Source organism: Canis lupus, chromosome 11 (genome assembly GCF_011100685.1).
Source record: "Canis lupus familiaris isolate Mischka breed German Shepherd chromosome 11, alternate assembly UU_Cfam_GSD_1.0, whole genome shotgun sequence".
Lineage (NCBI taxonomy): Eukaryota > Metazoa > Chordata > Mammalia > Carnivora > Canidae > Canis > Canis lupus.
In genome coordinates this window covers 58541932-58613769 of record NC_049232.1, presented here as the reverse complement: position 1 = coordinate 58613769, position 71838 = coordinate 58541932, and the positions used below count along the sequence as shown (strand labels likewise).

The 71838-nt window shown below is 42.6% G+C and overlaps 2 protein-coding genes and 1 non-coding gene across 9 annotated transcripts in view; 1 reads left to right on the top strand and 2 right to left on the bottom strand.

Moving 5' to 3' along the window:
- RNF20 (ring finger protein 20) overlaps nt 1-18789 on the bottom strand; it is a 27697-nt gene extending 8908 nt beyond the window's left edge. The window contains exons 1-12 of one of the 4 annotated variants that reach the window (XM_038552978.1): nt 18637-18789; nt 17354-17508; nt 12422-12589; nt 12157-12304; nt 11819-12001; nt 7538-7656; nt 5595-5741; nt 5340-5417; nt 5027-5146; nt 3330-3509; nt 370-505; nt 1-41 (exon numbers count right to left, since the gene is read on the bottom strand). The exon at nt 1-41 is cut by the window's left edge and continues 81 nt beyond it. In XM_038552978.1, coding sequence (XP_038408906.1) covers nt 1-41; nt 370-505; nt 3330-3509; nt 5027-5146; nt 5340-5417; nt 5595-5741; nt 7538-7656; nt 11819-12001; nt 12157-12304; nt 12422-12589; nt 17354-17482 — 1449 coding nt within the window. In that variant the 5' untranslated portion in view covers nt 17483-17508; nt 18637-18789. Of the gene's footprint in view, nt 42-369; nt 506-3329; nt 3510-5026; nt 5147-5339; nt 5418-5594; nt 5742-7537; nt 7657-11818; nt 12002-12156; nt 12305-12421; nt 12590-14544; nt 14618-15740; nt 15864-17353; nt 17509-18190; nt 18340-18446; nt 18575-18636 lie in introns of those variants that run through there. The other 3 variants (XM_038552980.1, XM_038552979.1, XM_038552977.1) reach the window with 3 other exon arrangements.
- A 20431-nt stretch (nt 18790-39220) lies between these two features.
- Nucleotides 39221-64030, top strand: PGAP4 (post-GPI attachment to proteins GalNAc transferase 4). 4 transcript variants are annotated; one of them, XM_038552973.1, is made up of 2 exons: nt 39221-39464; nt 56697-64030. In XM_038552973.1, exon 2 carries the CDS (start codon nt 56775-56777, stop codon nt 57984-57986), a length of 1212 nt encoding a protein of 403 aa, XP_038408901.1. In that variant the 5' UTR covers nt 39221-39464; nt 56697-56774; the 3' UTR covers nt 57987-64030. The 4 variants fall into 4 exon arrangements, with proteins under 4 accessions (XP_038408901.1, XP_038408904.1, XP_038408902.1 ...); XM_038552976.1 differs by lacking the exon at nt 39221-39464 and adding an exon at nt 39680-39699; XM_038552974.1 differs by lacking the exon at nt 39221-39464 and adding an exon at nt 40372-40432.
- Nucleotides 42205-42308, bottom strand: LOC119874071. Its single transcript, XR_005367296.1, has one exon. It is a non-coding gene; the product is annotated as a U6 spliceosomal RNA (small nuclear RNA).
- Nucleotides 64031-71838: the final 7808 nt, after the last annotated feature.

The window sequence follows — 71838 nt, the reverse complement described above, 5'->3', positions numbered from 1 at the left end:
GAGGCTACTGATGAGGTGACGCATCTCCCGGTTTATGGGGCCTTAAATACAGCAATAGCAATGTTATGAAGAACTGAGATTAAGGGCAAAGGCACAAGGAGAGAAAGTGCAGAACACATCAGGAACCTCTGAGAAATACAGAAAATTACCAAAAGACAGATTCCTTCTCAGAAGAAGAAAACAAAATTGGCTAATCTGAGTTGCAAAACAAATACCCAGGCTATGAACCAAAATGAATTACAGGATTTGATTTAAGGGTCTTTAAGACATCTGAGCTCCACTTAATACTAACAAATTCGGGTGACCACATTATGCTTTTTAAGGGAAGCATGTGCAGCAAACTGCAGGGTGAAGCAAGGATAATCATACCTGCTTGCTCATTGGCAGCAAGGGTCTGCTCAAATTCTATCCTCAGCATCTCATACTCCTTGCGGACCTGGGCCAGAGTATCTTCCAGCTGGATCACTTCAGTCCTCAGCTTCTTATGAAGACTAACTTCATCTCGCTACACACAAAAAAGGGAAGCAATCAAAACTTCTTATCCAAATGTGGAAACACCATCATATTGTTACTAGGTTTCCTAATTTTGACCAGTAAGGATCTAAGAAGAAAAAAAAAGAAATACTCAGAGGGATTACTCTACAATGTTCCAATTTAGTTGACATTTAATGAGCACCAGTCAGCTACAAAAACTGACTTGAGAACTGGCAGGATATTAAATAAGGGAAATAGCCACTACCTGTGAGAATGTTGTAATTTACTAGAAGTACTAAGTGGTAAAACAGGATATAAACGTATGTATGGTAAGATACATTAAATTCAATTCATTTGCCAGACATACAGTAAAAGACCAACTATGACAAACATTACCTTAAGGACTACGGAAAGTACAGAAGTGAACACATGAATAAAAGTTTCTGCCTTAGGATACAAAATCAATGCCCAGAAATCAGTGGCATTTCTATACACTAACAATGAGACTGAAGAAAGAGAAATTAAGGAGTCAATCCCATTTACAATTGCACCCAAAAGCATAAGATACCTAGGAATAAACCTAACCAAAGATGTAAAGGATCTATACCCTCAAAACTATAGAACACTTCTGAAAGAAATTGAGGAAGACACAAAGAGATGGAAAAATATTCCATGCTCATGCATTGGCAGAATTAATATTGTGAAAATGTCAATGTTACCCAGGGCAATATACACGTTTAATGCAATCCCTATCAAAATACCATGGACTTTCTTCAGAGAGTTAGAACAAATTATTTTAAGATTTGTGTGGAATCAGAAAAGACCCCGAATAGCCAGGGGAATTTTAAAAAAGAAAACCTTATCTGGGGGCATCACAATGCCAGATTTCAGGTTGTACTACAAAGCTGTGGTCACCAAGACAGTGTGGTACTGGCACAAAAACAGACACATAGATCAATGGAACAGAATAGAGAACCCAGAAGTGGACCCTGAACTTTATGGTCAACTAATATTCGATAAAGGAGGAAAGACTATCCATTGGAAGAAAGACAGTCTCTTCAATAAATGGTGCTGGGAAAATTGGACATCCACATGCAGAAGAATGAAACTAGACCACTCTCTTTCACCATACACAAAGATAAACTCAAAATGGATGAAAGATCTAAATGTGAGACAAGATTCCATCAAAATCCTAGAGAAGAACACAGGCAACACCCTTTTTGAACTCGGCCACAGTAACTTCTTGCAAGATACATCCACGAAGGCAAAAGAAACAAAAGCAAAAATGAACTATTGGGACTTCATCAAGGTAAGAAGCTTTTTTGCACAGCAAAGGATACAGTCAACAAAACTCAAAGACAACCTACAGAATGGGAGAAGATATTTGCAAATGACGTATCAGATAAAGGGCTAGTTTCCAAGATCTATAAAGAACTTATTAAACTCAACACCAAAGAAACAAACAATCCCATCATGAAATGGGCAAAAGACATGAAGAGAAATCTCACAGAGGAAGACATAGACATGGCCAACATGCATATGAGAAAATGCTCCGCATCACTTGCCATCAGGGAAATACAAATCAAAACCACAATGAGATACCACCTCACACCAGTGAGAATGGGGCAAATTAACAAGGCAGGAAACAACAAATGTTGGAGAGGATGCGGAGAAAAGGGAACCCTCCTGCACTGTTGGTGGGAATGTGAACTGGTGCAGCCACTCTGGAAAACTGTGTGGAGGTTCCTCAAAGAGTTAAAAATAGACCTGCCCTACGACCCAGCAATTGCACTGTTGGGGATTTACCCCAAAGATACAAATGCAATGAAACGCCGGGACACCTGCACCCCAATGTTTATAGCAGCAATGGCCACGATAGCCAAACTGTGGAAGGAGCCTCGGTGTCCAACGAAAGATGAATGGATAAAGAAGATGTGGTTTATGTATACAATGGAATATTACTCGGCTATTAGAAATGACAAATACCCACCATTTGCTTCAACGTGGATGGAACTGGAGGGTATTATGCTGAGTGAAGTAAGTCAGTCGGAGAAGGACAAACATTATATGTTCTCATTCATTTGGGGAATATAAATAATAGTGAAAGGGAATATAAGGGAAGGGAGAAGAAATGTGTGGGAAATATCAGAAAGGGAGACAGAACGTAAAGACTCCTAACTCTGGGAAACGAACTAGGGGTGTAGAAGGGGAAGAGGGCAGGGGGTGGGAGTGAATGGGTGACGGGCACTGGGGGTTATTCTGTATGTTAATAAATTGAACATCAGTAAAAAATAAATTAAAAAAAAAAGTTTCTGCTTTAAAAAAAAAAAAAAAACAGTATTTACATTTGCCCTGACACACTATAATGGCTTATAAATGGGGAGGCAGCTTCTACCCACTATTCTTGCCCAGGCACAGAAGGCTCCAAGCCATGCTCAGCTATTTTTAAATATGTTCCTCTCACTGCTGGGAATGCCCTTCTATTTTTTCTACCAGTGAACCTATTTTTATATAAAATCTGTATTCAAGTTTTCTACTAGGGAACTTAAGCTTCACACTTTACTCAGGCAAGCTGTATCAGGAAGGTTCTGCAGTCAAATCAGATGCTCCGTCTCCTTTATCATTGCCTGTTTTAAGCATGCCTCGTTGTCCCACTCTGCATTCTAATGGACACTACTCTCCCCGTGAGGCTGTTTGATCTCGGATGGCAGGATGCCCACCAACCGGCAGAGCAAAGGCCTCTGACCACTCTAAACATGTTTGCCGAATGAGAGATAATTGCTCATGAGAGGGTAAAATTATAGAATTTATGAGGCAGAAAAGCTTATATACAGAAGACAAAGCAAGGCTGTTACCTCAATAAGCTCAACTTGGCGCTGGTGGGTCCCCCTGGTGCCATGAAGCAGAGTCCGAGCCTCATCCAAGTGCGCTTTCAACTGCAGGCTCTCATTGTACAGGACGGAGAACTGTGACTGCATACAGCGGTATTCCGGAGTCTCCTTAACTGCCTCCTCCACCGCGCTCCGCAATTCCACCTGAGGAGGGCCCAAAAACATTAGAAGCTAGCTAGCGTCTGTGCCCTAGATGCTAGAGAGGAAATAAAACCTTAAATACTATGAGGTCTGTGTAATTTCAGACAAGGTTTATGAAGATTATGGATTATATCTGCCCACTCCTCCACTTAGGTAAAATCTATATCAAATTAAATCTGACCATCCAAGAGGTGACACCAGGTACCTGTATTCTCCACCCAAGAACTGTGTTAATTGATATGTTTTACAACATGTACCAACTTACACCCAATAACATCAGAAGAGCCCTGTGAAATCTATCAGATGTGAGGACACAGAGAAATCTTATGAAATTTGTCAAGATGTTTAATTCTTAAAACATAGTTGAGGACCCCCGTCACTAACTTGGTTCTATTTATGAGAAGTCACAGAGAAATATACTTTTGACATTGTATCAAAAAACGTTATGCTTCTCTTAAGCAATGGTTTGCTTTAATTATGCAAACACTTTAACTGATTTAACTCAGGTTGGGTTTTTTGTTTTGTTTGTACGGTTCAAACATCTTTATTCCCGTATTTACCTAGAAACAAATCAAATTATAAAAGACACGTGGCTATTACTGAAAGAGGGATAGGAAGACTTTCAGGATCTACTTTCTTCCCACCCTCCAAGAACCTGGGGAGAGAAAACTCTAACAGGCAGGTTGGAGAACCAATAGGTACTATCACTGATCATGTTTTCTTCTCGGTTTTGACATCTAGGTACTGCAGAGCCAAATTCTGTGACCCATATTTGCCACTACTGCATGTGATAGCTGACCCTGTTATGGGGTATAAGTGCTCTATGCATATATCTTGTATACAAGACATATTTTTTTAAATACATTCTGGATCATCACCCCAGTTTACCCTACTCCTCAATTTTCTCAACAATTTCCAAGTTAGGACACCTTGGCTCAGTCTATACATCTTTGTAGACTATTTTAATTACTTTCCAGAACAAGGCAGGGTAAAAATAAGTAAATAAATTGGTATGCCAAAAAAACTCACTTTTTTTAAAAAGATTTTATTTATTCATGAGAGACACAGAGACAGAGAGAGAGAGAGAGAGGCAGAGACACAGGCAGAGGAAGAAGCAGGCTCCATGCAGGGAGCCTGACGTAGGACTCGATCCTGGGTCTCCAGGATCACACCCTGGGCTGAAGGCAGCGCTAAACCGCTGAGCCACCTGGGCTGCCCTCACTTTTTTTTTTTTTTTTTTAAAGATTTTATTTATTTATTTATTTATTTGTGAGAAACACCGAGAGAGGCAGAGACATAAGCAGAGGGAGAAGCAGGCTCCCCATGGGGAGCCTGATGTGGGGCTCAATCCCAGAACCTCGACCTGAGCCAAAGGCAGATGCTCAACCACTGAGCCACCCAGGAGGCCCCAAAACTCACATTTTTCTTTTCCCTCATAAGTTATGAGGCCTGATCGGTATGTATGTGAGTTGATCAGTGAGAAGATTCATTTTACGGCTCTTCAGAAAGGTGTCTCCTACCTTCAGCTTTTCATTTTGCGTAGTGACCTCCTCCAAGTCTTGCCGAAGTTTCTCCAGCTCACAGTGACGGTTCTGAGCCAACTCTTTGTTCTCCTCCAGCTCTGCATTCATTTCCTCAAACTGGAGAGAAGCAGGAAAATTGCAAAACGAGCATAAAGAAAAAGAATTTCTAAATCACTCCCATTCCTAAGCTTCCACCTTCACTAACCCCTTCTTCCATCAAAACCCCTCTGCCATTTGTGAACTCCTAAGTACACAGCACAACAGCTGACACTAGTTCAAAAATGTGTCCCGAGGGAGTCACCGATTTTACCTTCCGGGCATTGATAGTGATTGTGCCACCATAGAGACTGCTCCCGGCTCCATAGACCTTATAACCTTTCGAATTCACCTACAGCAAGGAAAAAGATTCTTTAGTGAAAAGAGGCCCTAAGATTTTAGTCTGATCACCAAAGTACTTTTAAAGAGTCCATTTTGTCCCCAGGTACTACTACCCAAGTCCACCCTTTCTGAGCAGATTCCTTAAAAATGATCTTAGTCCCTAAGCTCTGAATGAAACAGCACTTGCCCGTTCAAGAACTTCTGCTAAGTGTCGGTTGAGTCGTTGTTCCCTCTTTCGAATTTTGTCAATATCCCACTGCAGGTCATCGATCATGGACTCTAGGACAGACACTCGCGACTCGGCTGTCTCCACTTTACTCTGTAACTTGGAGAACTATATCCCAAAGACAAGGCATCCAGAAAGAGAAAGCCAAAAAAAATACGGAGTAAGAAAAGCAATACCTTCCATCACTATCTTACATCTCAAATTTCACAAAATTAATCCTCGCTTATGGATCATTGTAAACAAAATTTAAATAGAAGCTCCTTCACCTTCTTGCCAGTGCATGAGTATAAAAATGAAATCAGATATTTTTAACCTTTCTGGGTCAGTTACAATCATGAAAACTTTAATTACAAAACTATTACATGTTCACATTAATCTATACTTACCCTTTGTTGGTTTTAAAAAATGGTCTCAAAAATCTGTGATAGTCCTCCCATCAAGAGGTGGTGGCACAGTCCCCTCCTCTTAAATCTGGGTGAACTTTAGTGACCCAATAGAAATGATGCTATGTAACTTTGAGGCCATGTCTGAAAGGCCATGCAGACTCTGCCTGAAGTTCTTGAGACATTCATTCTCTGGAAGATGGAAGAAACCAGCTGCCATGTATGAAGCCCTACCACCCTGAAACTGCCACGCTGGAGGCAACAACATGCAGGCATTCCAGTGGACAACCAAAGGTGAGTTTCCACCCAATGGACAGGCCACATCAACAGCCAGCCACAAAAGCCACAATGGACATCAGCTCAGTTGAGCAAAGCAACGTCACTCTCCAGCTTCGTAATGTTACATGAGGATTGGGAAAGGGCCAGTAGAGATGAACCTTCCTATTTTGGTGGCACCTAGTTTATGTCTCCAACGTGACAGCAGTCCTTCTGTTTTTCTACTACACTCCAATCTATTTATAAGCACTGCTTTACTCTAACCCTTTATAAGGCTTATAAGAATCCACATGTGTTAATGAACTTCCCAGACGATTCTCATAAGAACACCCAGCATGGACCTTGGCATTGGAGTTTACAAAACAACGGCGTGATGAAGAACATGGCTTTGAAGTAAAAGAGACCTACATCCAAATCAGTTTGATCACCTTCTGGCTGTGGGTTCAGACCACTCATCAACCTCCCTGATTTTGTTCTCTTAGCAGTAAGATGGGAATCGTTTGACCATTAGAGATAATACTCAAGTGCTTAAGTGCTAGGCACTAAATAGATGGTAACTACTAACTTACTAATAATAAGCACAAGGGCATGGGTGGCCAAACTAAAGTATGTCAAATTTCAGCACAATATCCTTTGAACTAAACTGAAACAATAATCAGGAATGTCAAAAAAATCTTAAAGGGCTATTATCACTTTATCTCAATCACTGTGTATAAATAAATAAATACCCAAATCCTGACATAGTTTGGTCATGGCACTATTTCCACCCAAGTCTGGATTGAAAACCCACATTCCTCAAGTTCCCAGGCTGTGATCAACAGTACTTCCTACTGCCCATTATAAGAAATTTCTACCAACCCATTCCTCATAACATTGTACACGATATTTTATATTTGGGGGAATTCATTATTGGGGGGATTGCTGTGTTGTTTCACAAAACCCCATATGATGGTATTTCTTCCTAAAAACTAGTATCATCAAGTGTCTGTTTAACAGAGGCACACGTCTAGAAGAAACATGTGATTATTTTTTTCTCCTTAACCCTTCCTCAGATTTTGATTGCTCAGAACTGGTCACTTGAGCCTGCCCTACATACTTTTTTTTTTCCTTTCTTTTTTTTCTGCATGCTTTTCAATATAAAAATAGGCATTCTACAGACAAATGACCTTCAAAGTACTCAAAATTCTGAGTCAATGTCTGCCACAGGCCACTGAGAAGTACTATCTCTCCTTTCGGGTTAAGTACCTCCTGAGACATGGTGCGATGCTTCTCCTGAAGGAGGTCTGTCAATTCCTGTAGCCTCATATTCTCCTGTGCAAGGAAGGAATTCAGCTCCTGCACCGCCTCTTCCACTATCAGATTATCTGAGGGAGAAGAACTGCACTTTAGTTTAGCATCTATAGTGTCAAATTTTAAAACTATGCATCCCACCAAAATGTTAACATGTTATCTCACTTTATTTTCCTGAAAACCTTCAAGAAGTAGGCTGGTTGTTATTATCCTCAAATGACTGATTAAGTACCCAGAACTTGGGCAGCCTGGGTGGCTCAGCAGTTCGGCGCCTGCCTTTGGCCCAGGGCATGATCCTGGAGACCTGGGATCGAGTCCCACGTCAGGCTCCCTGCATGGAGCCTGCTTCTCCCTCTGCCTGTGTCTGCCTCTCTGTCTGTGTATCTCTCATGAATAAATAAATAAAATCTTAAAAAAAAAAAAAAAAAAAAAAAGTACCCAGACCTTAAATGACTTGCTTAAGGAAATAAGCCATTCTGGTGCTTCAGTAGAAAATGACACAGAGCCAAGGTCACTTACCTCCCATTCCTTTCTATAAAGTCAAAATGCCATGAGAAGAGAAATGGAGATTCTTTAACTTTATTTGGAAAAGACAGAATCACCAAAAAAACTACATTTTACAACTGTAGACAAGATAGAGGATCTCTCATCAGTGTTAGACTTCATAACAATAAAATTCTATTTCATAAGGCTATCACAAATTCCTATTATTCATTAACACCAACATGAAATGTCTCTCTGTTGACACAAAGAAGGGGAGGGCAGAGAGCAGAAATTTCCTTGTACAAATGAGCACCTCTAAAATCATGGAAGAGTAAACATAAGAGCTTAGAATTATTTAACATGTTCTAGAACAGGATGCAAGGTGCACGCCTGAAGCTCAAAAGCCAAAATGTACACTACAATTTACAAAGATAGTAGATAAATTTACAGACCTTATTACAATAAGTTAATATGTTTCAAATTAGAGTGACAAATATAATAGCTCAAATCCAAATGTTAGCAAGTGAAACGAGATACTCTCAGGATATATAGTAATGCCCTGTAAAGACAGTTACCAGGAGGAAAAATTATGGTCTCTCCTACTATCTCCCTGGCATCACTCAAACACCATACAGAACAGGATGGTCATGTGGCGGGTTTCGTGGTTTTCAACCAGGACTGCCTATAGAATCATTTGTGGAACTTTTAAGATTAGACACTTCCCTAGGATCCATTCCACACCTACTAAATAAGAATACCCATGAGCACGGTCAAAAAAACATATGCTCTGAAAGTTCTCAAAGCTTCTGGTTCATAATCCAAGCTAAGAATGAGGAGCTGAATTTCAGTCCTTTTAATATCTTGAGATACTCAGAACAAAGCCTAGACTACAGTAAGAGCTCAATAAATAGTGAATTAATAAGCTGATAAATACAATTCTTTTGAACCAAAGATAAAATAAATATGGCAGCACGGGTGGCTCAGCGGTTTAGCACCGCCTTCGGCCCAGGGCATGATCCTGGAGACCTGGGATCGAGTCCCATGTTGGGCTCCCTGCATGGAGCCTGCTTCTCCCTCTGCCTGTGTCTCTGCCTCTCTCTCTCTTTCTCTCTCTGTGTCTCTCATGAATAAATAAAATATTTAAAAATAGTAGTAATAACAAATGAATAAAATAAACATGGGGAAAAAAATGAACTGCCAAAAAAGTATAGTTGATGCTACAATTCATACTTTATAGATCTTTATCTCTTCGCAAGTTCAACTTATCAACAGCAATTGCCTTTTATGCTATAAATAATAGCTCAGCGATTTATAACTTTTTCTTTTTTAAGATTTTATGTACTTACTCATGAGACAGAGAAGCAGAGACAGAGGCAGAGGGAGAAGCAGGCTCCCTGCAAGAAGCCGAATGTGGGACTCAATCCGGATCCCAGGATCATGCCCTGAGCTGAAGGCAGATGCTCAACCACTGAGCCACCCAGGCGTCCCACTTATTTTATTTTTTAACTTAAACTCTAACCTTAAAATGCATGCCATCAAAAATAATTTTAAAATACTGTTTAGTATGCTACTCATTTTAGTTCCTTTTAATATATAGCCATTTTTTTTACTTGACTTTCATTTATAAAATCAAGTTTAACACTGGCATAACCTCTGCAGATGGCATATTATCTGCATATAATATACATATGGTACGTACCATAATCCATATGGTTTATCCACGGGCATATTACTAGGATTTAACCATACCATCCAACTGGTCAAGTATAGCCAAGGGAAAACGAAGTAACGCCCAGCTCAGTTTATAGTAGGTGATTTATAGCCACTCATTCACTATTAACTAAGCACACACTAGATACCGGATACAGTGCTAGACATTGGAGAAACAAAGAAGAGTGAGCCACGGCACTACATCAGGGGACAGAGTTTAACTGGGAACTCACAAGTGGATGTAATATACGAATACAAACGTCTAGGAGGACACGAAGCTTTGTACTATAACCTGCTTACAATGATTATCTTTGAGAAGTGAAAGGGGAGGACTTTTATAGTCTACTCTTAAATGTTTTTGATCTGTATATTCTAAAACTATTATCCAAATAATTAAATACACAAATACATGTATAGAAAAGCAAAAGAAACCATTTCCCATCAAATACGCACAAGTATTTTACATCTCTCATTTTTTAATTCTGTTGATAATTTAGCCCAAGTATCCTTAAAGAAAATTAGAGTAATAAAATTCTTATTTGCTCATCCAATGATTCATTACATTCTCTGTATTACTTTCAGAAATAAAATGTTAATCATCTTTTTTTTTTTTTTTTTAGTAGGCTCCATCCCCAATGTGGGGCTTGATCTCACAACCCTGAGATCAAAAGTCACATGTTCAACTGACTGAGCCAGCCAGGCACCCTGGAAGGTTAAACATCTTAATAGCAATCAGAGAAATTACGATATTACAACTAGACCGTGATTATTAAAAATGTGAAATCTGGGCATTTAAAATGCAACCTCACTGCACAAATACTTTACTATATTATACAACTGTAAGGTTCCCCATTAACACTGACTAGTAACATAATTACTTCAAATAGACACTTATCCATCCATATAATATTTTATCTTTTTATTTTTTTGTGTGAAGGGGGAGGGGCAGAGGGAGAGGAAGTGAAAGAATCTTAAAGCAGGCTCCATGCCCAGGGCGGACCCCAACACAGAGTTCCACCTCATGACCCTGAGATCATGACCTGAGCAGAAATCAAGAGTCGGACGATTAACCACCTAAGCTACCCAGCCTCCCCTCTTTTATCTTTGTAAACAGAAATCATTCAACAGCTCTAAAACCTGAGCCATCTCTTTCTGAAAATATTAGAGATAAGAGAAAAACAAACAAACAAACAAACAAACAAGAACATATTAAAACTCTTTGGGCATGCCTGGGTATCTGACTCTTGATTTTGACTCAAGTCATGATCTCAGGGTGGTGACATCAAACCCCCAGTCAGGCTCCACAATGGGCATGGAGCCTACTTAAGATTGTCTCACTCCCTCTTCCTCTGCCCTTCCACCCACCTCTCAGACTATCTCTTGAATAATTTTCTTTAGGGGTGCCTGGGTGGCTCAGTCGGTTAAGGATCTGTCTTCAGATCAGGTGATGATCCCAGGGTCCTGGAACTGAGCCCCGTGTCAGGCTCCCTGCTCAGGGGGGAAGCCTGTGTCTCCCTCTGCCCCACCCCCTGGTTGTGCTCACTCACTCACTCACTCTCCCTCAAATAAATAAATCTTTAAAATAAATAAACAAATCTTTAAAAAACTGACTCTTTGAAATTAAAGTTCAGTATCTAACAAACAAAATTTTTAAAATAATTACCAATATTTAAAATAAAATATTATCACTAATAAATAAATCAATGGCCAATACTACACAAATGTCCAGAAACAGTTATTCCTTAAATAATAAAATTAATTTTGCTAATTATAAAAGTGTTTAATAAATAGAATGGGGCTTTCCTCAGAATGAGGCTTTCCTCAGCTTCTTACAGGACTATCGTGTGCCTCAAAATATGAAACACTTGGAAAATACTAACATGCCATAGCAATGACATTACAGGTATTACTAGTAATACTGGAAATTAGATTGCAAGGAATTTAATCAAAAATAAATACGTTAAGTCTGCAAACTATAAATCGGCATACAAAGGTGAGCTCTTATTTTTCCCCGTTCTCCCAGTCTCCTGGTTCTTGCCTCACCTCCACTATTTAGTTTGCATGATAACAGCTCCACTTTCTCTTGTAATTTATCATAGACAGTCACGATCTGGGACACAGCTCGGCGGGAGGACTCCACTCGCTCCTGCAGCTGAGATTCCATTTCTTCACTGGAACTGCTGGCCAAAGTAGCAAGGAAAGAGAAAGCTGGCTCTTGCCCTTCCCCTGAGGACACAGAGGGGAAAAAAAAAAAGCTGTCAACATGATAAAAGTGGAAATACCAAAGTCTTCTTTCTTGCCTCAAATAGAAATCCTGAAAGCAAAGCTCTACTTCCAACACCCACACAGCATGTGGTGGTAGATCCACTACAAATACTCACCTCTCTCTCGGTCATCTTTCCGTTCCTGATTGCTATCAGAGTCCGGCTCTGGTTCGGGCACGACAAGGGCTTTCCTTTCTGTGAGGAGATCTCCCAAACCCTGCTCCAGATCGTACCGTTTAAGGATGATACGGATGTTTTCATCAAACTGAGAAGGGTGGGTACAACATTTATGAAAAACCAAAAGAACACAACTTGAGAAATGAAGAGTGCTGAGAACAAAAATGCTCAAATAAAAACCTGAGCAAATGAATGAGGCAGCTACCTGACTCCAGTACCGGTTGACGATCAGCAGTGAGGCATCATCAGTGGCCTGTCTTCGCTCCAGTTTTTCAATGTGCTCACGGAGTTCATCTTCGATGGCCTGCCGTTGATCCAGCATTTCTGCCAGCTTGCGATTTTTGGTCTGCAGTGTTCGAATGTCTAGCTCCTCCTGCCCCGGGAAACCGATTTTATTAGTCTCCCCAAAGAAATCAGGCAAATCAGCTGTTAAATTCAACAAGGTCACATTAATTCGTTATTGCTATGACTAAAGCTGTTCATTTTTTTTTTTAAATCTTATAACAAATCATTGGATAAGAAGTAGGAACAGAAGAAGAAAAGGAAAGAATCTGCGATGATGGGAAGTGAGAATGTCACTCATATACTAGGACTTGGACTTCGCCCATCTCACTGTTCTTTCTCATGGACATCCACAAAGTCCTGTGAGGCTCCACTGTTCAGTCAGAGCACCTTCCACCCTGATCAATGCTGCCACCCATCTCCTCAGCACTGCCCTTCACTCGATCAAGAACCTCGGCACCTGGGCCCTTCTATGCCCCAGTGCCTGCCAACATATGCAGTGAGCGCAATATGCATGTGGACATGAACACATGTGGACAGACCATCGAATCCTCTAGCAGCTACGCTGCATTCTGAATTCCTTAACTCTAGTGAGTATCTCCCCCATTGTGCTTCAGCCACACATTTCAAAGGCCATATCTTGGACTTCTGTCATTATCTGTAACTCTGTCACAACTGAGACCTTAAATTCCTTGAATAAAATCTTATCTTTCCAGATACCTTGTGCCCTTATCCCCATATACCAATCCTCATCTAGATCTTCCAGGATTTTAATTCTCTCCTTTTTCCTTGTCAATCCCTTCTATCTCCACTATCTTCCATACTTGACCTCAACTTGTGCTCAGGATCTCATTCCCTTCTGTTTCTGCAAAAATATCACTCCATCAGTAATTCCACACCTCTCTCAGTATCTTTAACTTTTCACCCTAACCTCTTCCCTAGGACAAGTTGGGAGGTAGAGGTCAGGGAGGGAGAACCCTGGCACAGAAACAAAGGATTGGAAAGGATTACACTTTTACTTTACCTCGAAGTTCATGAATATTTTAAAGTAAGCACTGTTTATTAGAGCACCAATATCCTGTTTTGCTTTTATTCTCCTTCTTCCATTTTATTCTCCTTCTTCCAGTGTTAAAACACTTGATATGCCAAATTAGTCAATAGTTCCAAACGTATAGTTATTAATACCATTAATAAAAGATATCCTTAACCTCTTCTCTGAGCCCTCCTTTCCCCTTCTTGCTCTAACTGAAACCAGGATGAGAATACGGTTTCCCTGCACATTTCTCCAGCACTGCCCTGGGCCAGAAACAGGCAGGCATCCTCCTGCCACCCTGCCTTCCTGCACTGGTCTATAAATGTGCCGATTACTTCCCCATGTTTCCTTAAGATTTAGTACCTAGCTTATCACTCTCCAATGCTACTACTATCACGGTTCTTACTGATTACAATTCCCATATAGATGATCTTTCCTGTATCTCAAATCCTCAAGTCGTTGACTTCCTTTCCTCCAATGATATTGTCCTCTACCTCCCTCAGCCACCAAACTCTGTTATTCTTATTCTTAGCCTGAGCTGTACGTGTATGCTCTCTATAAGCTGAATTTCAAACACCCCATTTTCCACAATTACCACCTACTTGTCCAGCTCATTCTCTCGGGTTCCCTGATTCCTCCAATTCTTCACTTTCTCCAGCACCTACAATCATTGGTCCTCTATCTTTCCCATCCTTCACTCCTCTCACTTCCTCACTCCCTTTCTTTCTTGAACTTGAATTCCATGATCAGTCATAATCATCTCCTTTTAGAACCTCTTCCTTCCTTGCTCCTTCTCCACACCTACCTGGTAAAAACCCCACCCGTGGTATCATCCACCTCTCCACTACTCCAGGCCTACATCCATGCAGCTGAATGTGACCACAAAACAAAGTACCGTGCTGCCTGGGCTCACTTTATCTCATGATCACAGAGTCAGGTAGGTCCTCAGTGCTGCCCAGCAACAATACTCGATCTCTCTAGTCCATTCCCTCTTCAAGATGACTACTTCATACCTTCTCCTGTCTCTTCAAACCTCCAACACTTCCTCCCCCATCCTCACTCTCAGATGAGTCGCCTCTGATTTCACTGAAAAAGAAATAGAAGCAATCAGGAGAGAATGTCCACATCTATCTCTCATAACTGCAACTACTGACCTACCTACAACTGAACTCATATCACTGTGTTCCTCTTTGTTGCTATGGATCAACTGCCCCTGCTCCCAGTTAAAACCAATTCCCCACTTGTATGTTACATGCCATGCTCTCTCCCCTATTCATGAAATTCACACCAGCAACCATCTCCTCTTTCTACTACCTCATCAACTTTATCATCTCTACCAAATAATTTCAATCAACCTGCTGTAATAGCTCCTATCGTAAAAACAAAACAAAACCACTTTCCCTAAACCCCACATTTCCCTGTGGCTAATGCCCCATTTCTTTGTCTTGCAAAGACAAAGTCATCAATACTCCTGCAAAGCACGGTCTCTACCCTCTTTTCTCTAATTCCTCTCCTCTCCTATTCTCTTCAGCTCACTCCAATCAGACTTCTAGCACTACCACTCCATAAACACAGTTATCAAGGCTCCCGAGAACCTTCCACTGCTAAACCAAATGTCTCAATGCTCCCCCTACTCAAACCATCAGCAGCACCTGAACAACTCCTTCCTGAAACTCTCTTCATTTGACTTCTGGGCCCCCAGTCACTCTTGTTCTCCATCTACTTCATTTTCTGTCTCTTTGCATCTCTTTGAAATGAAAACATCACAGCGCTTCAGGGTTCTGTTCTCAATCAAACCTCTTCTGTATCTACACTCGCTTAGAGCCTCTAGTCTCATGGATTTAAATACCTCCTCCCAAATGTACAGCGTTACCCCGACCTCTCCTCAGACTGCAGATTATAGTATTCAACCACCTACCCACTCAGATGTTTAATAAGTATCCCAAACTTGCATGTCAAAAATCAAATTCCTGATTCATCCTCCACAGCTTCCCAAAAAGTATGTTCCTCTCCTACTTCTCCCTAGCTCAGTAAGTGGACAGTCTATACTTACAAATTTGGGGATTTCATAAACTTCATCCACTCCACCAGCAAATCTTGTCAACACTACCTCCAGGGTGACCCATGCAACCATGATCCCTCATCAAGATTACTGCAATGTGTTGGCAAATTGAACTCCAATAAAAAAATAATAAATAAAAAAGATTACTGCAACAGTCTCCTGTAGTGGACACTTTTGTTCCCCATGCCATGTCCTGTCAGTCTCCCAGACTTCAGCACAGCCGTGGTGGACAGCTCCATTCATACAGGCAGTGTTCCCACCTCAAGCCACCTGGAATCTTTTCAACTTTTGTTCCACAATCTCAGCTGGCTCACTACAGCAACCTTGAAGTGCAGAAGAAGAGATATTGCCTATAAAGGCAACCTTCAACCAACTGGGGCAGGAATCAGTGGAGATATGTCCCAACTCCCCACCCATAATGGGAAGGAGAAGAGGGCGAAGGAACAAGGGAACAATTTTGCTAACGTTTCAACCTCTAAATCTTGCTCCTCTATAATCTATTCTCCAAGCAGAAGTCAGAGCATGTTACTCTCCTGCTTAAGACCTTCTAATGACTTGTGGATAATGTCCAAACTGGGATGAATCCTGTCTGCTTCCCTTAGAGCCTATGGCTATTTATCCCTATGAACATCACATCTCCCACTCATAAATATTAGAACAGTCTGGTCTCTTGGCAGTGCCATCTTAACAAACTGAAGTCCAGGGGTTGTCTTCAGTGTAAAGCATAGTATTTAGAAATAACAGATGTTCAACAAATATTTATATTTACTGAATTAGCAAATGTCCTTGGGATGCATAACGTGATTCAGTGTTAAGACAAAATCACCTCCTGGCAGCAGTACAGAGTAGTTGAACCCCAGACAGACTCAGAAATGACACTTCATCAACTATTTACTCTGAATGTTCCCATTTTCTCTTTCATCTTGAGCCTAATTCAAATAAGGAAGAGATGTGGTTTCATAAGCTATACAAATGTAGCATTTTAACACCATATCCCCATGGCTGAGTTTCAGAATACAGACTCCTAATCTAGATCCACACTTATTATAGTGAACTTCTGATGTCTAATGGACATATAACATTACTCTAAGCTTCTGGTGTAGAACAGTCTAATGAATCTGTCAACTCCATAATAGCAAGGACAGTATCTATCTTATTCACCATGATAGTCATAATACCTAGCCCAATAATTATTATTAATAGCTCACATATATGGAGGAGTACTTACATATTAAAGGTAACATTTCGACCCTTAACAGGGGCTCTTTCATTTTATCATCTCAACAACCCAATGAAGTAGGTACCATATTAAATTTTATAAACATGGAGAAGAGGCACAGGGAGGATAAGCCATGCAGCTAGAAAGTGTTAGTGCTGAGAGTGAATTCCAGGAAGTCTGGCCTCAGACTGTGACCCATCACAACTCTCTCAGTGATTTTGGAACACCGCCTCTTAGTACCTAGCACCTAACTTTTCAGTGAATGAAAAATGACTGTACAGTTTCCCACTGTTGAATGCCTATAATCAATGTGTATCAGGCACCACACTCTCCAGAGATCAGAAGCATACCTTTGGAAATAAAGATCAAATGTCAATATACTCTTTTCAGAACTGACCACATCATTTCACCTACTTCTGCCTGTTTTATTTCCCTCTTTTCAAATAAATTTTTCTTAGACCAGAAGGCTTCCATAAATTCTTACTTTCAGCTTGTAATTGAGAAAAGAAAAGCACGCTCTCATAGAACTGTTTCCACATACCGTGGAGGAGACACCTCCAAGCTTAATTGTCTCCACTGTGGTCCCTGAATCTTCAACGGCTGTCTTCTTCTCCGGAGGCATGGATGTGCCAGGCTCTCCAGCTGCTCTTTTATTTCCAATTCCTGACATCTTGGCACCAGATGATAGCTGTCTTCCTGGAGAGGGGAAAAAAAAAAAAAACAGAAACTTTGGTAAGATATGAAAGAAGAGCAACAATAAAGAGATCACTTCCAAAGTAAAAACTAGCAAGTTTTCTGCCAGCCTCTTAACCTAAATCCATGAACTTCATACCAAGGAACACAATCCCCATATTCCTCCTGGAAAGAAAAAAGTGAAATGTGGAGTTAAGAGTCAGGGCTGAATCTAGGCAACTACTAATTTCTAAACAGGATGCTGATAAGGAGTAAGACAAATGGGACAATGGGCAAAGAATGAAGAGACTAAGAAAAAAGAGAAATCTCACTTCCTGAAATGCCAGAATCAGAATAATAGTTTGAATGGGACAGGAACCAAATCTATTGTGTTGGGGACAACACAGAGCTGAAAGCGACCTGAGAAGTGTCTACTGAATCATTAATACTGAACAAGCCGTGTATCATCACTGAGGCTGAGGCTCAGTCTCCTATCCCAGGGATAAGAGTATTATTACCGTGCCCCTTTCAAAGGATGAGTAAGTACAGGGAGAACTTAAGCATAACGCCGCACACGAAGAACACACTCAGAAATACCAGCTCCCTTTTCTTGTATCTGCAGTTTCTTCCCTATCGCCAAACGCTCTCCTCATCATTTCGGTGCAACCCTGGGGAGCCCTGACCTGAGTGTGAATCACAATTCTACCTCTCAGGGAGCCGTGTTGCCTGGAGGGACTTCCACAAGAGCTTCAGTTTCCTCACAGCAACAGGGGAGGCGAGCAAATACTCTGTCTGCCCAAACTGCCTCCCGGGGTCTCGGAGCTCGAGGAGGAGAAATGGATGCTAAAGCACCTCGCTGCTTTAGAAAGCGGCCCTGCCATCACCGAGACGACACACTACCCCGCGTCCGAGCCACGCTCCAGGAAAAGGGGGCTTATGGGCGGCAGTAACCCGAGTCGGACCTCGCCTGGAGAGAGGACACAGAAGGGCAAGGCTCCGGCCGCAACCCCAAGCCGAGTCGCGAGGGGGCAGGGACCCCCAGCCTCCCGCGCGGCCAATGGCAGGCCCAGGAGAGGGAAGCCCCGCAGCCGGGGAGGGTGGAGACTCCCGACGCCCCGCACAGTCCCGCAGCGCCCTCGGCCGAGATCTAACCTGGTCTCTAACGACTCGCGCCGCTGGAGAGCGGAACTCGGGCAGTTATTCGCCGGGGTCCGCTCGGCGCCCCCACTCCTCACCCCTGACCCGCAGGCGAGGACCCATCGGAGCTTCCGGGAGGCGGGGCCAAGGGAAGGAAGAAGGGAACCAAAAGAGGAAGGGGCTTCACCGAGGCCGGGCGGAAGTGACGTCCCGCGAGGGCGCCGCGCGCCCGGAAACAGAGGCCGTCGCTGCAGCAACGCCAGGCAGCCGACCTCAACGTGCACCCGCTGCGCGCTGTCGCTGGCGAGAGCGCCCCTGGCTTCCTCGGCTCGTCGGCCACTGTTGCTGCGACCCAGTTTTTCTACTGGAATAAAGTGCCTGGTTCCGTTGCCTCTTCCGGGTACGCGGGAGACTCGCTCTGACTGCCGATTGGCTGGTAGTCCCGTCAATCTCCGGGCGGAAGGACCTCGCCTGCGGCACGGCCCGCCGGGGTTATTCCGAGCCGGTTCGTGCAGAATGGAAGGGTTCTGGAGAAAGTCCTAAAGATTTGATGGGTTTCGGGGGCTTGTAGGTTTCATATGCACAGCCCTGCCAACATATTAGAGAAGTATTTGGGGAGTTTGGGTCCCTGGCGGGTAGTCTCTGGCATTTTTTTTTTTTAAAGCGTTCCTCAATCGCTCTTCCAGCCCCGAGATTCTAAGGTGCAAACTGGGTTGACAGGTAACTGCCCTTTTTTTTTTTTTTTTTTTTTTTTTTTGCTTCCTTAGAATAAGAAATTGACCAGGGAAAAGATAAGAAACATAGATCAATAAGTAGTTTCTGATCTAAACATTAGTCTATTTTAAGCTAATGAGGCATTGATTTGTTTTTTGGTTTTTTTTAGTGCATAACAAACTGCTATTTCCCATTCAATTAAACTAAATGCCTAAACGTTTGAATGATAGGAAGGTAATCAATCTAACTTATTAATTAAAAAAAACCGGTATGCCTCTCAGAACTATGAGAAACTGCCCAATGACATCAGGTAGGGGCCCCGAGATGCAAGAATGATAGCTGTTTCTTTCAAAAAGAAAACTTAAAAAAAAAAAAAAGAAAGAAAGAAAGAAAACCAATGGAATTTAGGCAGCTTTGAAAAAAATGGATCAAGCCCAGGCCACGCTGGATTTCTGGTAGTAAGGAAGATTTTGGTCCCTGTAACCGCTGGGTCTTCACCTGTGCATGAAGAAAGAGGGTAAATGAGTGTTTGTGATTCTGGGGACGAGGGTAGTTTGCTACTCAGGAGAGGAATAACTGGCTCCAATGGAATTCAGATTTTGTTAGTCGAAGCAGAAGCCTGAGAACTGTGTTTGGGGACCGGAGATAGAGAAACTGAGGAACTCCACAAAAATCTGCCTTTTGTTCCCTTTCCTGCTTCTATTCTTGCTAGGATCTGCACCCCACTTTTACACATGCCTCGTAATGCAAAAGGCATGTGTCCTCCTTGGAAGGGACAAGGAGTTAATGATGTCTCTAGTATAGATAACGTCTAAGGAAGGACCAGGTGAGGATGAATGGCGAGGCTATCATATGATGTTTCATACCACCGGAGCTAGACATCTCAATACCAAGACCCCCTGGCTCCAAGAAATAACACCCGGGCCCTTGTCTTTTTTTTTTTTTTTTTTTCCAACTGGTACCTGGATGCCTAAAAGGGCATGTACACCAGACGAACCATCCTCAAAACCCCAGACCCCAAATAAAGACAAAACTCATGCTCCTTTCCTTTCTGAGTCTCCTGGATGCTTCATCTGTATCTGTTCTCTTTATGTCTTCAATGAACTCTGCTCTCACTCTCTGCTGGCTAAGGTTTGGTTTCCATCCTTCATGAAGCCAAGGATCCTCTTGGCTGGTCCTGCAGGACCCTCTTGGGCCCCCCAGACCTCCCCCTCCTGGCATCAAACTCACCTACTGAAATGTATTGTGTGAGATAATGACACTAACTCTCTGATTTCCTTCCTTTGTCTGCTCTATTCTTGACAAGCCTTGTATCCACAGAACCAGTGAATGAGAAGCAATGGTTCTTCTAGCCTAAAGTTTGTGAAATAGGGTTTCACAAGCTGTATTCGGTCACCAGATAAGCTTTGGTTATTTTGGGCAGTACTGGCTGGTTAAAAACAAAAACCAACTTAGTTTACAACATTCAAAATAAGATACTTGACATAAAAATCCAGGTTATCATGACACTTTTAAAATAAAACTCTCTTCTAATGGTGACGTGAGCCCTGCCACTCAATGGGAGAGTCCGCAGAACTTGTAGGATCTTATTTGGAATTGGCATTCTCTATTGTGATTTTGTTCCTGTTTATTCTTTAATTTTCTTTTTGTTTCACTGGAAAGGAAAGATGATGCTCAGTTTTAAACGTTCGAAGTGTACAGGTTGCTTTGTTATAATAAAAATGTGTACACACACACAAATACAGATTATCAACTCCTTGAAAATGCTGAAGCTCTAACATGTTCCAATATTCTTGTAGTCTTGCATGGTCACATTGCCTAGAACTGAGAAGTGCATCCTCTTCTATTTCTGTTTACTATAATCTCCACTAATATCAATTGCCTCACACTAGTTGGGTTTCATTTGGTTATCACCACCTGTGTGTTGTACTGTGACACCTCAACCACTGATACTAAATGAACATTGTTGGTTGCCTACCCAGCATCCATCATTTCCCCTCACTTTCTTAACACAATCAGGACTTTATTCGAGTATCCATGTAGTCCCCTATGTCTTAGGGGAAGCTAACTTCACTTTCATCCCTAAAGATTGTCTTAATGTAAATAGTAAGTCTCATTCCCCAACCAAAATCCTAGTCTTAACAATGGACCATTTGATCAGGGTTAATTGCTTGGAATACTACAACAGTCTACTTATCCTCCCAATTTTTTGTGTGAGGACTGAAACCGCTGGACGCTTCTTGCCAACCAGCTTGATAGCCAACACAGAGATAGGCAGAACTAAGAGAGTCTCAGGGAAATTGTGAGGACACCCCTCACTTCAATCCACACTTCAGAGTGCTAACTTCACCACTAACTTCAACCCACACTCAGAAAAATTAAGAAGAGAGCACATATTTATAGAATCTTTCAATTCTCATCATGTAGATAACCATATATATTCTCCAGATCCTGGTGATATCTATCTTTTCTTAAAGCCCCAATCAGTGACCTGACACCTCAAGAATAAGACTTTTTACATTTACCCCTGACATTGCCCATCTGATTCAAAGGAGTAGCCTCACTCAAAATAATTGGGGAAATGGAATAGATGAAGGGAAGGATGGCAGAGACCTCTCTCATTGAACTTATTCCCTATTTCTGACAGGCCACATCCTGTCCGACGTCTTAATCCAGAGGGAAAAGGATAGCCCTAAAAAAATAAATTTGGCCCTCATTAATAGTAGACCAGCATTTGCTAGTCTGACTTGCAACCTGTCTTTATTAACTGCACAATTCTGCCATGAGGTGGCAGCAGGTGACACGCTTTCATCCCCAGTTCTTCTCTTTGGTTCGAGAATACTGTACTGCCTTCTGTCATGTCTTCAATTTAATTCTTTGGTCGCGTCTTCAATTTAACTCTGGTCGTGTCTTCAGTTTAACTCTTCGGTCATGTCTTCAATTTAACCCTTCGGTCATGTCTTCAGTTTAACTCTTAGAAACCTGGCCAACTATTTAGGGTGGGCTTAATGCTCTCCTAAAGGACAAAAATTAAAATGCTTTGGATTTTTGTTTACCGTTTTGGCTATGCTCCCTGAAAATGTTCTATGGTAAGATTATTGTTCTATCTCCATGCATTCAAATATTTCTAAAACCCTAGCTTGGGCTCTTTGTGTACTAAACATAATTCCTTTATCCTTACATTTAATCCAATTATATTTTATCTAGCCTGACATCATGTGTTAAATATAAACATGCAGGTTCCAAAAAAAATAAATAAATAAAAAAATAAACATGCAGGTTCCATGGCCCCTGCTCTAGACTTAGCGAATCAGAATCTCCAGAGGAAAACTCTGGAAATGCAAGTTCTTACTTTTGTTAATTATGCCCCCCCTTTTGGACATGTTTGAGGAACACTAAGTGATGATACCCAGCTATGCCTGATTGAGAGCATCCTGCAGAAACCAGCCCCCTTGTTCTCAGCTTCCCCTCACTTACAGACATTCGCCATAACACATCTTTCTTCTTTCCCACACCCCTGCCTCCTTCTCCCCAGATCACTGGGTCCACTATATTATGCCCTCTTTGTATGATTTCTGTGGATCATGCTTGTGGATTTAGTCCATGAAGCCAGGAAACCTGAGAGATGATCTAGTCACAAATTGTCAAAGAAGCCACCCATCATTTAATGCTCTCCTAAAAAGCTATGTTTTGTCCATGGTACAGTCATAGAATTGAGGTTTATGTTTTTATGCTATGTTTAAGTTACTAAGATCTTTATAGTTTTGATTTCCATTAAAGGTTGGCAACACATCACAGCATCTGCTGATAGCCAGCACTGGTGGCCCAAAAATTATGAGAGTTCAAAGAATGTCACTTTGGAGTCTTGCTAAGAGGCACAGAGGTCTGGTCTCCCAACCTGATTCCAGCAAATGAACTCAAGAGTCTTGCTGAAAGGTGGTCCTATTCCTAGCCCACAGACAACCTCTTGATCACTCAGATGGCGGTTTGTAAAGAGATTATAGTATTTTACTCCAAAGATATGGGCTGTTTTTACTCCTGCAGAGGGGAGAATGGAAGAGCCCATTTCTAACACTTTCAACAACCCAGTGCTATGGACTGAATTGTGTTCTCCCAAAGCTCATGTGCCACCCCGCCCTCCGTGTGATGGTATTTGGGAATAGAGCCTATGGAGGGAGCAGGGAATCAAAACAATTGACATTGTAAGGTTTGTAAACTTTACAAACAAAATTCCATTGAGATGTTAATATAGTGAGTTCTATTTATAGAACTAAATTGTTCTATTTATAGAACTAATTATTCTATTATTCATATAATAATTTAGGGAGAAATGAAATTTTCTAATATTTAGTCTTCTCGACCAGAAACACATCATGCCTCTCTATTATCTCAAATCTTCCTTTATGTTTTAGTTAGATTTCATCGTTTTCTTCTTATAAATCTTTCATGTCACTTATCAAGGCTATATCTAGATAGTTCTGAGGCTTTGTTGCTTTCAGTAATAAGACTTTTTACATTATATTTTTCCAATTGTTTATAAGTGCTATATATATTTTTGCATTTGACCTATTAGAAAACTTTCTTGTTGACTAAGAGGGGTGGGGAGCAGAGGGTGGAGAACAATTGTACAATCAGCAAATAATGATAGTTTTCTTGCTACTTTTCTAATATGTTGTAGAATAACCCATCATAGTTGGCTTTCCTCTTTGTAATGCAAGTGCATGATTATAGGTTTGATTGCTGAGGCATCTACTTTAAAGAATACTATCTTGAATAAACACATTGCCAGCCACAAGATTGGATAAAGAGCCAGACCACTTCCCCACCCCCTGAGTTCCTCTGTTTTAGAGATCTTAGTGGATTTGAGAACTGATCATTTAGGCCACTGGTTTGTTTTGTTTTTTTCTCTGCTATTGCTTTGGGTTTGTTTTTTTTGTTTTGTTTTGTTTTAAGATTTTACTTATTCATGAGAGACACAGAGAGAGGCAGAGATATGACATAGGCAGAGGGAGAAGCAGGCTCCCTGTGGGGAGCCTGATGCAGGACTCGATCCCAGGACTCCGGGATCAGAACCTGAGCTGAGGATAGACACTCAACCACTGAGCCACCCACATGTCCCTCTGCTATCATTTTAAATTCACACTCTTACATTTAGATACAACCATAGTGAGTCCGAGAAACTCTAGCCCCTATCCCCCAACCCCAATAGTAGCAGAACCCCAGGCCCTTGTAGATATTTACCCCTCCACCTGCTACCATCCTACCTCCCAAACTCACTGTGTGGCTCCAGATAAACTGTAATTTCCAGGTTCTGGAAGAAATAAACCTTTATTTTTTCAAAGCTTTCTGATGGTTGTTGCTGAATAGCATCTTGCAATCATGTCTTTCAGAAGTGAACAGCTGACTGACCCATTTAGTTCAACCATCTAACTCATATCTGTCTTTTAAAGTCCAATTCAAGTCTCTATTCCTTTGACTAAGGCCTTCCAGATTATGTCCGAGCTCTTGTTGCGCAAACCCATCAGCTCTGACAATAAAGGTACTGTTAAAACTTGAAACACAATTGAAGAAGGGGGTATCCCCTAGGGAAGGCTGGCTGATGAGTATAAAGTTTCCTCCCCGAGTGGTATTATATAGGTGAAGTCACCTATGTCCCATCTGGGTCAAATACACAACAATTTTAGGAACTCCTGAGAGTGATCAAGGGACTAAATAAAATACTCGTTATCCAAACTTATATGCAATGTTATAATCAAAATGCTGATTTGTTAATTATTTCAATAAGACAACATATTCCTTGTAGCTGATCTGTGCATGAAGCCACATTTATAAATAATCAGAAGCAGAAGGTACTTAGTGAATATTCTCTTGAATGTATTCAAGAAGAGCTGGCATAGGGACACCTGGGTGGCTCAGAAGGTACTTAGTGAATATACTTCTTGAATATATTCAAGAAGAACTGGCTTAGGGACGCCTGGGTGGCTCAATGGTTGAGCGTCTGTCTTCGGCTCAGTGCGTGATCCCAGGGTCTGGGATGGAGTCCCGCATCAGGCTCCCTGCGGGGAGCCTACTTCTCCTGCCTATGTCTCTGCCTCTCTGCCTCTCTCTCTCTCTTTGTGTGTGTGTGTGTCTCATGAATAAATAAATCTTTTTTAAAAAAAAGAAGAGCTGGCTTAAGTTATGGAACAGCTTCACAATGGGAAATGTGTATAACTTAATGGTCATAATATGAACACCATGACATTATGAATAGTATAATCTCATTTTAATTTTTAAAATTAAGTTATATTGTATAAGTGAAATTTGCTAAGAGAAGTAGAACTTAAATGTTCTGTGGCACACACAAAATTCATTTCTCATAAAAAATTTCTCACACACACACAAAATAAACACTATCCCAGGCCAGGGTAATCATACTTGTCCAGTTCACCCTCTCTGAGCACAAATTTGGACCATCAGGTTTCCAGGCACACTCTCTCTCTCTCTCTCTCAGTCTTGGAGTTTATAGAAATCTCAAAAGAAACCACCTGAATAGAGGTCAGTCATCTTCCCCAATGGGCAGTCAAGAGTGGTGAGCTAGACCACTGAACTCCAAAGAATCTATACACACCATGTTCACAGTGCAAATATGGCCTTAATTTCAGCAAAACAACAACAAGCATCATGTCAAATATTGTTCATGTGAAGCTTACTGGATTTTCTTTATATTAAATTCATATATGTTTTTATTTGTATAGCTATATAAGTACAGGCATTTATTCCATGATTATGTTTATATATGTTTTAACTAACATTATAATAACAATAATTTATGTAAGCACTAGGTGGTCCATGGTAAATTTGTTTTCCTTTAGAGAGGAGCCTGTACATTACTTACGTCTGAAAAATACTATTTATTGATTGCATATGTGCTGTCTTGTGTGGCTCATGATGACTATATACATCTAGCATTTAAACAATTCTGAGATCAGTAAAGAATTCATAATATAATTGACACAGTGTATCAATTTAAAGCTTCATTGACTGCAATGAACTGTATGCATTAAGATGTTACTCACATTCATTCCAATACATCCATTTATGACTTTCTGATGCCTAAAAGCATAGCAGCCAATCTAGTTAAAAGGAGGTCTTGGGATGCCTGGGTGGCTCATTGAGTTAAGCATGAGACTCTTGATCTCCGAGTTGTGAGTTCAAGCCCTCCATTGGAGCCTACTTAAAAAAAAAAAAAAAAAAAAAAAAAAGGAGATCTTGCAGCAGAACTATATGTTTCAAATCTTGCCTTTGGGCACCGCTTCCCCACATCAGAGGAATAAGGCTGACCACACTGATGACTAGCTCAGTTATAATTTTCTACAGTTGAGAAGTCAACAGAGAGTGTCCAGAGAGTCCAATGGGACTCGTGGGTGGCTCGGGTTGAGCAGCTACCTTCAGCTCAAAGCATGATCCCAGGGTCCTGGGATGGAGTCCCACACCGGGCTCCTGAAGGGAGCCTGCTTCTCCCTCTGCGTATGTCTCAGTGAATCTCTCTGTGTCTCTCATGAATAAATAAAATCTTTAAAAAAAGAAAAGAAACCGGAGACTGCTTCAAGCACCTCAGCTCATGTAAAGTCTTCCCAACCAACATCACCTGCATCACCCCCTGATACTTCTGGCACTCTGCCAACTCCTCCTCTGTCACTCTCAAAACCTCAGAAACACTCTGACCTTGCACACACACACACACACACACACACACACACACAGTCTGCTGTGAAGTTAATTAAGTTGATGTGTCACCTCTCACAGGTAGCTCTTGGAATTTGAAGCTAGCTTGGTCTCTACGGGAGGATGGTGATATTATTTCCTATTGAAGAGAGTCATAAAGCAGGAGACACATCATCTTATTTGGAACAGTTGGGAGGGAGTTCAGGCAGCATCCCTTCCCTGCTTTTTCTACTAACCATATTCCTGGCTGGTAATATTTTCCCTTCACCGTAGATTAAGTCACTATGCTATAGTTATTGAACAAAACCTCAAATTATAATTTATGCACCAGCCTAGAGGCTGGATTTATTTGCAGCCTGTAATTGAATAGGGCTTTAAAAGCAATTGTATGCCAGGGTATTGGGCAATTCAAAAGTATAGTGATAAAGATACTGTTATTTGAACATGTCCACGCCATGGAGCACGTTTTGACACTGAATTGACATTTCAAATGTCAGTTAACCTTGAAGACTAGTTCCCTCTAAGACCTGTATGGTATGGTCTCTTTTTAGCTTGTGTTTATTTTTACTGAGCTATTAATGATGTATGTGGACATTTACCCCTGAGTGATCACCAAGCCTAATTTGATTGGGTTATTTGAAATGTGGCCTTAGCAAGCAGAATAACAGTAGAGATGTGTAGTTTTAAGCTGCTAGCAAATGCTAAGATATCTGAAGTACTGAACATCTTGTTTTGTATTTTTTTCATTCTCACGAAGACTGTCCTACTTTTTAAAATGATCATCAATCTGTCAATTTGTACTAAAAGTTTAAAATATAAGTCATACCCAGTTACCCAACGATTAGACTATGTAATTCTAATAATGTATTCTAAAGAAAACAAAAGCAAATAATTGTTTAAATACGACTATACAAAAATGTTTACTGCAGTCTTATTTGTCATTTTAAAATTCTAGAATCAATCTAGACACATTATGGGATATCCAAAATATAAAATTCTCTACAGCCATTAAAATGATGATCTGGAGCTGTATTTCTTAACATGAAGTATCCTTACAATGTGTTCCTGAATGGAGTAAACAGATTATAGGGGTGTGAGTGGAGCATTCATTTTTACAAGAAATGAGAAACCTTTAAAAACCAATGTGCTACCAGGTGAGGATTTATACCACTTTCTGTCTCCACAGCATCTTCCATTCACTCCATTTTCTAAATCAAATATTTTATATATCAACTATTTACATACAGATAAATATGAAAGGGTTTTAATATGTAAATTGATCAAGCACAATCTTCACTATTGAAAAAGAGAATAGGGCAGCCCGGGTGGCTCAGCGGTTTAGCACCACCTTCAGCCCAGGGTGTGATCCTGGAGACCCAGGATCCAGTCCCACGCGGGGCTCCCTGCATGGAGCCTGCTTCTCCCTCTGCCTGTGTCTCTGCTTCTCTCTCTGTTTCTAGAATAAATAAATAAAATCTTTAAAAAAAAGAGAGAGACAATATTGTTGCCATTATTAAAAGACATCCTCTACCCCTACAACAAGAAACTGAATAGAGCCTGGTTTAAGCTTGTTAGAAGAAATCGAGGCATATTGGAAACTTTAAGAGTGGGTCACCTGGGTGGTGCAGTGGGTTGAGTGTCTGACTCTTGGTTTCAGCTTAGGTCATGATCTCAGGGTCTTAAGATTGAGCTCCACTTCAGGCTCCGCTTGGCACAGAGCCTGCTTAACACTCTCTCTCCCTCTCCCTCGCCCTCCCGCCCCCCTCCTCTCTCTCTCTCTTTAAAATAAATAAATAAATCTTTAAAAAACTGTAAGAATTTATTTGAGCAAAAGTCTATTCGAATCAGGCAGTGCCAAACTGCAAGCAATTAGGAGTACTCTACCAAGAGGAACTAGCAGAAAGACTTTCATTTAAAGAAAGGAATAAGCAAAATAAGTAAATTACTGATTAGGTGTAGCTTAAAGCCTCGTTGGCTGTTGGTGATCAGTTGCCCTTAGCTTTTTCATTTCTGCAAGCTTGTGGCATTTGCAGGCTTAGATTTTGGTTTGCTTAACTCAGCCACCACAGCATGAGTGCCACATCGGTCTAGCAGCCTCCTCATTTAATTAATCTAACAGCTTCAAGGAGAGTCAGAGGTGAGTCCTGAGAAACGTATTGCTCATGGCAGTCATTGGGCTGAACACCAAAGCTCTCCAAACAAAACGAGGACCTCAAGAATAACTTTACACTAAACCACAGGGTCTCCCCCCACCCTATCCCGCTCATTGCTTCTGCCAAAAGGAAATTCAGAGAATTTACTTAATATGAATATTTTATTGAGCAAGATACAGATTGTTCCAGAACAGGGAAACTTTCTAGAGAAGGTGGTTAAGAAGCTCAGCTCTCAGTAGCTACACCTCAGTTTTTGAAGCATGAATCAGTGAATACATCATTTTCTGTTATGATAGGTTACTGGAAGCTTACATTCCATTTCATTGCATATACTCATTTGTGTCTGAACTTGCTAGGAAGCTGCATGGGCATGCTATGAGGATATTAAGAAAACTTAAGTTTTGTTTATGGTCAGAGTCAGGAAATCAGGACACCCAAGTGGTTATGATGATCATCACATATTATTTGTTGATGAGGAAAACCTTTTCCAAAGGCAACACCATCAAGGAATTTATTCGAGGAAAGACAGAGAAATCTCAAAGTGGACAACAAAGAGTTGAGGACAGATTAACTCCTTACGTCATAATTTATATGAAGTAAAGAAAAAGGTAAGCATTAATCAAACTGCTATTGATACTTTCTTTACAAATAAATAAAATATTTAATTCTCAATGTTTCTAAGCTTTACATTTCAATGCACTAAATAAATTTTAGTTTGACTGTTTTTCATTTCCCCATACATTTACAACCAACAGTAAGACAGCTTTTAAAGTTTTGGCAAAAATGTTTAAGGTCATGAAACAATCATAACTTTTCTCATTACTAAATTGGTTCTGTGTGGCTTCTGCTTGCACATGCTTCTGGCCCTGCCCTTTTGTGCAAAGTGAGGACTGCCTGTACTTGAGAAGCATTTTGTCATCCTGAACAACTGTATCTGAACAACAGTTTGCTGGATATAAAATTCTGGTTTCTAACTTTTTTTCCCTTTAATCACTTGGAAATCCTACTGCATTATCTGATTGCTTCCATGACTGCCATTGAAAAATCTAATGACAGGGACGCGTAGGTGGCTCAGCAGTTAAGCAGCTGCCTTTGGCTTAGGAAGTGATCCCAAAGTTCTGGGATTGAGCTCACATCAGGCTCCCCTGCAAGGAGCCTGCTTCTCCTCCCTCTCCCTATGTCTCTGCCTCTCTCTCTGTGTCTCTCTCGTGAATAAATAAATAAAATCAAGAATAGGATGCTTCACCGACTGAGCCACCCAGGTGCCCCTAGAATGATCTTTTAAAAAAAAACACAAACTGGGGCAGCCCTGACGGCTCAACGGTTTAGCGCCGCCTTCAGCCCAGGGTGTGATCCTGGAGATCCGGGATCGAGACCCACATCAGGTTCCCTGCATGGAGCCTGCTTCTCCCTCTGCCTGTGTCTCTGCTTCTCTCTCTCTCTCTCTCTCTCTCTCTCTCTCTGTGTGTGTGTCTGTCATGAATAAATAAATCTTTAAAAAAATAAAAAAACACAAACTGAATAATGCTACTTCCTGGCTTCCCATTGCCCATTGAATAAAATCTAATCAAGTGGCTAAGGCTTATAAGATTTGCATGGTTTGATCACCTTCCCCATCTATTCATTAAACTCCAACTCTGTCCAGGCTCAGAGCTTTCTCATTTTAATCACTGCTATCTCTCTGGAACTCAAACAGTAGTAACTGGCAAATAGTAGGCACGTAGTGGGTTGAATAATGGCTCTCAAAAATGTCAATATCCTAATCCCTGGAACCTGTAAGTACCTTACTTTATATGGCAAAGATGTAATTAACTTATGGATCTTGAGATGGGGAAATCTGAATGCTTGTGTGCCCTCAAAATTCATATGTTGAAATCCTAACCCCCAAGATGATGGTATCAGGATGTGGGGCCTTTGGGAGGTGATTAGGTCATGAGAACAGAACCCTTATGATGGAGATTAGTGCCCTTATCAAAGAGACCCCAGAGAGCTGGCTAGTCCCTCTGCCATCTGAGGTTACAGGGAGAAGATAGTCATCAACAAAGAAGCTGGCCCACACCAGACACCAGATTTACAGCACCATGATATTGGACTTAGCAGCCTCCAGGACAGTCAGAAATAAATGTTTGTTGTTTATAAGCCACCAGTCTATGGCATTTTGTTATAGTAGCCCCAGTGGACCAAAACAGGGAGATAAGCTTGGATTACCCAGGTGAGCTCTGAATGTAATTAAAGGATCCTTATTAAGAGGGAGGCAGAGAGAGTAAAGGGGGAAGAAAATGATGGGCTGATGGAAGAAGGGGAAGAAAAGGTGATGTGGTCCAGGGCCATGAGCCAAGAATGTGGGCAGCCTCTGGAACTTGGAAAAAAAATCAGAAAGCAGATTCTTCCCTAAAACCTCCAGAAAGAACCAGCTCTGCTCACCTCTTGATTAGTCCAGAAGACAGACGTCTGACCTTCAGAATTATAAGAGAATATATGTATGTTGTTTTAGGTGTGTGGCAATTTGTTACAACAGCAATAGGAAACTAATACACCCTTCAAAGCATCAGTTGGAGGATTGCATGAATTGCATCACTTTATATGTATGTTCAAATATGGTATCTCTGAGCCACCCCTCCCCAAAGCAGAAGCAGTCTCTGCCGGTTATTTTGGGGAGCAAGTTCCCAACTGGAGTTGTTTCTATCCCCCCATTAGTGAAAAGCAATGAGGAAAATGGTGGAGACTTGATGGTCTATTCTATTTCTGACTCTAATCAGTCTCTCCCTGTTCAGCGAGTAGGATGAGATACACACCATCCTGTCTCCTTTAGTTTTTCCTTCTCTTTGTTCACCCTGCCTCCGACCCAAATGTTCTCTAGTTCCAAAATAAAAGCCTCAGCATTGCAATGAATGCAAATGCACAAGGATGGGAAATTGCAGTGAGGTCACTGCTGGCCTCAAACAGCCAAAAGTGTCCTGTTACACCCACACCCACACACACACACACACACACACACACAGTCCCCACAGAATGAGAGGTGGGAACACATAAAGATATTAATAATTGTTTGATTTAGCTTAGATTTTGAGTTTTACTTTCAGGAAATTTTGATTTTATTTGACTATATTTGTAATTTTTTTATAATGAGCATAAACTGTAAAATAAGTAAACTTTAAATGGAAACTATATCAATTAGGTATAACCTATTTTTAGAATCACTACGGGGTTGAAGTGCGTGGGTGGCTCAGTTGGTTAAGCATCTTATTCCTGATTTTGGCTCAGGTCATGATTGCAGGATTGTGAGATCAAGCCCCACTTTGGGCCCCACACTGGGTATTGAGCCTGCTTGAGATTCTTTTTTTCCCTCTGCCCCTCCCTCCCCCTTCCCTCTCTCTCTCTCTCTCCCTCTAGGGAAATAAAAGCAAAGAATCACTGTGAGGCTGCTGCCAAGAGCTTGACAAAAATAGGAGAGGATAGGGTGCCTAAGTGGCTGAGTTGGTTAAGCATGTAACTTCTGATTTTGGATCATGTCATGATCTCAGGGTAGTGAGATCCAGCCCCACATAGAGCTCCACTTTGGGTTTGGAGCCTGCTTGGGATACTCTCTCTCCTTTTGTCCCTCCCCCCACTGCCTGACCATTTCTCTTTCTCTATATCTCTGGGAAAAAAAATGAGAGGAATATAAATTGCTAGCACTGCAGCAGAGTCTTGATACAATCAGGTGACAGAAGTTAGTTACTAATGCAAATTAGGTAACCAAAATTATTTCTAAGAGGCATGGGCAAGCAAATTCCCAATACACAGGGTGGGATATTGTATATTGTAACTATAACAGACTACTTGATATATTGTAACTATAATAGACTACTTGATATATATGTCAGATATATAAAATGATTCCTATTCCTGAATTTTGGACCAAGTATCTTCAGCCTCCCCGAGAAGCTAAAACAATTCTCCTTAGGTGAGTGACTTTTCAATCCTGGGAAGATTTATCATTAAGTACAGAGAAAATGAATTAATTAAGCACATAGTATTGGGGCACCTGGCTGGCTCAGTTGGTTAAGCATTTGAATTCAGTTCTGGTCATGATCCCACGGTCGCAGGATCAAGCCCCATGTCTGGCACTCTGCTCAGCAGGGAGTCTGCTTCTCCCTCTCTCTCTCTCTCTCTCTCCCCCTCACTTCTCTTCCCTTCAAATAAATAAATATATATATATACATATACATATATATATATTAAAAAGCACATAGTATTAACATTTCCATTTAATTCAGGAAAAGCTGTGTTTGTTTACAATGTTTAAGAGAATCTGGCAGTCAGTCTTATAATTTAAAGTTGGAAGACGGAGGAGAATTTGCTTGAATCTAGAAACTGCTTTGAATGTTACAAAATTTTAGAGGTATTCTATACAGAAATGTATTAGGTGTTCAAGAGTTGTTTAACAGACTTTTAAGTCATTTAACGTATTGTTTAACATACTAACAACAAAAGCAGTTTTCTTAAGCTTCTGCTTATGAAAGTGTTGAGTTTGTTGTCAGGCAACTAAAACATATAAGAAAATCAAATGCATTTAAGCGCACAAATGTAATTTAAAATCAATTAATTTAAAAAAGGGAATTGCTTATTTACATTAAAAAAACTATCAGATTTCCAAATGGAAAACAGATTTATAAATTAAACTTACAGGGTTAAAAAAAGATAGGTTTTAAGAATTTCCACATTATATACAATGGAATATTATTCAGCCATTAGAAACAACAAATACCCACCATTTGCTTCGACGTGGATGGAACTGGAGGGTATTATGCTGAGTGAAATAAGTAAATAAGTCAATCAGAGAAGGACAAACATTATATGGTCTCTTTCATTTGGGGAATATAAAAAATAGTTATAATTGGATGTGCTCCTGAATCTACTTTTTATTAAAAAAAAAAAATCTGCTGTGCACAATTTTCCATGTACATTACAACTGGTTTTTTTGTTTTTGTTTTGTTGGGGTGTTGGGAGGGGGAGGGAACTTTTATTTATTGTGTTCACAAACGCCATCTTTTCAGCATATGCTTTTAAGTTTAGTTCTTCCTTCCAGTTATACTATGTACTATCAGTTTTGATATAACTATATATATAAATATAAAATTATATATAAAGAGTTATTTGAAACAAAAAAAATCTAAATACTTATATTTAAATGGGAAATTTTAGGGGTGCTTGGTGGCTCAGTAGGTTAACCATCTGCCTTTGGCTCAGGTCCTGATCCCAGAGCCCTAGGATTGCCTTGTGTGGGCTCCCCGCTCAGTGGGGAACCTGCTTCTCCCTCTCCCCATTGTTTCTGCTCTCTCCCACTCTCTCTCTCAAATAAAATAATAAAAAATATTTATTTATTTATTTATTTATTTATTTATTTATTTTTAATTTTTATTTATGATAGTCACGCAGGGAGAGAGAGAGAGGCAGAGACATAGGCAGAGGGAGAAGCAGGCTCCATGCACCGGGAGCCCGACGTGGGATTCGATCCAGGGTCTCCTGGATCGCGTCCTGGGCCAAAGGCAGGCGCCAAACCGCTGCGCCACCCAGGGATCCCCATAAAAAATATTTAAATAAGAAAAATTTTTAAATGCATGCCTATCAAATAAAAATTTTGACACCTCTCTAGAAATTTGAATAAATTATCACTTATGAACTCTGCGTGTAAAATAAGATAAATTGGACATCAGACAATAAAAACAAGTACAATTTAAAATCAGACTCACAGCAAGAATACCATATTGTATTTTATAAAGCAACTATTGCTTATAGGTATCAAGGATCAACTACAGTCTCCACCAGATCAAGGCTACTTCAAAGGCTATAACATAGGTAGTATCCAGGCCTACCTACAACTGGTTCCTTCATTTCTTCATTCATTCATTTGGTTATTCCAAAAACACCCATTAAAAACAAATGGTGTATGACAAGACTGCTCCATGCCCTCAATGAGCTCATTTTCCAGAAAGGTAATCCTCCCCAGGGCAGGGTCTATTGGCAAAGGCCACGGTTATGAATGGCTTTAACTGTCATGCAAATGAGCTTGAACTTTTGGTCTGGTGGAGTGTTTTAAACTGGAGAGAAACCTGATCTGGTTTATATTTTTAGAAAATTCATGGGGTTAGCCCTCTGGAGGTTTGTTTAGAAGGAAGACTACAGAGGCTAAGACTGAATAGACTATTACCAGATGAGAGATGATGTCTTTATCTATGCTCTGCTGTCAAAGTCAGGTGAGCAGAGTGAGGGATCTGACTATTCACAATGTTAGTTCCAGCTAATCAAAGTTTTACTGCAATAAAAATAGATTAGAATGTCTACTTTGAGACTTAACACCAGAAGTTCTCTGCTTTTTGGGTTTTTTTTCTCTTTTGTGAAATGGGAAGAATCACAGGGTTAGGTGATGGTTAGAGGTTACCATGACACAATTTCCAACGTGGAGGGTGGTGAGGAATCATAGATCTTCTCACTGTGGATGAAAAAGGAAACCAAGAATGTTCAGGTAAATTGTAGGACTTCTTGGGACAGTCTGCAGTGTGTCATTAATGAAATGTTTATGGTGTTTTAATAGAGCAACAGTTTCTTTTTTTTTTTTTTTTAAGATTTTATTTATTTATTTGACACACACAGAGAGAGAGAGAGAGAGAGCACAAGGAGTGGGAGCTGCAGGCAGAGGGAGAGGGAGGAGCAGACTCCCCATCAAGCAGAGAACCCAACTCAGGGCTTGATCCCAGACCTTGGGATCATGACCTGAGCCCAAAGCAGACACTTAACTGAGTCAGCCACCCAGAAGCCTCAAGCAACAGTTTCAATAAAAATTTTTCCTCACAACTCACAAGATTCTTTTCTTGACTAAACTTTAGCTAATCTAATCTTCTTCTAGACCCTTCTATAGGCTTCCTTGTAAAATCCAGTGTTAGCCAGAACCCTGCTAAATCAATTTAGCAAGAAACCTCACCCTGGATATCTGATCATTGTGGCTTATCTTCAGCAAGAGTCCTGTTGAGTACCTTTAGCCAGAATCACCCTTTACATCTGATGCTTCCTTCCACTTAGTGATTTGCTCTACACTAATCCCTATCCTGTTCCTTGGCTATACAGTCCTACTTGTCCACACTATGTTCAGAGTTGAGTCTAATCCCCTTCTGCAAGACCTCATTTCAGGGGTCCCTATAACTACAATCATGACCCCCCCCCTTGATGCCTTACTGTCTTCAATAAGTGCCATTGAATAAATTTTTTTTTTTAATGCATCCAAGGGGATAGATGAGTAAGGATCATATAGACAGATGGAACCTGTTGTCAGGGTTCTCGTTTCCATGTTGGGTGGTGATTTCTTTCTTTTTTTTAGATTTTATTTATTTATTTACTAGAGAGAGAGAAAAAAATGGGGGGGGGAGCAGAAGGTGGAGGATAATCTCAAGCAGGCTCCACACCCAGCTTGGAGCCTGATGCAGGGCTCAATCTCACGATCCTGAGATCATGACCTGAGCCAAAATCAAGCATTGGTGGCTTAACCCGACTGAGCCACCCAGGGACCACTCCATGTTGGGTGGTGATTTCAAGGGCACTTCTTATGTTATTATTAATAGATAGAAGTCCTTACATAAGACACATGATGAGAATTATGATTAATCTCTCTCTGTGACCCCAAAGACTAGTCTTTTTAAAAAAAAAGAAGAGAAAAAAGAGAAAAAACCCTCCCTACCAGAAGGGAGGCAAGGTAGCTAATGTGGAACAAAGGAGGGGGCTTGCCAAATAAGAACCAGAAAATCTTGGAATCTTGTCTTTCCAAGAATTTTCCTGGTCTTTCCTAGGTTACCACTCCTCCTATCTCTCTCTAGAATCCCTCAATTGATTACCACCCCCCCCCATAAAATACCTTGCTAGCTGTTCAACTTTGGGTTTTAATCTGAAAAACTAGTTCCATGTTGCTCTTGTGTTAGAAAATATAGTTATTATTACCCATGCATAATGATAATCACTTAAAATAATAATAAACACCCTTAAAACTACAATCCATCCTGGAAATTAGAGCCTTCTCATATGATTTTAATAAGTTGAGCATGAGGGATTCCTGGGTGGCTCAGCGGTTGAGCATCTGCCTTTGACTCGGGGCGTGATCCCAGAGACCCGGGATCAAGTCCCATGTCAGGCTCCCTGCATGGAGCCTGCTTCTCCCTCTGCCTGTGTCTCTGCTTCTCTCTCTCTCTCTCTGTTTCTCATGAATAAATGAATAAAATCTTTGAAAAAAAATAAATTGAGCATGAAACAACCTCAAATCATTTCTCTTCATACTGGATAAAGTTTAATCACATATAATTTTATAGAGACAAAGTAAAAATAATAAAACATTTTTTTAGCCTCTCATGTAAAAGAAGTCTGGCAGTAGCCGGTCTGGAACTGATCCAGGAGTGGGAAGCTGCTCTCTGTACCAGATCCAGCTGTCAGCCTATGCAGTCGTACATATACTTCATCATTCCTAATGACAGACTCCTTGAGAGCAGGACTCACATCTCATTCTTTTTTTCTTTTTAAGATTTTATTTATTTATTTTAGGGAAAGAGAGAGAGAAGCAGGCTCCCCACTGAATACAGATCTCAATATGGGGCTCGACCCCGGGACCCTGAGCCAAAGGCAGACATTTAACAAACTGAGCCACCCAGGCACCCCCACATAGCTCATTCTTATCTCATTCTCATCCACGGTGTTGCCACCATGTCAGAACAATACTTCAATAAATGTCAGTTGTAAATTAGGGACAGATGGATGCCCTGGCGGATGGATGGTTGCACAGGTGGATGGAGATCAGATTCTAAGGGAACTTGATATCTAGTACCAGCTATGCTGACATAAGAAATCTCATGAGCATTTATTTATTGGCTTTACTGCCTTATCTCGGGACCCCTGAAGAGACCTTATAGAGTAGGTGTCTGCAAACCACACAGTAAATATTTCAGGCTTTGTGAGTCATAAGGTCTCTGTCACAACTGTTCAACTCACGATAACAGCCGTAGAAAGACACATGTAAATGAATGATCATGTGCCAGTAACACTGAAATTTGGATTTCGTGTAACTTTCATATACCAAAATATTTTTTCCTAACTATTCAGTATTGTAAAAAAAACCATTCTTAGTTTGTGGGCTGCAGAAAAACAGCAATGAGCTGTAGTTTGCCAACCCCTGGGCGGAGAAGGCAAACTGACCTAAAATTAGAATTGCAACAAAACCCTGAGGTGGAAACTGCAGGAAGCCAGAGTGGCTTTCACTTTCCTCTGGCTTTCCTTTTTCCTCCCCAGGGTCATTCATTCCACATTGCTTGCCTGTCCTCCTCTTCCTCAGGACTTGTTTCAACCAATGTGCCCATTTTCTCATACCACCAGTATTACGTCATTTAGAACCATATTTGCTTAAAATAGGATTCTGGAAGACTCCAGAACATTTGAGACCCAAAATAATAGCTTTCTAATGAAGGGCTTTCGTTCATTGAGAGATGTTATTTCATTTATGTGAATACATCTCTAAATGCCCCAAGATGAAATGTCACGCTGGCTTCTATTCCTCTCACAAAAGAAACATGCTTCCTGTTTGCATGACTTGGGGCAGCCCTGAAGGCAGGAGCAGATGTGCATACCTATGCTTGAACAAGCGGTGATGACCTATCTGAAGGGAAAAAATATTCCGCAGTTCTCAATTGGAGACCGAGTTGGCCTGAGACCTCGCTGCTCTTTTAGAGATGCCTAGATTTTAGGTAGTTTCAGCCATGATAAGAGAATAGAATAAAAGTTACAATGTAGGACAGATCACATCTTCGCATACCACTTAAATGAGCATTTATTACATACTTAGTATTTGGCTCTTTCACAATGAACACCAAATTATCTCCTTCAGCTCTTACCTAGTTATTTTTGGATCTCTTTTTAAACCTCTGTGGCCTATTAACAAAATGATTTCTGAGAGATGAAGCTCCGAAATGACCTCTCTCAATGCATGAAAGCCCTTCATTAGTAATGAGGGCCACTCTACAGGCATCTCTTTCATGATTCTCTTCTCCCTTTGCTCAGCTCCCTCTCCCAGATGTTCTGTGCAAAATTTTTAACCTTCTCATGTAAAAGAAGTCTGAAAGTAGGCGGACTCATTCTTACCTCATCCTCATCTATGGTGCTGGCAGGAAGTCAGAACAATTCTTGGATAAATATCTGCCAAAATGAAGGGTGGGGATGGGTACTGAACCACGGAAGCCACTCCTGGGAGACTGACAGGTAAGTGGAAGGAGCCACAGACCTAACTCCCAATACTGGCTGGTGCTCCGGTTAAACCTTTTTGATTTTTTTTTTTTTTTAAGATTTCATTTTATTTATTCATGAGAGGCACAGAGAGAGGCAGAGGCATAGGCAGAGGGAGAAGCTGGCTCCCTCTGGGAGCCGGATGGGGTCTGGATCCCAGGACTCCAGGGACCTGAGCCAAAGGCAGACGCTCAACCACTGAGCCACCCAGGTGCCCCACCTTTCTGATTTTTTTGTTTTTTTGTTTTTTTGCATAAATGTTTACATTTCTAGCTTTTGGAATAAGGAAGGGTTTGCACTTGGCAATTAGCTCCTCGACTCTTCCGTCATTTGCAAATTTGCAAATCGGGGATGACGGTCTGTAATGCCCAGGGATGAAGTGAGATGCGGAGGGACGTTCATAGGGCGCCGGGCGCGGGGCTGGGCGCGGCAGGGATCGGGGCGCAGGTGGCGTCGGCTAATATCTGCGCGGCGGGCAAAGCCGATCGGAGCGGCGAGAACCCGCCGGCAGGCCCGCGGCGGCTGCGGAAAGCGCAGAGCCCGAGCCTCCCAGCGTCCCCACTTCCTCCGCCCGGAGCCTGCGCTTCCCTTTCCGCCCATCAGTGGGCGCCTTCTGCCGTCCTTCTTCCCCGCGAGCCGGGTTTGGGGGCTGCGGCCGCCCGGCAGCTCGCGGGTCACATGGCCTGCCCGAGCGGGGGACCCGGCGCGGCCGCGGCGCCGCGGGAGGAGGCGAGGCCCGGGCCCCGGGGGCGGTGAGCCGGGGCGCGCGGAGGCCGGAGCCGACCGCCCCCGCCGGGTGGGTGTGCGCATCCGGGCCGGCGAGCAGCCCCGAGGCCCGGCCGCTGTGCGCGAGGACCGCGGGGACCCCGGGGCGGGGGCGCCCCTCCAGCCCCCGCCCGCGTCCGCCGCCCCGCGCCGCGCCGCGAGGCCGCCCGGAGCGCCAGGTAAGCGCCTGCTCCCGCCAGCCCGGCCGGGCGGGGCCGCGCAGCCCGAGGGCGCAGCGCCCGGTGGCCGCCCGGGGCGTGGGGCTGCCGCGGGCCACCTCGCGGCGGGGGGACCGAGGAAGGGCGACCCGGCGGAGGAAGGCGTCCCTCCCGGCTCCCGGAAAGACCCGCCCGAGGGCGCCGACCTGCGGGTGGGGAAACTGAGGCCCGAGCGCGGCGGGGACTGGCCAGGGTCTGTGGCGCGACGAGCGGAGGGGACCACCCCCGCCGGCCGCCGCCTCCTCCGGGCCTCCGCGCGCGGCGCTGCCGGTGCCGCACTGCGCCCGCCCGAGGGGCCAGGGGCCAGGCTCCTGCGGGCTGGGTGTGAGCCCCGCATGGCCCGCGGGCCCCGGCCGCCCCCGGCCGCCCCCGGCCGGCCCCGGAGGGAGCGCAGAGCGGCTCGGGCATGATCTCACTCTGCGGCCCCTCAGCGAAGCCTGCAGGTGCGTGTGCGTGTGCGTGCACGTGTGTTTCCCCGGGAGGACCGAACCTGGTGAGGGGGTGGGGTAGCTTTTTTTCGGGGTGCATTGCTGGAGTGCACTGGACCAGGTACTCCGGGAGGTGACAGGAGAAAACCATGTGTGTCTGACACCTAACGTTATTAAGATTATTGGATTTTTTTTTTTTTTTTTTTTTTTTTTGTAAACCGTAAGAGGATGACAAAGCCTTCGGAAACCAGAAAAAAAATGGAAGGGAGAAAATAAAGATCCCTTAAGACTTCATCTGGATTGTTGAGATTTCCTGGATATCTTCTTAAAGTTTTCTCTGCATACGAACGTCTAAACCAATAAGGTGGACAAAAATAGGAGACCGATTTAATTTGCAGGTCTGATTACCCAGGGGGAATTAATACCTTTTCCTCTGTGTACTGGCTTTTTGCATTTGCAGGGCTGAACTGTCTTAATTCTTATGCACCGCCGCCCTCGGTAGAGTGATTTCTCTGCCCAGTGTGAGGCTTGAACTCACAACCCTGAGATCAGCCCTTGCACACTCCATTGTCCCAGCCAGCCGGGCACCCCTCTTCTGCCCCTTTTTCAACTGGAATGTCTTTCTGTTCCTGATTTTTAAGCACTCTTTATATGTTACTCATTAAAGTAGTAATGGTGTCATTTATGATAAGTAGTCTTTCCCAATCTTTTAGATGATCTGTCAGTTTTTCTTCTTTGACTATATACAAATTTAACTTTTCCATTTAGTCATTTTTTTAAAAATGGTTTCTGTTTACGGACCTTGATGAGAAGGGGCTTTCCTAAATCTTTAGGCCATTCCTAAAATATATACATTTTCTTCTGTATTTTCTTCAGTTACTTTGAAGCTTTTGTTTGAAATTTTTAATGTGAAATTTATTCTAGCTTAAGTTATAAAGTGGACAGCTAATTTACTTTTCCCGAAGAATTAGCCAGTTGCCATAAAGCTATTAAATCCATTTTTTCACCCCTGATTTAAATTGATTGAGTTATGGTAGATTACATTATTATATGTTTGTATCTGTGTGGATTTTCACATCTGTCTATTTATTAGTGTATTTTGGTGCTGGTGCCGTGTCACTTTAATTATTGAAGTCTTAAGGCTTAAGATCTGGTTAGGCAGATTCTATTACTCTGTATTATCATTTTCCTGGCTCTTAGAAAAATACATTTTATTGAAGTATAGTTTACATGCAATAAAACATACCATTTAAATGTATATTTTGATGAATTTTATTGAGTGTAACCACCATCACAGTAAAAAGAAAAAAAAAAGAAGCATTATATAAAATTGATGTCATCATTGCACAGGGGCCGTGCTAATCTTTGCTACATCCTCCCAATTTTAGTATATGTGCCAGCAAAGTTTCCTAGCAGTTTTTTATTAGTACTAGTTCCAGAAAATCTTAGAATACTTTGGTCAAGTTAACTATAACTTTTCCTTGCATCACCAAAAGAAATAAACAAAATCTTGTTTGGATTTCTACTGGATTATGATAACAAGGGTTCTCAGAGTATAGGGGCCCGGGCTGTCATGTTCACCATCCCAGTACAAGACTTGGTATTTGTGGAGTGAATGCTTAATAATTATCATAAAAGTAATACATACTCTCGCTACAGAAGTGTTGAAAGCAAAACTGGAAGCCTCCTTCCTCCATACCTCATCTCTTTTTCACTAAATTATATTCCATATTAAAAATAGAATGACCATACTAGGTACATTTTTCTACAATTTGCATTGACATGGTTTGTATTATTTTTCCCTTGGAGACTTCAAATCTGCTCAGTTTGCTGTAACAAATTACCATAGACTGGGTGGTGTGGACAGCAAAACATTTCTTTCTGGAGGCTGAAGGTCTGAGATCCGCGTGCCAGCGTAGCTAAGTTCTGCTGAGGGCCCTCTTCCTGGTGTATGGATGCCACCTTTGCACTGTGTTCTCACTGGCAGGGAGCAGAGAGAGGTGTGTTCTCTCACCTCTTAGAAGGGTACTGATCCCAGCATGAGGGTTCCACTGCCAACACCTAATGACCTCCCAAAAAAGACCCTATATCCAAATACCATCACGTTGAGGATTAGGGGTGGGTTTTTTTGTTTTTTGTTTGTTTGTTTAAGATTTTATTTATTTATTCATGAGAGACACAGAAAGAGGCAGAGACATAGGCAGCTCCCCCTGTGGTGACCTGATGCAGGACTCAAACCCCAGGATCACAACCTGAGCCAAAGGCAGATGCTCAACCACTGAGCCACCCAGGTGCCTCAAGGGGAGTAGGGTTTTAATACACAAATTTGCGGGGAACACATTCAGCGCATAGCAGAGACCTAGCTAAGACTGTTTAAATGTTAGTATATATAAAGCTTTCTCTTCCTTTTTAATGGCTCCTGTCATCCCTTTGTATAATTTATCTAAAATATGTTTCCTCTTGCTGAGCATTTTCTTTCCCTGCTGTTCCACCTTCCTTTTTGCTCTCCTATTCTCTCTCCCCCTCCCTCCTACCTTCCCCCCTCTTTTTCTTTCTCCTTTTTTATATTACAAACAAAAGTGCCATGAACATTCCTTGTCCATCTTTGGTAGCAAGTGTTGGCATTTCTGCAGGATAGATTCCTAGAAAGAATTTCTGTGTCAAGGGGGATGCACATAGAAAATTTTTATAGATACTGCTTCAACTTTCCTTCCAAAGGTTGCACCGGTTTATAGGTTTATACGCAAGTGCCCTTTCTTTGAACTGGGCCACTGCCTCTTGAAGTGAATTGAACTGACATTATGTTAAATGTAGAGATTAATTCTGGAGAAAGAAATCTCTATCCTCCTTCATTAGTGAGGCTTTCCAGTTGGGAAAATGTTATGTCTCTCCACTTACTAAAGACTTTTTAAATATCTTTCAGTAGAATTTTATAGTATGTGTATATTATCTGCATATTTAAAAAATTTATACCTAGGTTTTTTAGGGTTTTTTTACCCCATTTTCATGGGAATCTTTTATCCCATTAATTAATTTGGTTATTGTCTGATTAGGTGTAGCAGTTTGTGTGTAATACTATATATTATTTTTGCATATTTTTATATTATTAATTTTTACATATTAATATTTACATTCATATTCTGAAATCTATTACCATTTCTAATGATTTTTCAGCTGGTTTTCTTGAGTCTCTCATCTCTACAGAGACAGTATTGCATATTGATTGAGAACATGGGTTCTGGAACCAATCCATGGGTTCTGGATTCAAGTTTTCCCACCCATTTTTAAAAACTTTATTAGGTGGCTCAGTGGTTGGGCATCTGTCTGCCTTTCACTCAGGTTGTGATCCTGGGGTCCTGGGATTGGATCCTACGTGGGCACACCACGGGGAGCCTGCTTCTCCCTCTGCCTATGTCTCTGCCTCTCTCTCTGTGTCATGAATAAATAAATAAATAAAATTTTTTTAAAAAGTTTTGTTAACCTTCTGGACAAATTAATTGTGTCTTTAGTTTTTTCAGGTATAAAACAGGCTGAATAATAGTATTTCTCATAGGCTTCTTATGAGAAGCCTATTATGCGCTAGGCACATAATACGTGCTCAGCAGACATGTACAAGTAAGTTGATCTCTGCACAGTCTACGGCCATGCTCTTTGATACCCCCAATTTTATAGCTGAGGAATTGAGATCCATAGATGTTAAAGGACATGACTATGGGCATTTATTTGCTCAATAAACATTGAGCTTCTCCTATGCATATAGTACTGTGATGAGGCTGCAAGGGATACCAAAGATCTATCAGACTGAAACCACTAACATAATATTTTTAAGTCCGACTAGGGCATAAGTCAAGGCCATGAATGAAGCCATGGAAGGCAGCAGGCGTTGTGGACAAAATATGGGCTTTGGAATTTCTCCTCTGTTTTAATTCCTGCTTTCAATTGGTAGCATTTATTTTTTCCATCTAGATGGTATTAGTTCCATTCCTGATTGAGAGTTGCTATTTTGGTTAAATGAAATAGATATAAGAGTCTACTACAGAACTTGGATATGTAATAGGAGCTTAATAAGTGGTAGCTATACATAGATACAGTCTGGAGTAGAAAGTGATAAATGAATGTTCTGAGGGGTAAATTTATGTAAAGGGGCCAAGCACTTGGGAAATAAGAGGTTATTTCTGGTTGGGGCAAATGAGGGTTGGCTTTTAAGAAGTCTCTTTTGAGGTGATTTTTAATGGTTGAGTAGCCTGTGCGAGGAGAAGAAATAAGGCTGGAGATAGTTGAAACTGCGTTGGGAAGAATCTTTGTGAAGAATTTGGGCCTCATTCTACAGTCATTGGGAACCGTTAAGCAGTTCCACAGGAAAGAGCACCATGTTCAGACCTGTGCTTCAGAGGGTCAGATGCTGATAACGTAAAACATTACCATCGTTTGCGGTATTTTCTGTCTGACAAAGGGCTTTCAAAGCCATTGTCTCATTTCATTCTCACAATGCCTCTATAGAAGAGGTTTTTTTTTTTTTAAAGATTTTTAAAAAGATTTTATTTATTCATGAGGCAGAGACACAGGCAGAGGGAGAAGCAGGGGACCCGATGTGGGTCCTGATCCCAGGACCCCAGGATCACGACCCGAGCCAAAGGTAGATGCTCAATCCCTGAGCCACCCAGGTACCCCAATGAGGTGTTTTTTTTTTTTTTTTTAAGATTTTATTTATTTATTTATTTATTTATTTATTCATGAGAGAGAGAGAGAGAGGCAGAGACAAAGGCAGAGGGAGAAGCAGGCTCCATGCAGGAAGCCGGATGTGGGACTCGATCCCGGGACTCCAGGATCACGCCCTGCCCAAAGGCAGGTGCTAAATCACTGAGCCACCCAGGGATCCCAATGAGGTATTTTTAATTTTCCTCCTTGACAGAGACAGAAGAGTCTCGGATAAATGATTTCTTTACAAATAGGTCTAATTAGTGAGTGTTGGGACCAGACCTTGGACCAAGATCTTTTGGCTTCCAATCCGTTGCTCATTCTGGAAGTTCGGGGCCTAGTTAGGAGCCTCTTGCCATCAGCTGGCCTGGAGGTGATGAGGAGTAAGTAATAGGGTGAGGCGGTGCAGAAGGGCATGCTGTGGGAAAGGAGGCGAGAAGAGAGGCGTAAACGAGGCCATAAGGCTGGCTGGCTAGGATTTGGGAAGTGACTGGATAGGAATGAAAAGTCAGAATGTACTGTTATTTGGACCCAACCTTCCTGGAAGAGTGGTAGGAGCCGTTCATGTAGGAAGGCAGACTTGGGAAACAGTCCTCTGGCCTGCTTATCTCCTGATGCTTAGCCTGGTGTACTGCCTCACATGCCTTTGTGACTCCTTCAGCTTAATATTTTTTATTTTATTTTTAAAATATTTATTTATTTTAGAGAGAGAGAGAGAATGAGCAGGAGGGGTAGAGGGAGAGAGAATCTCAAGCAGATTCCCTGCTGAGCACGGAGTCCCACACAGGGCTCGAGCCCATGACCCTAAGATCGTGACCTGAGCCAAAATTAAGTGTTGGCCACTTAACCCACTGATCCACCCAGGCGCCCCCAGTTTAATTGTTAGAAGCTGCAGTAAAATATGACTGTCATCGTCGCTGTATTTATTCATTCTAGCCCTGTTTCATGTTCATTTCTTGGTGTCTTTGTCTTCCACTGTCTTTTCTGAGCCCTCCGTCTGAGACACAATAACAGACATAATCGGGCAGCCCCGGTGGTGCAGCGGTTTGGTGTCGCCTGCACCCTGGGGTGTGGTCCTGGAGACCCGGGATCGAGTCCCACGTCGGGCTCCCTGCATGGAACCTGCTTCTCCCTCTGCCTGTGTCTCTGCCTCTCTCTCTCTCTCTGTGTCTATGAATAAATAAATAAAATCTTTAAAAAAAATAACAGACATAATCCAATTTACAAGATGATTGTGTTTCAAAGTGCACCAGTAAGGCATAGATAAGAACACAGTGATCATTATGTCACAGAATCGAGGCTGTGATGGTGTCATTGTCTCCAGGCCACCTCACAGAAGCCAATCAGTCCACACCATTGGTCCACATCAGCAGTCCTGAGCTAGTAATACCGTGAGTGATGATGGAATTCTGGAAAAAGACGGAGTGATAATGTAGACATGGTCCTACTTCTATCCCACCCCCAGATTGGACTGGAAGTAGAGACCTCCTTCCCTCAAACTACCAAAGCAAAATCCTGTTTGCAGATAAGTTATCTTATCTTTTTTTTTTAAAGATTTTATTTATTTATTCATAGAGACACAGGCAGAGGGAGAAGCTCCCTACAGGGAGCCCGACGTGGGAGTCGATCCCGGGTCTCCAGGATCACACTCTGGGCTAAAGGCAGGTGCTAAACCGCTGAGCCACCCGGGCTGCCTGCAAATAAGTTATCTTAAAACCAAGTCAGTAAAGTGAAATAAATTGTAAGAGGCCTTGAACACCACACCCCACTGTGCAGCAATTGGTTAAATCCTAAAAATATGTGTTTAAAAGCAAACAATAACATAGTCTTGAATGCCTGCCTAACTCCACGTGGCTGGATTTTAGGCAAACAAGTCATCTGATCATTGAAGGATCTGATCTCATCCCCCATGGCCCCAGATGGCTGTGCTAGATTGCATTATTGTCTTTCCTCAAGACATGTATTTTCTTCAAGACGTATATTTCCCTAATCATTGGCTTCAGGTGGCCACATGTCCTTTGGTAAGGAAAATGACATAACTCTGTTCTGTTGAACTCGAGTTATTATGTAACTTGCTCTGGTCAGTGAAGGTGGACATGATGTGTGTCATTTTTGAGCTGTGGCTTTGAGAGCCAGCTTGTTTATAGTCTGCTATCTCTGTTTCTCCTCTGCTACAAAACCAGCAATGTCTAGAAAAGAGGCAGTTCCATCTACCTGGGTCCTGGAGTGCAAATGACAGGGGGAAGCAGAGTCTTAACTGATCCATAGTGGACAGGTAACATGAGCAAGAATTAAACATCTTTTCTTATAAACACCTGAGATGTAGGGGTCATTACTATAGTCTGTTCTGACTCGTACTGTGTATAATGATATGGGGGCCAGATGCCTTGTGAGCATTTTAGAAATGTCCAAGACTCTGAGCAGATTGCCAGAGCCTTTCTTTTTTCCCTGAGGGCTTAGAAATTGGCCTGCTCCTTTTGCTTTCCATTGAACCTTCATTTTCCCCTTCCTCTGCTCTGGAGGAGTGAACCTCCCTGCTCCATTGGTTTGGCTAGTGCATGGTGAGTGGACTTAATCTATGCATGCTTAATTAAGTGAGGCTGTAAATGTATCTTCATGTCTTGACTCTTGTGTACCTGCCATCCACCAAAAGAGCATGCCCAGATGGCTGTTTCTTCTGCAACCTGACCAGGAACAAGAGGTACATGGAACTACCTGATTTTGACCTGCAGTCTGGATCTGAACCCAGCTGAACCACAGCTATCCACCGACCCGTGAACAAGAATGCATGTCGTTATCATGAGCTCTGAAGGCCTGGGCTGCTCATCACTCCAGCAAAAGCTGTGGAGGCAGGGACCATGTGTCCTCTGAACAGAATCCCATTCCTTCCCTAATGGTCAGGAGAACAGCAGTCTCACACCATATTTTTAAAGATAGGTATTTCTAAGTGTTAATGATTTTGTTGCCTCCAGTAAGGAAATTGCCTGGGATTAAAGGTCTTTATGTCAGCACCAGGTGCTCCCGACGCATCTGCCAGGGGGCAGAGAGAATCAGGAGCCTGGCATGTCAAGGGGAAGTATAAGGATTCCCTAAGCAGTGCAGATTGCTTGGATAGGACTGACATCTCCTTAATTTCTCCTGCCCCACATAAATAACAAAATTGAAGGAAAATCATCATGCTTGCTTGATGAACGGCTTCGAGAAAATCTTTTCCCCTTCTATCCAGCTGGAACATACAGACCTCTTTTGTGCAGAAAATCTGAAGCCACCCCTACAAGCACACCAGGCCCCTTAGCAAGATCCTAGAAAATAAGCCATACCCGGATTTAAGAGTGTGCCCGTTGAGTGTATTCCCCCCCTCCTTTCTACACAAACGGTAGCATGCTAGGCATACTCTTCTATGTCTTCTTTCACTGATGATATATCTTAAAATTTTTCCATATCTATATATGAAGAGTTTGCTTTTTTGTTTTTTGTGAGAACACTTAAGTTCTACTCTAAGCAAATTTCAGTATTGTATCTTAGTAAACACAGTATTGTCAACTGTAGTCACCAAGTTACGCATTAGATCCTCTGACCTAATTCATCTTATAACTAAAAGTTTGTGATCTTTGACCAACCTCTCCCTACTCCCAGACCCCTCCCCTTAGCACCTGGTAACCAACTGTCTATTCTACTTCTATGAGTTTGACTTTTTTTTTTTTTTTTTTTTTTTAGATTCCACATACAAATGATACCATGCAGTATTTATCTTTCTCTGCCTTATTCCACTTAGTACAATGCCCCCTGGATTCATCCATGTTGTCAAAAATGGCAGGATTTCCTTCTGTTTTTAAGGCTGAATAATATTCTGTTGCGTAGATATACCACATATTCTTTATGCATTCATTCATCCACCAGTGGATGTTTGGGTTGTTTCCATATCTTGGCTATTGTGAATAATGCTGCAATGCCAGATACCTCTTCAAGATAGTGATTTTGTTTCCTTTGGATATATACCCACATGTGGGATTGCAGGATCACTTGGTAGTTTTATTTTTAATGTCTTGAGGAACCTCCACACTATTTTAATGTCTTGAGGAACCTCCACACACATTTTTAATGTCTTGAGGAACCTTCTACCTCCATATGTCCCATAGTGGCTCTACGAGTTTATGTTTTAGCCAGCACTATACAAGTGCTTCCTTTTTCCATATCTTTGCTAGCATTTATTTTTTTTTAAGATTTTATTTATTTATTCACGAGAGACACAAAGAGAGAGAGGCAGAGACATAGGCAGAGGGAGACCCGATCCCGGATCTCGGACCCTGGGATCACACCCTGAGCCAAAGGCAGGCACTCAACCACTGAGCCACCCTTTGCTAGCATTTGTTATCTCTTGCCTGGTTGATAGTAGACACCTTAATAGGTGTGAGGTGATATTTTATTGTGGTTTTGATTTGTGTTTCCATGATGATTAGTGATGTTGAGCACTTTTTCAAGTACCTTTTGGCCATTTATATGTCTCCTTTGGAAAAACGTCTATTCAGGTCCTTCTTTGCCTGTTTTTAAATAAATTGGTTATTATTATTATTATTGTTGCTATTGAGTTGTATGGATTCTTTGTGTATTTTGGATATGAACTCCTTGTCTACTCTGTGATTTACACATATTTTCTTCCATTTTATAGGTTGCCTTTTCATTTTGTTGATGGTTTCCTTTGCTGTGTGGAAGCTCTTTAGCTTGATGTAGTCTTACATGTTTATTTTTGCTTTTGTTGCCTGTGCTTTTGGTATTAAATACAGAAAAGTCATTGCTAAGACCAGTGTTAAGGAGCTTACCTCCCATGTTTTCTAAATTGCCTTGACTCTTCGAGGTCTTTTGTAGTTACATACTAATTGCAGGATTGTTTTTCCTATTTCTGTGGCAAATGCCATGGGAATTTTCATAGTTATTGCACTGAATCTGTAGATCATTTGGGGTCAAATGGACATTTTAACAATATTAATTCTTCTAATTCGTGACCACAGAGTATCTTTCCACTTATTTGTATCATTTTCAGTTCTTTCAACAACGTCTTAAGTTTTTCATGTATAGATCTGTCACCTCCTAGGTTAAATTTATTCCTAAGCATTTTATTCTTTTTGAAGCTATTGTAAATGGGATTGTTTTCTCAATTTCTCCTTGTTAGTGTATAGATATGCAATTGATTATTGTGTGTTGATCTCACATCTTGCACCTTTACTGAATTCATCTGTTGGTTCCCACAGTATTTTGAGTCATATACCATTGGTGATTAGAGCCAGGTGATCTGGGGGTGCATCCCTCAGGTGTTGCTGCAGAAGCACCAGGCCTGTGTAAAAGCTCCTTCCAGAGAGATACTGGTGACCTGGTTTTATCATTGGAGTGAGCCGGTGGGAGAAGTGCCAATCGGTTCCCCCTGGGTTCTGGGGAGAATCTCAGAAGCTCCTATAAATATGTGTGCCAAGTTAGAAGCTAGACCCTTTGGCAGGAACTTGTAAAGTATGCACACAAAACCCTTCCAGGGAAAAATGAGGGGATGGTCATTTTTGCCTGCTCCCTGCGTACTGACCCTGGAGTGAGAAGTGGCAAGTGCTCATGGACCCACTAAGAACTGCTTCTTTTTATTGCTATGGTCCTGTTATTCTCATGGATGCAAGCCCCATTGGCATTTAGAGATAGATAGTTTGGCAGCCCATCCTTTAAGTAGGAGTCTTAAAATATAGCGTGCTAGGGATCCCTGGGTGGCTCAGCGGTTGAGTGCCTGCCTTTGGCCCAGGGCGTGATCCTGGAGTTCCAGGATCAAGTCCCACATCAGGCTCCTCGCATGGAGCCTGCTTCTCCCACTGCCTGTGTCTCTGCCTCTCTCTCTGTGTGTCTCTCATGAATAAATAAATAAAATTAAAAAAAAAAGACAAAAAAAGTGTAGGGTGCTAGATATGGGGTCTAAACCCTTTACTCCTTAGGGAGAAGCTAGGAATGGGAAGTTCCCTTCCCATCATATGGTGCTATATGGTGTGGGGGTGTGGGGTGTTTCTGGCTGGAGTGTGTCTCAGCCTTTCTTTCCTACCTTTTCAACATGGGTATTATCTCATTTTCCCTAGGTGTAGGGGATTCGTAGCTAGTTTCTGCATTTCTCTCAGGGAATTTCTCATGGTATGGCCGTACATTTAATGCGTCCTTGGGAGGAGAGAAGTTCAGGAGCCTTCTCTGTTACCATCTTCTTCTCTTCCAAGTTTGCTTGCTTTTAATGGGTACTTTGTATTCCGTTCTTTGGATGTATCATAATTTATATGACTCATTCTCAATTGATGAGCCCTTGGCAGTGTTTTGCTATTATAAATGATACTGCAAGTCATTTCTCACACATGAGAATATATATCCAAGAAGGAATGTTAGAAATGGAATTGCTGAGTCATTAGTGGTTCTCTTAGATATTCCCAAATCAATTCCTCAGAGGTTGTGCTGACTTATACTCCCACTAGCAAAATATGTCAGTGCCAATTTAGTAGCTCCTGCTTTGCAGGGGCCAGGGAGAGTGGATTAAAGGATGGGAAAAAGCTATCTTGTGAAGAAGCAGGGAAGGTGAGGGAATAAAATGTTCCAGGGTGTGGGAGTTGTGTGAGCAAAGGCCAGGAGTTGGGTAAGAGTGTAGCATAGTCACTGTTCTGAAAGATCAGTGGGTCTAGAGCTACCCTGCTAATTGGTGACACGTGGCTCTTGATTACTTGAAACGTGACCAGTCTGAATTGAGATATGCTGTAAAATGTAAAATATACACTGGATTTCAAAGACATCATGTAAAAAAGGAACATAAAATACCTCATTAATAATTTTTCATGTTGGTTTCATGTTGAAATAATAGTTCTGATGTATTTATTTTTTTTAAAGATTTTATTTATTTATTCATGAGAGAGACACACAGAGAGAGAGGCAGAGACACAGGCAGAAGGAGAAGCAGGCTCCATGCAGGGAGCCCGACATGGGACTCCAGGATCATGTCCTGGGCTCAAGGTGGCGCTAAACCACTGGGCCACCAGAGCTGCCCAGTTCTGATGTATTTAAAATGTGTTATTAAACTTAATTTCATCTGTTTCTTTTTACTTTTTTACTGCGACTGCTAGAAAAATTTAAATACCTATGTCGCTCTTGCATTATATTCCTATATTTCTATCAGAGAATGATAGTCTAGAACAGGGATTGGTGAACTATGGGCTGCTGGCCAAATTTGGCTTACAGCTTGTTTTTATGTGGCTGGAGCACTAAAAATAGTTTTTGTATTTTTAAGGAGTTTTTAAAAAGTATAGGTAGAACATGCAACAGAGATAGTATGTTGCCTAGCCCTTTACAGAAATAAATTACCAACCTCTAATTTTGAGTAATTTGAGAAAGAGCCAGTAGCACAAGATGACAGCGAAGGGCATAGTCCAGATCATTAAAGGGTCTTGTGGACCATGATAAGATTTGGATTTTAGGAGCACCTGGGTGGCTCAGTGGTTGAGTGTCTGCCTTTGGCTCAGGTCGTGATCCCGGGGTCCTGGGATCAAATCCCACATCGGGCTCCCCTCGAGTGGCCTGCTTCTCCATCTGCCTGTGTCTCTGCCTCTCTCTCTGTGCCTCTCATGAATAAATAAATAAAATGTTAAAAAAAATAAATTTGGATTTTATTAACAGAGCAATGGGAAGCTAAAGAAGGGTTTTAAGCAGGAGAATGAATGATCGGATTTATATTTTAATTACTATGCACACACACGCGCACACGCACAAAATCCTTAAACATCCCACCCCTGGGACTTGTCTGGACAAAAGAGCGTCACATTCTTGCTTTACCAGAAACTGTCACTGGAAGAGAGTGTTGAAGGAGTGTGGATAGGGATTTTGCACCACACACAGAGCTCTGCACCGTCATCGTAATCACATTGTCATGTTTGTGCTCACTGTGTGCCTGGCACTCTCCCAGCTGCATGCCTTATCCTGTTGACTGTATTTTGCTCCTTCTTCTAAGTGGGTACGGCTCTCCCGGGTGTGCTCTCTCTAGGGAGGACAGGGTGAGTGGGAAGCCATCTGAGGGGCTCCGTTCCTCACCGGGAGTACAAGCTCAACCCCATGTCAGTCCTTGGCTTCCACTAGGAGTGATGGGAAACTGGTGAGGCCAAGGGGATGTGCGTCCACATGATTAACTCCACTGGCCTGAGCAGCTCGCAGGGAGAAGCATCCCGTCTATCGTACTCTGAACGTTCACGAACCAGCAGGCCCGGGGCTGCACACTCTTCAGACGTCTCCCGGCTACTCCCCTCTGCGGGTACTAACCAGATCCTGTACTAAGTACCGGGGTGTCTGTCTCCCCTCGGGGTCCTACAGTACAATGTGCTTCTGATGCTGAAATGAGACTTTCTTGAATGACTGTGTCATCATCCTATCGAGAGAAGTGTGGTATTCTGCAAAATTCAAGTGGGAGGACAAGAAACTGCTCTACTAAACATGTCCAGGGGCAGCCCAGGTGGTTTAGTGCTGCCTTCAGCCCAGGGTGTGATCCCAGGGTCCCAGGATCGAGTCCTGCGTCGGGCTCCCTGCGTGGAGCCTGCTTCTCCCTCTGCCTGTGTCTCTGCCTCTCTCTGTCTTTCTCTCTGTCTCTGTCTCTGTCTCTCATGGATCAATAAGTAAAATCTTAAAAAAAAATGTCCAGAAGTCATTAGTGACTAGACACGGTGGTTTATGTGTTACTCCCCACACAGCCCATTCTAGATTGGGAGGCTCCTGAGGTGAGCAGTGGGAGGGACCTCTCTTCTGGGCAGTCGTTCAAGACCTCAGGCTCGGGCCATCTGGTGGCTCCACCCTCCAGGTCCACTCCACTGGCAAATGGAGAATGAGAAAGTCGGGAAGGCACATCTGCTCTCAACCACTCTAGCCCAGTAGTCACAGCTGTCACTTTGCTCATATTTTCCTGGCAAGTCCTAGTCACAGGACCTCACCTAGAAGAAGATGGGCTAGGGAATATGGTCTTTCTGTGTACCCAAGAAGGGCAGGACATGGAAATGATAGCCCTGAACGCTATCCCACAACCTTATATGGTACCTGGGTGGGCCTTCCTTCAAGATAACTCACAAGCTAGGCAGTTTCTTCCAAATGTGTGCACACTTTATTATGCTTCTGACATAAGAGGTTTATAGGTTTACCTTCTGTTCGCTTAGTTTTGGATTGACAGTACTGGTGTTGTACTGGCTTTGTCCTTTTAATCCTGTTTCTTGGAGGGCACCTGAGTGGCTCAGTGGTTGAGCGTTTGCCTTTGGTTCAGGTTGTGATCCCGGAGTCCTGGAATTGAGTCCCTATTTGGGCTCCCCGACGGGCGCCTGCTTCTTGGTTCTCCCTCTGCCTATGTCTCTGCCTCTCTGTGTGTGTGTCTCTCATGAATAAATAAATAAATAAAATCTTTAAATATTTTTTTTTAAATTCTGTTTCTCAGGATTAGGCTGTTTTCCCTCAGATCATTAGACCTACTTACTCCCAAGGTATTACTTGAGTTTCTATAATGGATACATGTTCTAAAAAGACTTGATTTATTTTAGACAAAGAGAGAGAGTGTGTGCGAATGTGGGAAGGGGCAGAGGGAGAGGGAGAGAGAATCTCAAGCAAACTCTGAGCTGGGCATGGAGCCTGATGTGGGGCTCAATCCCACAACCCGAGCTGAGACCAAGGGTGGGACACGCAACTGACTCAGCCACCCAGGCACCCCCATATGTATACATTTTTTTCAAGTTTTATTTAAGTCATCTACACCCAACGTGGGGCCCAAACTCAGGATCCTGAGATCAAGAGTCGCACACTCTGACTGAGTCATCCAGGACCCTCCAGCTGTGGAGAGGTGATGTGAGTTGCCACCCACTGAGTGCCTGCCTTGGGAGTCACATGTGTGCCTGACCTCCGGCCTGCACTGTGAGCTGTAACGTCATGCAACATCCTTTCTGGACCAGACTGGGAGCAACTCTCTTCCATCTTCATCTCTGTCTTTCCCTCCCTCCCTCCTGGCATAGCCACTCATGGAGTTTTGTTCAGATATTTCCTCCCCTCCCAGAGTCTGGGGCTCAGGAGTTCGCTTGCATGTGAGACACACTGGTTCCCATGGTTGTGCTATAAAAAATAAAATGGAAGAACAATCAAGATTTAACTAATATGCAGTTTCAAGTATAGTTGCATGAGATTAGAGAAATAAGAATGGAAGATCTTGACAAAGACAAGGATTCATAAATAGTCCTTTTCTTGGTTGGGATGTGCAGAAAAGACAGTTTTCAGAAATTGCTACACATAGCCCGTCAACCAGCACTTACTGCACACTCACTTCAGGATTTACTCTAAATGTGTAATTGTGGGCAGCCCAGGTGGCTCAGCGGTTTAGCGCCACCTTCAGCCCAGGGTGTGATCCTGGAGACCCGGGATCAAGTCCCATGTCGGGCTCCCTGCATGGAGCATGCTTCTCCCTCTGCCTGTGTCTCTGCCATTCCCTCTCTCCTCTCTGTGTATTCTCATGAATAAATAAATAAAATCTTTAAAAAATAAAAATAAATGTGCAATTGCTTTGTATCAAGTCTCGCTTTTTCTGTCTTAAGAATGCACATCTATGTAGCTGCTGAATTGAAATAATTATCTTACTGGGCTTCCTGGTGACTTTCTGGCACATTGTAAGCCTAACCAGTTATCTGCGGGTATGGCGGCTTGGTTGGGTACACCAAGATTTCCCTACTCTCAGAAATAATGACAGGATCCCAGAGATCATTACCAATACAAGCAAAGAATATTATACTGGAGGAAATGCTTCTTTTTCTTAAGATTTTATTTCTTTATTCATGAGAGACACAGAGAGAGAGAGAGAGAGAGAGAGAGGCAGAGACACAGGCAGAGGGACTTGATCCAGGACCCCAGGATCATGACCCGAGCCAAAGGCAGACGCTCAGCCACTGAGCCACCCAGGTGCCCCAGAGGAAAGACCTCTAAGTCTGTAGTAGCCACAACCTAGAATTAGAATCTCTGGTTTGATATGTGCCGAGTTCTGTCCCTGGGGTTTCTTAACAGCTTCCTAACATTCTGTACTCCTCTGTCTCTAGGGTTGACCCGTGCCAGTTTGGGGCCTGCATTCCAGGATGGTTTGTTCTCGGGACCAGACCTGACCAGAAGTTGACCTCATGAGCACACCAGCCCTTCCAGCTGCCATGCTCCTCCGGAGGCTGAGGCGGCTCTCCTGGGGCAGCACTGCCATCCAGCTCTTGATCTTAACGGTGGTGACGTTCGGCTTGCTGGCCCCCCTGGCCTGTCACCGCCTTCTGCACTCTTACTTCTATCTGCGCCATTGGCATCTGAACCAAATGAGCCAAGAGTTCCTGCAGCAAAGCCTGAAAGAGGGTGAGGCTGCCCTCCACTACTTTGAGGAGCTGCCCTCTGCCAATGGCTCAGTGCCCATCGTCTGGCAGGCCACCCCCCGCCCCTGGCTGGTTATCACCATCATCACTGTCGACAGGCAGCCTGGCTTCCACTATGTCTTGCAGGTGGTGTCCCAGTTCCACCGGCTTCTTCAGCAGTGCGGCCCCCAGTGCGAGGGACACCAACTCTTCCTGTGCAACGTGGAACGTAGCGTGAGCCACTTCGATGCCAAGCTGCTGTCCAAGTACGTCCCTGTGGCCAACCGCTATGAGGGCACCGAGGACGACTATGGGGATGACCCTTCGACCAACTCGTTCGAGAAAGAGAAGCAGGACTATGTGTACTGCCTGGAGTCCTCCCTGCAGACCTACAACCCGGACTATGTCCTGATGGTGGAAGACGACGCCGTTCCGGAGGAGCAGATCTTCCCGGTGTTGGAGCACCTCCTGCGGGCCCGCTTCTCCGAGCCGCACCTCCGAGATGCCCTCTACCTGAAGCTCTATCACCCCGAGAGGCTCCAGCACTACATCAACCCGGAGCCCATGCGGATCCTGGAGTGGGTCGGCGTGGGCATGCTGCTGGGGCCCCTGCTCACCTGGCTGTACACGCGGTTCGCCAGCCGGCCGGCCTGCAGCTGGCCCGTCCTGCTCTTCTTCTCCCTGTACAGCATGGGGCTGGTGGAGCTGGTGGGCCGCCACTACTTCCTGGAGCTGCGGCGGCTGAGCCCGGCGCTGTACAGCGTGGTTCCCGCCTCCCAGTGCTGCACCCCCGCCATGCTCTTCCCCGCGCCCGCGGCCCGCCGGACCCTCACCTACCTGTCCCAGGTGTACTGCCACAAGGGCTTCGGCAAGGACATGGCGCTCTACTCCCTGCTGAGGGCCAAGGGCGAGCGGGCCTACGTGGTGGAGCCCAACCTCGTGAAGCACATCGGGCTCTTCTCCAGCCTCCGGTACAACTTCCATCCCAGCCTGCTCTAGCCGCCCAGAAATGCCTCGCGGCGCGGCGCGGCGCGGCGCGTGCCCGGCCCGGACCTGGCTGCTGGCGCGGGTCTCGTCGCTTCTCGTCGTCCCGGTCGTCGTGGCCGTCGGGGACCGGCCGCTGAGGCGGCTGAGGGCCTTGGTGACCGGCAGGAGCGGATGGCCGCGCCCAGGCGGGGGCCCTGCCCCTCCACGCGGCCACACTGCCTCGCGCCCTGGGACCCAGCCCCCGAGGGGCCAGCTCAGCACCGGTCCCCTTCTCCAGCCGTCTCCAGCTCTGCCCTGTCCCAGGGCTCGTGACTGCCCAGAGTACGAAGGCAGGACCGCTTTAGGGTTTTAAGGGGAGAGGTTGGTGAGACGTGGGGTCCTTTCCAATCGGTTTCCCTTCCCACGGGGCCTGACGGTGGACGCGGGTTTAAAATCGGTGTCCAAGCGGCAGGGCCACCTCTGCATTCGCGTCTCTGACCTGCTGTAGCAAACGCCGGTAAAAGCCGTTGTCGTGCCCGGCGACCCGGAGGCAGGTGATCTCGCTTCTGTTACCTGGCCCTGCTTTTCCACGCAGCTGCGGTGTGCTGATGGTCGGTATGGTCAGTGAGAACCTTAGGGCACAACACGATCTGGAAGCGCCTTCCACATCGTCAAAGTCAAGTTGGCTTATGTTCAGACGCGATTTCACAGCGAATATTTCTATCATATTCTTGTTCTTTGAAAGTTGGACATTGCAGAATGATAGAAAGCGGGAGAGCCCTTTACCAATGGCATATCCTTTTCTCTGATTTTGCTGGCTAACCGTGCCCCCTCATTATTTTTTTTTTTTTCCTTCTGGGCATCATGATGTCAGAGAAGCTAAAGTGTAGACCCCTATGAAGTCAGAAGGCCTGAATTTTCATTTCGGATCCTCTGCCATGCCCTAGTGATGCGAACTTGAGCAAGTCACGAGCGCTCAGAGTCTCAGTTTCTTCGCCTGTAAAATGGGGGATGGCGATACCTACCTTTTAGAGCTGCCTTGAGGATTAAATGACAGAATGTATGTAAAACACTTAGCAAGTGCTTAGCTCGTGGAAGGCACGTGGCAAATACGAGTTCTTTTCTCTCTTGTAATAAGTGTGTGACACTCAAATTGTATTTTGGATAAAGATACTAGTGATGCTGTTTTAAAGTGTGCAATAGGGCATAGGGCTCCCACCCAGGGAGTAGACAGCCTGGACCAAACTGCTCGAATAAAGGCTGACTTGTCGTTGTGATTTGTGAAGGATAATGTAGCTCAGCTTTCAGCTACCGCCACCTCCGATCACGCCAAAAACAATTGTTCGTTCGGACTGGAAATGATCCGAGACTCCTCTTGAGCTTATTCCAAGACTAGCATCTGAAAACTACTCCAAAGTTACGCTTAAATGTCCTTTGATGATACTTATGAGACCAGAGGCCAACAAGTCCCTTTATGAAGATGGATGTCCACACTGGAGTACAAGCGTCGTCGACAGTTTGTTTCCATGCCACGTCTTCGTTTGCTTTTTAAATTTCCAGTGAGTTTCCATCTGGAGATCCCCCGGAGAGCACCAAGACGGTACCTGGGAGTTCCAGTTTGCTGATGAACAAACTGAGACCGAGGGAGGTGAAACCGCTTTTCCACAGGTTCGCTCGGCTGGACGGCAGCAGAGCCAGGACGGGAACATTGCTCCCCTGACTCCCAGCTCCTGCACTTTTTTCTTAACCACGTTCATTTTCTCAATATCTGTGTTGTCAAGTTCTCTTTTGTAGAATATGATTGTAACCTGGACTGAAAAATGTCTCTGTAAGCTCCTGTGGTAGAAACTCATTGTCCTGTTGGTCTTGGGGAAGAAATAGGTCTGAATGTGTGTCGTGCTGTTCTCTTGAGACATTATGTGTCCCTCAGGAAAGTCCAAAGTGAGCAGAGCTACTGGATGTTTTACCAAGGTGTTCAGATTCCACTCCTCCTTTCATCCTCGTCCGATAACTGGTTCATCCCATGTTCAGGAACAGAACCACCCCCAGCCTACAACTCATTAGAGTTTGTTGCATTAACGACGGGATCTCCTTGTGAATGTTTTTTTGCCCAGCAGCAGGAGCGTCACATCTAAGCCAGCCAGGCAAAAGCTTGGGAATCATTGCTGGTTTATATTTCTGCTTTCTGATTCAGTCGTCTACCGCATGCAGATGTCCCTCCCCTCTGACTCCTCCATGCTGGATGGCTAAAGCTGTCTTTGCCTTGTCAAATTTCTCTACCTATACACTAAGACACCTTCCCCCTGTAGATCTTAACTAGAGCCTGTTGTCTCTGGACATTTTCTGCAGAGGTCATGCTCAGTTCTTCCGTTTTATCTCCACCCTCTTCTGGATCTCCCTCCCTTTTGTCCCTCATTCCTAGAGCCCAATTTTTGTATGCTGTCCTTAATTAGGACAACTGACAGCTTTACACCAAAGCTGAAGTCTCATTTAATCCTAAGCAGGGGAGCTAGAGGAGAACTAAAGCCCCCTTTCCATCACAAGGGACATAGATCACCAGGAGGGTGAAGGCCTCTAACAGAACCTGCTCACCTTTCAGGGTTTAAATAATCATCAGGCCTAACTAAGAGGAGAATGAGAGAGAATGACAAAAGTCTTCTCAGATGCCTCAGTGGAACAGGTGCTTTTATTTGAACTAATATTTCTATGCGAATATACCCAGTCACAAAGTTCCCTATTGTCACAAAGTTCCCTATTGTGGCTGGGTATATTGGCATAGACGTATCAGTTCAAATAAAAGCACCTGTTCCACTGAGGCATCCTGAGAAGACTTTTGTCATTCTCTCTCATTTCTATGGATGGATTTTTCTAATGTGAATAGTATTGAAACTAGACACACATACACTCACACACACACACCATTTTGGAGTTCCAAGGTAGCCATTCACAATTATGGGCTGTTTGCTTTAAAATTCACAACTGGTTTTGTTGTACTTCTTAAGTGGAAACGTTTGAATTGTGCATTCTTTTTTATTGCTGTTTAAAGAAAGAAGAGTGAGAATACAACCGTGCAACTGGAGAATATAAATCGGATTAATGGGATGATAAGATTAATCTAATTTACCTTGGATACACACTCCTTATTTGGTAGAATTTATTTAATTGGTAACTTAAATTGGGTAGAGAGGCATTCTAATTGGAGTTGATTAGTGTGGGATTTTTATACATACAACGATACATTGTGAGTTATAGTAATCTGTGATATGAAGTTGGCTAATTTTAAGTCACATGAACCATTTGGACATTTTTATCCTAATTACAATGAATTTGCTGAGAAAAGCTCATTAACTGGCACTGGTTTTGTTTTTGTTCTTAGGTTGGATTTCATTTGGAAAACCTTTGAGAACTATGTAAAAAATGATTGAAAATGTAATTAAAAAGTACTTAATATATTAGAACTGCAGTGAAAATGTGCTGTGACTTCTAGGTCACTCCAGTACTTGGGTTGTAGCTTTGTTGTGAGTCATCACTTTGTAATGAATGGGGATTTTTGGCTTAGAACTTAACAGATTTTCTTGATCTTTTCCCTAATGTCCTACACAGATAATGTGGATGAATGAACTGATTCAAAAGAGGCATCTCTATTAATAATTTGGGATAAAAACAGATGAAAATCCAAATCCAAATGATGAATTTATCCAAAAGAAACAAGGACATAGGGATGGGGTAGCTTTAAGATGTCTGAGAGATGGAAGAAGAAGACAAAGATGTAGAGTGAAGCAAAGGATCTCACATTTGTCACCTGTTCCTGTGTGCCTCCAACTCCATATGTATTCCTTTTCTTTTCTTTTTTTTTAATTTTATTTCTAAGTACTGTCTACACCCAGTGTGGAGCTCAAACTTAACAACCCCGGGATCTAGAGTCACAGACTCCACTGACTGAGCCAGCCAGGTGCCCCTGTAATAAATTCTTCCTGTGTGCCCCACTGTCGTGAAATCTTTATAGGACCAGCCTATGGAGAATGCATAGGAACTAAACAATGAATAGTCAATGTTCTAGATAAATAATTCATTACTTTGCTAGCACCTGGCTTCCTACTGAATTTATCTTTTAAAAGATTTTATTTATTTATTTGAGAGAGAGCTCACAAGCCGGGGGAATCATGACCTGAGCTGAAGGCAGACATTTAGTCGACTGAGCAACCCAGGTGCCCTTCCTACTGTGTTTAGAATAAAAATGAAGCCCCCTAAATTACCTTCCAGGCCAGATGAGATCTGGCCCCTGCAAATTGTCTGACTTCATGTCTTATTACCACTCCCAACCTTTTTTTCCAGCCTCTAATCATACCAGCTTACTTTTACTTATTTGGACTTGCTGCACTGATTCTTACTGCAAGTCCTTTGCATGGCCATCCTCTCTATTTGGAACACTTTTCCTTTGGCTGAATCTTTCCTATAATTCAGGCCTCAACTTAATTGTAATCCCTCCCAATAAATTTTCTATCCTATCTCAAGCAGTCTTCCTCCCTTCCCAACCCCCAGGCCAATCTATCACTTGCCCAGTGATTTTCTTCAAAGCTCTTGTCATGACCTGAAATTCCCTTATTATTTTGGGATATTTCCCCCCTCCTTCTCCCTACACAGGATATAAACTTCACAATGTCTGGAATCTTCTTTTTCATTTATTGCTGTATGCCCAGATCTTGGAACAATACCTGATGCAAATTAGGAAATGAATGAATAAAAGAGAAAGAAAAGAAAGGGAGGAAAAGAAGGAAAGAAAGGAAGAAAGGCAAGAAGGAAGGAAGGGGAAAAATGAAAAGGAAGAGCAGAAGCGTCTACAGTGGAACTGACTATGGAAAAGAGGAATATCAGTAGAAGAGAGAAGGGACTAGGGAAGAAAATTTAGGAGAGACAGAGCAGGTCCGGGTAGTGCGGGTTCATTATGATGTACAATTCTGATCCCAGTGAAAAGAAGTGTTTTACATACATTCCAGGCAGGGAGAATGGCAAGTACGAAAAGGACCTTTTTACACCACCGTACAGCTGCTTTTTGGGGTTGTTACGGTTTTATTTCTAGTGTGTGCATTGGGGGTTGTGTGTGTGTGTGGGGGGGGGAGTGTTCCTGTGTTACTGTCAAGCCAAGGCTGGGATTTTACTTTCAGGCTGCAACTGCTGCATCTTCTTGGTGCTGCCAATGGGAATCCTCTAGTCATGAACACCACCCGTGGTGAGTCTACAGCCTCTTCGAGGACTTTTAGGCTAAGAGGCTGGAAAGAGAATGACAGAACAATCACCACACTGTACCAGTGAACTCAGGTTATAGGGGTGAGTGGCTCTGGTGGTAGGTGTGGCCTTTGGTAAAACATTATACGATTTAACACAAACCAAGCACAGAGAGGTAAACTTTCCAGCGACTAGATGTGAGGAAGAGGTGACTCTTAGAGGTTCGCTTTTCTGAAACACAAGTTTTAGGTTCTTTTATGTTGTATTAGTATGGCTTTATTTAAATGGGAATTCTCTGCAAAACTCGTACACTGGCAACATTTTAGAAAAGACTGTACGCTACCCCAGTTTGGTTTTATCCAGAAAAAAGATGTAAGCTCTGGCATGGCTGTGACCCAAAGACCTGGTTGCTTGTACAGTCAGTGGCCCATACTTTGGAAACACAAGTGAACTAGTCTGTTTAGATAGATTTCTTCTTAGCACCACGTTTGGGCAATTCCTCTTGTCCTTATCAACCAAACCCTTGCCAGCCCTAATACATCCAGAATCCATAGCCAGCTAGGATTCACCAAATGAAGGTTGGCTTCCATCTAGCTCCTGCAATGAATTTATGATAAAGGAGGCAGGGTTCCTGGAATCTACATGTGGAGTACTCTCCTTCTTTTGCACAAGAAGAGGAAAAACCATCTAAGTTTTAAAAGTTATTAAGAGAAAAGAGTGGTCTGTGTCTATCACATTGACAATCATAGAACATGTATTATTCTGCAAGGAATTACATCAAGCAAATTAATCATATGTAAATCTAAATATAGTGTTTAATCTCCATCTTAATAAATGCCTCTATCCCATTAGCAATATTCATTCGGATGATTCAAGTTTTCTTATTTTAAAATGTTTTCCCAGTTTTACTGAGAAATAATTGACGTATATCACTGTGTAAGTTTAAGGCATACAGCATGCTGGTTTGATTTACATATGTTATGAAATTATTACCACGATAGGTTCAGCTAACATCTATCTTGTCATATAGGCACAATAAAAAGAAAAAAAAAAAGAAAAAAAAAGAAAAAACACCTTTCCTTGTGATGACTTTCTTTTTTACTTTCGCTGAACTATTAACTGAAACACCCCACTCTGCAGAAACACAATCCCATATTTGAAACAGAAAAAGCTTTGAAGAGATTAGAATCACATCTTTCACTTTGCCAATCGACACCAGGGGAAGAAAACCGGTTTAGCCAAATTAACTTCTGTCACACTTAAACATGAATCCTCACTCTAAAGCAGAGACACACATTAAAATTCAGAATTACATCTCATACATCAGGAAGGTGTGTTGCAAATTTTGCAGGTTGGTTTCAATGCGTGAGAGATAGTTGCAGCGTAAGGCTGGATGCATTTGGCTGCAAATAGAATCCAGTCTCCCAGGGCCTCAAGCAATAATGATATTTGATTTTCTCACCCTAGAAAGCAGTCTGGAGAAGGCAGACTCAGTAGTGCATTGGCAGACTCATTCAGGATCCAGATTGTCTCCCCTTGTCCGCCATCTTTTGCTCATGGCTACTACAGCTTCAAATAGTAAGTCCTCACACGGCTACATTCAAAGAGGGATGAGACTGGGGTATAAAGAAACTTTCTCCTTGTCAAGTTCTGTGTTTCTCTTCCAGGAAGAACAATTTCAGGAAGTCTCCCTGAGACCTCTCCTTTTGTTTCATTGGCCAGATATGGGCCAGATCCTCTCTTTGACTAGTCCCAGGCAAAGGGAAATAGGATAAACCCAATCCCAAATCCCTCCCTTGCAGCTTGGATGGGGCCTTATCTTTCTTGACCTCAAGTGCTCTCTACCCACTACCCAAACAGAATGGGGCTTTTGTTAACCAGAAAGATGGATATGGATAGCTGGTGGGCAAAATGGGAACAGTGACTGCCCTGTTTCTGGAGGAAGTAGTCAAGACTTTTAATATTCTTCCTGCTTCTGCTGTTTCATATGATATTTCAAAATCGAAGCAACATGGAAGTTTATTTTATTTAGATTAGATATATTTAACCATATAATCACAGAGTTATGTCATAGGAGCCTTGAAAAAAAGATACCGCTGCAAGATTAATTGTTTTGGGGTGTCAAAAGCTATGAGACGCTTAGCTTGTCAGATTCCTAGAGGCCCATAAGACTTCATTTTCTTCCCAATGTGATAGGGCATCTATCTGAGCTGCTGAACATGAAACATCATGGAGGGCAGCCCGGGTGGCTCAGCAGTTTAGCGCTGCCTTCAGCCCAGGGTGTGACCCTGGAGACCTGGGATCGAGTCCCACATCGGGCTCCCTGTATGGAGCCTGCCTCTCCCTCTGCCTGTGTCTCTGCCTCTCTCTCTCTCTCTCTCTCTCTCTCTTTCTGTGTGTGTGTGTCTCTCTCATGAATAAATAAATAAGAAACAATGAGATCATTGCTGCCAGTTTCAAGGAAGTATAAATATTCAAACTCAAATTGGATAAGGGATTGACCAGTTGACAACTGAAGATCATGCTTTCTGCGTATTGTTTTTTTAAGACTTTGTTTATTCATGAGAGACAGAAAGAGAGAGGCAGAGACACCCGCAGAAGTAGGTTCCCTGCGGTGACCCTGATGCGGGACTCAATCCCAGGACCCCGGGATCACACTCTGAGCTGAAGGCAAGACACTCAACCACTGAGCTACCCAGGAGTCCCGCTTTCTACCTATTGTTGAACTGTTCTGAATTATTGACTCGGGGCACACCAAGAGCTCTTTATCTTTTTTTCCAAATTCACAATTTTGGAAAGTAGTCACATAAATTTTGATGTATAGTATGAACTGTGCTAGAAATTTCGGAAACAGGCAAGTCTTAATATATGTATATTAATGTACAATAATATATACATATAATGTATGTATAATATGTGTGTGTATATATATACATATATATATATACATTAGAAAGTATTTTCCTGTCTGTATTCAGTTTCATGAGAAAACTATGAAATTGAAATCGTGTTTCAATTGAAATCATCGAAATTCTGTTCACCAAGAAAACTCGACATCCCTGGAAGTTTAGAGGTAAATCTGACATGAACTCTAGGGAGATCCTGAAATTTCTAGCAACTTCTTGAGCAGTGTTTGGCAGTTCTTCTTTAACAAAGGAATAAAGACGAATATACGAACTACAATCAGTTCTAGAACTGCAAGCTCTCCCCAACAAAAGATATCCTACCACTCAATTAACACTAGAGACACCTAGTCTCACCAGCCTCTGAATACAAATGAATTTGTGTTAATATTAAATAATACAAAGTTTTCTTTGTTGACACACTTCCCCACCCCTTAAAATCCTCGCTTGAATATTCTCAAAAACCTCCAAAAGGGTACCTTATGTGTATGTGTCACATAGCAATATGCTAGCCACAATTACCACATAGCATCTATCTTGTCTTTCCTCTCCTATTCTGGTGCCACACTGTCTGCAAGGTAACTCTAACGGGCCTTTCTCTTTCCCCTGCTATGGTAGTCTGTGCCAGGGGTACTATTTTTGAATCTTACCAAACTATCAGTCCTGTAGGCCAAGCCAGACTTTGGCACAAGAACAAATGCTAATGTCCCAGTGGCTTGCCATGACAAAGGTTTATTTCTCATTGCCATAAAATCTAATAAAGATCTGGGGAACCCTTTAGGACATGTAGCATGTAGCTACATTTCCATGTAGTAACTCAACAATTCAGGCTCAGAGAAGTTTCACAGTTCCGTAGCTGCCCCATCAGGAGCAGGAAACCTCCCTGGTCAACCAAGCAAGCTTAAAGAAAAGTAAAGAAAAGGCTTACTGGTTACTCACCAGCTCTTCGTATCAGACTACAAATGTCCAGAGCCATGGCCCCAGTCAACTGCAAGACAGCTGAAAAGTACAGAGAGGTCCTCTGTATATATGAAAGAGGAGAAGAACCGTAGTGAAACAGTTTCTGGAGAATAAGTAGTAATACCCACTTTACAGATCAGCGCTGGGTTCTGGAAGAAAGTGGAAACAATGGTCCTCTCTCCAGTTCTTTTTTTTTTTTCTTTTAAGATTTTACTTATTTATGTATTTATTTAGAGAAAGGGAGAGAGAGTGCAAGTAGGGAGAGGGGCAGAGGCAGAGAGAGAAAGAAGCTCAAGCAGACTCCCCACTTAGCATGGAGCCCTATCTCGACCCTGTAATCAGGACCTGAGCTGTAATCAAGAGTTGGACATTCAACCGACTTAGCCCCCCTCAAATCAGTAGTGCTTATAGTTTAGAGTCCCAAAAACTTTCTCATGAGTAAACTCCATTGTTTAATCCATTGTTTTCTCTTTATTAGGAGCTTCAGTACAGTCCAAGAATGGGGGCACAGTCCTGTGCCATCTCCCTCACTCTCTCTTTTTCATGACAAATCCACATACACCCCTTTTTTTCTAATCCTCCGTCAGACAATGTCTGACTTGTTCACTGCTGGATCATAAAATCTCTCTCTACCCAGAGAGGAAGCTCAAAGGGAGCCTGTTACCACTTTCTATTTACCTTCTGAATTTCTGGCACTTCGACCCTCGTTGCAGTCCTTCTATCTTGGACACCATTTTTGCCTCTTTTTTGGGCTCCCTTTGGATTGGGACCTTGTTTAGGATTAACTAGGGGAGTGTGAGAGTCTCAGTTGAGTGGCTGAAGTCCTAGTACTCAGACAACTTCAGGGATCCCTAATGATGGAATGTGCACATGAGAACAACCAAATGGAAAATAAAATATCTTTTTATTAACTGATAAGTAAGCACCCAATTGTCTGCCAGTGCAGACCTCTTTGTTAAGCCAAATTAGATTATGCTATTTAGGCCTGGAATCTCAGGAAGGCCTGCATGACTTTTATCACTCAAGAGTGATGGAAAGATCTGGAACAGACCACATACAATTGATGCAAAAATACTTAGGTAGAAGGGCAAATGTCCAGGCCCTGACCCAGTGCACTGCAGCAAGGGGACTGTTTGCAAAAGAAGAAACATCAGCTCAGAGACTCCACCCTCTACTAGAATGTAGTTTGGTAATCGCCCTGTGCTTTGAGTGCTTGAGCAATTCCTCCTCCATCTGGAAGGACCTGGACAGAAGGTGGTAAGAAGAGTGGACAGAAGGTGTGGGAACAGCAGAAATGCCTCGTCCCCTACAGGCCAATGAGGAAAAGGGAGGAGAGCTGGGTGCAGATTCTCCATCTCCTCTTCACCTCTTCCATCCCTAGCTCTTTACCCTGCTTCATCTTGAGTGCCATCTTCACTTTCCTCTTTGCCCAAACCCTTCAGTTCTTTACACTGGGCCACACCCATTTCACTTCATGACAGATCGTCTCCAGAACCCCGGTCTAGGCAGTGTCCTCACTCTTCCACACCTATTTGTTAGACAAATGCAAACTGTAGGCTTATTACTGCATTTTTGTACAAAGTCCTTTAAAAAAAAATACGAGACTTACTACGGGTTGACACTGGTATATGGATACACTCTTTTGCCTATCTGTGCATTTCTGATCAAGAGGCCCACTATGAAAGTTCTTGAGAGGGACGCCTGGGTGGCTCAGGGGTTGTAGCATCTGCCTTCAGCTCAGGGCGTGATCCTGGTGTTCCGGAATTGAGTACCTTATCGGGCTCCTGCAGGGAGCCTGCTTGCTTTTCCCTCTGCCTCTCTCTCTCTCTGTGTCTCTCATGAATAAATAAATAAATCTTTAAAAAGAAAAGAAAAGAAAAAGTTCTTGGGAGCCTTACCACAAGGAACAACCTGCAGCTAGATTCTGCTGCTGAGCTAAGTTTGTCATCTCCTTAATGTGTTTGCTGTGAAATCACAAAACGTTCTTCCATAATCATAATTTAGAAAGTAATTTTGGGGGGAAAAAAGACTGTGAGAGCTCGGCTATGATAGAGGCAGTGTGAAAGGAAAGACTTTGGGTGGGGCAGAGTTAATATTTCCCTACCTGGCTTCTTTGTCTCAACCTCTCTAACTGTTTCTCAATTATATGTCATTGTTTCCTCCATCCACCTTCGTTTCTGCCAGCCTGGGTAAGCATGAAGAGTCTTCGTCTATGCAGTAAGCTCCAGCCTACCTAGATAGCTGTTAGTTTACGTGGATCTTATTTCCGACTAATGGTGCTGTTTATCTAACAGCTCTGTCAACAAAATTTTAAAATAGAAAAATAGAGAGCAAAATACCTCAAAGTATTCTCATAACTGCAGAAACTTTACAAGAAAACAAACTCTGAAGCAGTTAAAGGACCAGTAATGTACAGACACTCCACCCAGAAGGTGGCAAATAAGCACATGAAAAGATGCTCAACGTCATTAGTCATTAGGCAAATGGAAATTAAAACCACAATCAGATACCCCCACACATGCATTAAGGTGGCTAAAAAAAATTTTTTTAATGACCATACCAAGTGTTGGTGAGGATGTGGAGCAGCTAGACTGTCATACACAGCTGGTGGGAACATAAAACGGCACACCCACTTTGAAAAACAAGCTGGTAGTTTCTTGAAAAGTTAAACATGGACCTACCATTTGATCAGCTCCAGCTATTCCACTCCTAGGTAATAATCCTAAGGAAAATGAAAACATATGTCTCCATGAAGACTTGTAAATGGATATTTATAGAGCTTTCTTTTTAATAGCTAAAAACGGAAACCCCTCAAATGTGCATTAGCAGCAAGTGAGTAAACATAGAGGGACATCCATCTACTGGAATACTAGTCAGCAACGAAAAGCTTGAACATGGGTGAATCTCAAAGTAATTATGCTGAATGAAAGAATCCAGAGCAAACAAACAAAAGTATGTATTGTATGATACCATTTATGTAAAACTTTAGAAGATAAAAACTAATCCCTATAGGGACAGGAAGCAAATCAGTGTTGCTTGAAGATGGATGGGGTGAGGTAAGGAGGAAGGGTTTATTTATTTATTTATTTATTTATTTATTTATTTATTTATTCATTCATTCATTCATTTATTTTTAAAGTTTTATTTATTTATTCATGAGAGACAAAGCAAGAGGCAGAGACACAGGCAGAGGGAGAGGCAGGCTCCCTGCAGGGAACCTTATATGGGACTCGATCCCAGGACCCCAGGATCACGACCTGAGCCAAAGGCAGATGCTCATGCTCAACCACTGAGCAACCTGGGTGCTCCTGGAGAAAGGGTTTATAAAGGGACATGAAGAAACTTTTAGGTATGGTGGGTATATTTAATATCTTGATTGCAGTCCTGGTTTCATGGGTGTCTACATGTCAAAACATCAAAGTTGCACTTTACAAATCTGCAGCTTATTATGTCAATTATATTTCAGTAAAATTGTTGTTTAGAAAAGACTCACATAGTGGTTTTTGCACCAAAGATGAAAGAGCTGGCTTGCAACTTTTCATTAAGTTTCAAAGTCCTCTTGAAAAGCTCTTTTCGGGCAGCCCCGGTGGCCCAGTGGTTTAGTGCCGCCTTCAGCCCAGGGTGTGACCCTGGAGACCCGGGATCAAGTCCCATGTCAGGATCCCTGCATGGAGCCTGCTTCTCCCTCTCCCTCTGCCTGTGTCTCTGCCTCTCTCTCTCTCTCTCTCTCTGTATCTCTCATGAATAAATAAAAATCTGAAAAAAAGAAAAGAAAAGAAAAGCTCTTTTCAAGAGTGTAGGTCAGCAGAGAGGAGGGTAAGTGTGCTGGGTTACCTATTACCTCACTGTGCTTTGATCTGTTGGTTTCCTTAGAGCTTCTCTAAAGACTTATGTCAAAAAAAAAAAAAAAAAAAATAGACCAGATTCAGAAAACAATGGAAAAGCCTTTAAAGTTTGCTGAATCATCTGATCTTTAATGCCTACCAGCTATGACACTTCATAAATCTAAAGTTCTATAAATGTGTTATGTAAATGTCCCTTTGATTTGAAGATGCCCTCAATTATAAAGGACACACCATATCTCTAGCTTTTAACAGCTTTTTTGGGGGGGAAAGCAAAAGCAATAAAATGACACTTGTTTTAAGATTCACCCCAATTTCAAAAATATTAGAAAGTATGACTGAGGGCAGCCCAGGTGGCTCAGCGGTTTAGTGCTGCCTTCAGCCCAGGGCGGGATCCTGGAGACCCAGGATCGAGTCCCATGTCAGGCTCCCTGCATGGAGCCTGCTTCTCCTTCTGCCTGTGTCTCTGCCTCTCCCTCTCTCTTTCTCTCTCTCTGCCTCTCATTAATAAATAAATAAAATCTTAAAAAAAAAAGTATGACTGAGGATAGTCTTTGTAGCAGGCAGTCCCAAGGCTGTCAGAAAGGATGCCTAAGGGCCCGCCTTTATATGCTCAAGGTGCCCATGTGTAGTCTCAGCCCCGTGGCTAGCCTCAGGCACAGTCTCTCAAAGATGAAGCACACTAAAACCCCAAACTGAGCCAAAGTTTCCTCTTTGCCCAGAACCTGCAGAAGCCCCAATGTTAGGGCTGTAACCAGAGTCTATCTTATTTTTTAAACATGTGAATTGGTTACACTTATGCAAATTGGATCACGAATCATCATGAAAATGCAAATCAAAACTGCTGTATCACCTCACACCTATTAAATAGATATTATCGGAAAGACAAGAGATCACAAATGTTGGCAAGATGTGCAGAAAAGGGAGCCCTTGTGGGCAGCCCCGGTGGCTCAG

What these genes read in the sequence shown, in the direction of transcription:
- PGAP4 (XM_038552973.1), top strand. Translation starts at nt 56,775, where the DNA reads ATGAGCACACCAGCCCTTCCAGCTGCCATGCTCCTCCGGAGGCTGAGG.